A 72089-nucleotide genomic window follows, 5' to 3' on the forward strand; every position below is an offset into this window, starting at 1 on the left:
TCACCTCCCCAGTCAGTCTGTTGTGTGTGTTGGACATCCATATTGGACTGTACAGTCTTACCTGAGGAGTGGGCACCATGAAACGGAGTATCAGCCTACTCAGTGACACCCACAGAACACAACTGTGTAGAGTTTACATAAGAGCTGTGACGCTAATATCTGTGTAAACTCTTTTGAATTGTGTTCTGTGGGTGTCACTGAGTGGGCTGTTACTCCTTTTCATGGTGCCCACTCCTCAGGTAAGGCTGTACAGTCCAATATGGATGTCCAACACACACAATAGAGTATACATGCCTCCAATTCAATTCTGCAGTCTAATACATCCAGTAGGATTTGAACTATTTTTACTGTTTGTCAAATTGATTTATTTTAAAGTTATATAATAACATTCCAAACTTGTTTAGCTGCTTCAGTGTTAGGAGATATTTTTGTCAGATGTTACTATGGTATACTGAAGTATAATTACAAGCATTCCATAAGTGTCAAAGGCTTTTATTGACAATTACATTACATTTATGCAAAGAGTCGATATTTGCAGTGTTGACCCTTCTTTTTCAAGACCTCTGCAATCCGCCCTGGCATGCTGTCAATTAACTTCTGGGCCACATCCTGACTGATGGCAGCCCATTCTTGCATAATCAATGCTTGGAGTTTGTCAGAATTTGTGGGTTTTTGTTTGTCCACCCGCCTCTTGAGGATCGACCACAAGTTCTCAATGGGATTAAGGTCTGGGGAGTTTCCTGGCCATGGACCCAACATTTAGATGTTCTGTTCCCCAAGCCACTTAGTTATCACTTTTGCCTTATGGCAAGGTGCTCCATCATGCTGGAAAAGGCATTGGTCGTCACCAAACTGTTCTTGGATGGTCAGGAGAAGTTGCTCTCGGAGGATGTGTTGGTACCATTCTTTATTCATGGCTGTGTTCTTAGGCAAAATTGTGAGTGAGCCCACTCCCTTGGCTGAGAAGCAACCCCACACATGAATGGTCTCAGGATGCTTTACTGTTGGCATGACACAGGACTGATGGTAGCGCTCACCTTGTCTTCTCCGGACAAGGTGTTTTCCGGATGCCCCAAACAATCGGAAAGGGGATTCATCAGAGAGAATGACTTTACCCCAGTCCTCAGCTGTCCAATCCCTGTACCTTTTGCAGAATATCAGTCTGTCCCTGATGTTTTTCCTGGAGAGAAGTGGCTTCTTTGCTGCCCTTCTTGACACCAAGCCATCCTCCAAAAGTCTTCGCCTCACTGTGCGTGCAGATGCACTCACCTGCCTGCTGCCATTCCTGAGCAAGCTCTGCACTGGTGGTGCCCCGATCCCGCAGCTGAATCAACTTTAGGAGACGGTCCTGGCTCTTGCTGGACTTTCTTGGACTTTCTTGGGCGCCCTGACGCCTTCTTCAAGAGGAACACCTACGTGAGAATGCTATTCATTGACTACAGCTCAGCATTCAACACCATAGTGCCCTCTAAGCTCATCACTAAGCTAAGGATCCTGGGACTAAACACCTCCCTCTGCAACTGGATCCTGGACTTCCTGACGGGCCGCCCCCAGGTGGTAAGGGTAGGTAACAACACATCTGCCACACTGATCCTCAACACGGGGGCCCCTCAGGGGTGCGTGCTCAGTCCCCTCCTGTACTCTCTGTTCACCCATGACTGCATGGCCAGGCACGACTCCAACACCATCATTAAGTTTGCCGACGACACAACAGTGGTAGGCCTGATCACCGACAACGATGAGACAGCCTATAGGGAGGAGGTCAGAGATCTGGCCGTGTGGTGCCAGGACAACAACCTCTCCCTCAACGTGACCAAGACAAAGGAGATGATTGTGGACTACAGGAAAAAAAAGAGGACTGAGCACGCCCCCATTCTCATCGACGGGGCTGTAGTGGAACAGGTTGAGAGCTTCAAGTTCCTTGGTGTCCACATCACCAACGAACTATCATGGTCCAAACACACCAAGACAGTCGTGAAGAGGGCACGACAAAGCCTATTCCCCCTCAGGAGACTAAAAAGATTTGGCATGGGTCCTCAGATCCTCAAAAAATTCTACAGCTGCACCATCGAGAGCATCCTGACTGGTTGCATCACCGCCTGGTATGGCAACTGCTTGGCCTCTGACCGCAAGGCACTACAGAGGGTAGTGCGTACGGCCCAGTACATCACTGGGGCAAAGCTCCCTGCCATCCAGGACCTCTATACCAGGCGGTGTCAGAGGAAGGCCCTCAAAATTGTCAAAGACTCCAGCCACCCTAGTCATAGACTGTTCTCTCTGCTACCGCACGGCAAGCGGTACCGGAGTGCCAAGTCTAGGTCCAAAAGACTTCTCAACAGCTTCTACCCCCAAGCCATAAGACTCCTGAACAGCTAATCATGGCTACCCGGAATATTTGCACTGCCCCCCCACCCCATCCTTTTTACGCTGCTGCTACTCTGTTAAGTATTTATGCATAGTCACTTTAACTCTACCCACATGTACATATTACCTCAACTACCTCAACTAGCCGGTGCCCCCGCACATTGACTATGCAACGGTACCCCCCTGTATATATAGCCTCCCTACTGTCACTTTATTTTACTGTATATATAGCCTCCCTACTGTCACTTTATTTTACTTCTGCTCTTTTTTTTCTCAACACTTTTTTGTTGTTGTTTTATTCTTACTTTTTTTGTTTAAAATAAATGCACTGTTGGTTAAGGGCTGTAAGTAAGCATTTCACTGTAATGTCTGCACCTGTTGTATTCGGCGCATGTGACCAATAAAATTTGATTTGATTTGATTTGATTTGATTCTTCACAACAATTGAACCTCTCTCCTTGAAGTTCTTGATGATCCGATAAATGGTTGATTTAGGTGCAATCTTACTAGCAGCAATATCCTTGCCTGTGAAGCCCTTTTTGTGCAAAGCAATGATGACGGCACGTGTTTCCTTGCAGGTAACCATGGTTAACAGAGGAAGAACAATGATTTCAAGCACCACCCTCCTTTTAAAGCTTCCAGTCTGTTCTTCTAACTCAATCAGCATGACATAGTGATCTCCAGCCTTGTCCTCGTCAACACTCTCACCTGTGTTAACGAAAGAATCACTGACATGATGGCAGCTGGTCCTTTTGTGGCAGGGCTGAAATGCAGTGGAACTGTTTTTTGGGGATTAAGTTCATTTTCATGACAAAGAGGGACTTTGCAATTAATTGCAATTCATCTGATCACTCTTCATGACATTCTGGAGTATATGCAAATTGCCATAATCAAAACTATGGACTTTGTGAAAATTAGTATTTGTGTCATTCTCTAAACTTTTGACCACAACTGTAGTGCAAATATGGCATTATTCCACTATTTGTATTCGGTTGGGTCAGTTTGAATGGGCAACTTTTATTTTGAAGCCACACCACACATTCCGCTATTATGGCTAATCGTTATTGTGGCTAGCTTCACACAAGTCAGCCCAGCTGTGTTTGCAAGCGGCTACATAACCACGTCCGGAGAGTCGTGCATCAACTAATCTACTATCGCAAACGTGTTTAGCTGTAGAATATGTCTACCTCACGGACAGTCATATGTTTGCTGAGAAATGACTTGCGTCTTCACGACAATGAGGTAAGATGATTCTACATTGGATGAGAAATGTGTCTAGTAGTCTTGGAACAAAATTATTCCAAAATGTGTAGCACTGACTTCGCCATGTTCCACGTGATACAATGTTGCACTTTATCTTCACTAATGTAAAGTGTCTTTGGTTTTATCGTGCATTCTCTGATCATTTTATTTATTCTCATCCGACACCAATAAACAAAGAAAAAACGTCAAAAATATTATTGTGTGGCATAATGGCGGTCCGCAAACAAACGTAATGCCGGGCATACACTACACGATTTCGCGGGCGCAGACGAATTGTCATGCTCGGGGTGAAACTTGGGCTAGAAATAGTCGCCTTGCTACCCAAACTGCCTACTCCGGCCCCCAAACTGCCTACTCCGGCCCCCAAACTGCCTACTCCGGCCCCCAAACTGCCTACTCCGACCCCCAAACTGCTTACTCCGGCCCCCAAACTGCTTACTCCGGCCCCCAAACTGCTTACTCCGGCCTAACCAAACATAGCAGGCGTAAAATAAACGCCTGAAACTAGATCCCCTACACACTGGTCTTGGAAGAAGAAAAATGCTTTGCTCTCGGGGAGGTTCTCTTCTGCACTCTTCAACCAATTCAGTAAAGGTGGAGGAGCTCAATTGGTAGAGCACGGCGCTTGTAACGCCAGGGTAGTGGGTTCGATCCCCGGGACCACCCATATGTAAAAATGTATGCACACATGACTGTAAGTCACTTTGGATAAAAGCGTCTGTTAAATGGCATATTATATTATGATGGAGTTTGGCCACAGATTTTCTAAACCCAGAGGCCTAACAACACGAGTCTTCCGAGAACGCTTGCCAAACAAAACAGGCCAGGGTTTGAGAAGTGAAAAATTCTTCCTTACATTTAAGTCATTTAGCAGACGCTCTCATCCAGAGCGACTTACAGGAGCAATTAGGGTTAAGTGCCTTGCTCAAGGGCACATCAGCAGATTTTTCACCTAGTCCGCTTGGGGATTAGAACCAGCGACCTTTCGGTTACTGGCACAACGCTCTTAACCACTAAGCTACCTGCCTCCCGAACCTATTCCTTAGTTGTTGTTAATTTTCTTGAAATCTAAAGGCACAATCTAGATTCAAGCTAAAGTAGTTGAACATGGTATTACTCCAACCTCGTGAAAGTGACAAACTGACACGTTTTCATTTTCCTCAAAACCAACTTTATATCCAAGCGATTGCCTTTGATTTGAGGAGCAGTTCGGCACGAACGGTTAGATCCGATGATGTCGCAATGAGACCGCCTACAAGTGCGATCAGGGATTTCTATTGTTTTAGCCTATGTTCGTAGTATACTGTCTTAGGTGTAAAGTCCAAAAGCGGAAGTCCTGTCACAGGCCGTCTTTCCTTTTCGTCAGTGCTATCTGGGATATATACCCTAAACCCTAACCTTAACCCTTAGCCTAACCCTTACCTAACCTTAACCCTTACGGTAACAATTTAAAATGTAAACTTCAATGGGGGGTAGAGACGTCCGAAGGATCCCGGATAGCACGGACCATTTCCCCTTCAATGGGGGGTAGAGACGTCCCAAGGATCCCGGATAGCACGGACCATTTCCCCTTCAATGGGGGGTAGAGACGTCCCAAGGATCCCGGATAGCACGGACCATTTCCCCTTCAATGGGGGATAGAGACGTCCCAAGGATCCCGGATAGCACGGACCATTTCCCCTTCAATGGGGGGTAGAGACGTCCCAAGGATCCCGGATAGCACGGACCATTTCCCCTTCAATGGGGGGTAGAGACGTCCCAAGGATCCCGGATAGCACGGACCATTTCCCCTTCAATGGGGGATAGAGACGTCCCAAGGATCCCGGATAGCACGGACCATTTCCCCTTCAATGGGGGGTAGAGACGTCCCAAGGATCCCGGATAGCACGGACCATTTCCCCTTCAATGGGGGGTAGAGACGTCCCAAGGATCCCGGATAGCACGGACCATTTCAATTTTCCCTGAAAACTGGAACATCTTGGGAGCAGCAGGAGCAGCGATGACATCATCAGGTCATCCAAAAACAGTGATGACATCATCAGGTCATCCAAAAACAGTGATGATATCATCACGTCATCCAAAAACAGTGATGACATTAAAATGTTCATATCTTCGGCTGTGAGTGATGGGAAAAAAATTGGCCTCAGCGACAATTATTCAAATAATTCAATGGATGTTTTGTGCACAAAAGTGATGACTAAAGTGTCTTATTAGGAATTTTCAAATCTGACTTCTCTGTGGCCGTGTATGGAAATTGTCTTTCTGGGCCGGGTGTCAGTTAAACTACAGTACCAAAGCAAAATTGGTAGAGCATGGCGCTTGTAACGCCAGGGTAGTGGGTTCGATCCCCGGGACCACCCATACGTAAAAATGTATGCACACACTTTGGATAAAAGCGTCTGCTAAATGGCTTATTATTATTACAAAACTTTAGGAGCAGTCGAAACCATGCTTCTAGACCGGAACCCTATAATTATACATTTTCAGTTACAAAAATTCCTATTGTTTATTTTTGATTAAAAGTATTGATGATGGGCTTCATGCGTTGTATGTGTGTGCTGTGACTGTCACCCTGATATTGACTACTAGGTAGCTACTTCCCACGCCGTGGCCGCTGCATGTCAAGCGGGAGTGAAGGGCACTATTCTAGGTAGCTACTTCCCACGCCGTGGCCGCTGCTTGTCAAGCGGGAGTGAAGGGCACTATTCTAGGTAGCTACTTCCCACGCCGTGGCCGCTGCTTGTCAAGCGGGAGTGAAGGGCACTATTCTAGGTAGCTACTTCCCACGCCGTGGCCGCTGCTTGTCAAGCGGGAGTGAAGGGCACTATTCTAGGTAGCTACTTCCCACGCCGTGGCCGCTGCTTGTCAAGCGGGAGTGAAGGGCACTATTCTAGGTAGCTATTTCCCACGCCGTGGCCGCTGCTTGTCAAGCGGGAGTGAAGGGCACTATTCTAGGTAGCTACTTCCCACGCCGTGGCCGCTGCTTGTCAAGCGGGAGTGAAGGGCACTATTCTAGGTAGCTACTTCCCACGCCGTGGCCGCTGCTTGTCAAGCGGGAGTGAAGGGCACTATTCTAGGTAGCTACTTCCCACGCCGTGGCCGCTGCTTGTCAAGCGGGAGTGAAGGGCACTATTCTAGGTAGCTACTTCCCACGCCGTGGCCGCTGCATGTCAAGCGGGAGTGAAGGGCACTATTCTAGGTAGCTACTTCCCACGCCGTGGCCGCTGCTTGTCAAGCGGGAGTGAAGGGCACTATTCTAGGTAGCTACTTCCCACGCCGTGGCCGCTGCTTGTCAAGCGGGAGTGAAGGGCACTTCTAGGTAGCTACTTCCCACGCCGTGGCCGCTGCATGTCAAGCGGGAGTGAAGGGCACTATTCTAGGTAGCTACTTCCCACGCCGTGGCCGCTGCTTGTCAAGCGGGAGTGAAGGGCACTATTCTAGGTAGCTACTTCCCACGCCGTGGCGGCTGCTTGTCAAGCGGGAGTGAAGGGCACTATTCTAGGTAGCTACTTCCCACGCCGTTGCCGCTGCTTGTCAAGCGGGAGTGAAGGGCACTATTCTAGGTAGCTACTTCCCACGCCGTGGCCGCTGCTTGTCAAGCGGGAGTGAAGGGCACTATTCTAGGTAGCTACTTCCCACGCCGTGGCCGCTGCTTGTCAAGCGGGAGTGAAGGGCACTTCTAGGTAGCTACTTCCCACGCCGTGGCCGCTGCATGTCAAGCGGGAGTGAAGGGCACTATTCTAGGTAGCTACTTCCCACGCCGTGGCCGCTGCTTGTCAAGCGGGAGTGAAGGGCACTATTCTAGGTAGCTACTTCCCACGCCGTGGCGGCTGCTTGTCAAGCGGGAGTGAAGGGCACTATTCTAGGTAGCTACTTCCCACGCCGTTGCCGCTGCTTGTCAAGCGGGAGTGAAGGGCACTATTCTAGGTAGCTACTTCCCACGCCGTGGCCGCTGCTTGTCAAGCGGGAGTGAAGGGCACTATTCTAGGTAGCTACTTCCCACGCCGTTGCCGCTGCATGTCAAGCGGGAGTGAAGGGCACTATTCTAGGTAGCTACTTCCCACGCCGTTGCCGCTGCATGTCAAGCGGGAGTGAAGGGCACTATTCTAGGTAGCTACTTCCCACGCCGTTGCCGCTGCATGTCAAGCGGGAGTGAAGGGCACTATTCTAGGTAGCTACTTCCCACGCCGTGGCCGCTGCTTGTCAAGCGGGAGTGAAGGGCACTATTCTAGGTAGCTACTTCCCACGCCGTGGCCGCTGCTTGTCAAGCGGGAGTGAAGGGCACTATTCTAGGTAGCTACTTCCCACGCCGTTGCCGCTGCATGTCAAGCGGGAGTGAAGGGCACTATTCTAGGTAGCTACTTCCCACGCCGTGGCCGCTGCTTGTCAAGCGGGAGTGAAGGGCACTATTCTAGGTAGCTACTTCCCACGCCGTTGCCGCTGCTTGTCAAGCGGGAGTGAAGGGCACTATTCTAGGTAGCTACTTCCCACGCCGTGGCCGCTGCTTGTCAAGTGGGAGTGAAGGGCACTATTCTAGGTAGCTACTTCCCACGCCGTTGCCGCTGCATGTCAAGCGGGAGTGAAGGGCACTATTCTAGGTAGCTACTTCCCACGCCGTTGCCGCTGCATGTCAAGCGGGAGTGAAGGGCACTATTCTAGGTAGCTACTTCCCACGCCGTGGCCGCTGCTTGTCAAGCGGGAGTGAAGGGCACTATTCTAGGTAGCTACTTCCCACGCCGTGGCCGCTGCATGTCAAGCGGGAGTGAAGGGCACTATTCTAGGTAGCTACTTCCCACGCCGTTGCCGCTGCATGTCAAGCGGGAGTGAAGGGCACTATTCTAGGTAGCTACTTCCCACGCCGTTGCCGCTGCATGTCAAGCGGGAGTGAAGGGCACTATTCTAGGTAGCTACTTCCCACGCCGTGGCCGCTGCTTGTCAAGCGGGAGTGAAGGGCACTATTCTAGGTAGCTACTTCCCACGCCGTGGCCGCTGCTTGTCAAGCGGGAGTGAAGGGCACTATTCTAGGTAGCTACTTCCCACGCCGTTGCCGCTGCATGTCAAGCGGGAGTGAAGGGCACTATTCTAGGTAGCTACTTCCCACGCCGTTGCCGCTGCTTGTCAAGCGGGAGTGAAGGGCACTATTCTAGGTAGCTACTTCCCACGCCGTGGCCGCTGCTTGTCAAGCGGGAGTGAAGGGCACTATTCTAGGTAGCTACTTCCCACGCCGTTGCCGCTGCTTGTCAAGCGGGAGTGAAGGGCACTATTCTAGGTAGCTACTTCCCACGCCGTGGCCGCTGCTTGTCAAGCGGGAGTGAAGGGCACTATTCTAGGTAGCTACTTCCCACGCCGTTGCCGCTGCATGTCAAGCGGGAGTGAAGGGCACTATTCTAGGTAGCTACTTCCCACGCCGTTGCCGCTGCATGTCAAGCGGGAGTGAAGGGCACTATTCTAGGTAGCTACTTCCCACGCCGTGGCCGCTGCTTGTCAAGCGGGAGTGAAGGGCACTATTCTAGGTAGCTACTTCCCACGCCGTGGCCGCTGCATGTCAAGCGGGAGTGAAGGGCACTATTCTAGGTAGCTACTTCCCACGCCGTGGCCGCTGCTTGTCAAGCGGGAGTGAAGGGCACTATTCTAGGTAGCTACTTCCCACGCCGTGGCCGCTGCATGTCAAGCGGGAGTGAAGGGCACTATTCTAGGTAGCTACTTCCCACGCCGTGGCCGCTGCTTGTCAAGCGGGAGTGAAGGGCACTATTCTAGGTAGCTACTTCCCACGCCGTGGCCGCTGCATGTCAAGCGGGAGTGAAGGGCACTATTCTAGGTAGCTACTTCCCACGCCGTGGCCGCTGCTTGTCAAGCGGGAGTGAAGGGCACTATTCTAGGTAGCTACTTCCCACGCCGTGGCCGCTGCATGTCAAGCGGGAGTGAAGGGCACTATTCTAGGTAGCTACTTCCCACGCCGTGGCCGCTGCTTGTCAAGCGGGAGTGAAGGGCACTATTCTAGGTAGCTACTTCCCACGCCGTGGCCGCTGCATGTCAATCGGGAGTGAAGGGCACTATTCTAGGTAGCTACTTCCCACGCCGTGACCGCTGCTTGTCAAGCGGGAGTGAAGGGCACTATTCTAGGTAGCTACTTCCCACGCCGTTGCCGCTGCTTGTCAAGCGGGAGTGAAGGGCACTATTCTAGGTAGCTACTTCCCACGCCGTTGCCGCTGCTTGTCAAGCGGGAGTGAAGGGCACTATTCTAGGTAGCTACTTCCCACGCCGTGGCCGCTGCTTGTCAAGCGGGAGTGAAGGGCACTATTCTAGGTAGCTACTTCCCACGCCGTTGCCGCTGCATGTCAAGCGGGAGTGAAGGGCACTATTCTAGGTAGCTACTTCCCACGCCGTTGCCGCTGCATGTCAAGCGGGAGTGAAGGGCACTATTCTAGGTAGCTACTTCCCACGCCGTTGCCGCTGCTTGTCAAGCGGGAGTGAAGGGCACTATTCTAGGTAGCTACTTCCCACGCCGTGGCCGCTGCTTGTCAAGCGGGAGTGAAGGGCACTATTCTAGGTAGCTACTTCCCACGCCGTGGCCGCTGCTTGTCAAGCGGGAGTGAAGGGCACTATTCTAGGTAGCTACTTCCCACGCCGTGGCCGCTGCTTGTCAAGCGGGAGTGAAGGGCACTATTCTAGGTAGCTACTTCCCACGCCGTGGCCGCTGCTTGTCAAGCGGGAGTGAAGGGCACTATTCTAGGTAGCTACTTCCCACGCCGTGGCCGCTGCTTGTCAAGCGGGAGTGAAGGGCACTATTCTAGGTAGCTACTTCCCACGCCGTGGCCGCTGCTTGTCAAGCGGGAGTGAAGGGCACTATTCTAGGTAGCTACTTCCCACGCCGTGGCCGCTGCTTGTCAAGCGGGAGTGAAGGGCACTATTCTAGGTAGCTACTTCCCACGCCGTGGCCGCTGCATGTCAAGCGGGAGTGAAGGGCACTATTCTAGGTAGCTACTTCCCACGCCGTGGCCGCTGCTTGTCAAGCGGGAGTGAAGGGCACTATTCTAGGTAGCTACTTCCCACGCCGTGGCCGCTGCTTGTCAAGCGGGAGTGAAGGGCACTTCTAGGTAGCTACTTCCCACGCCGTGGCCGCTGCATGTCAAGGGCGAGTGAAGGGCACTATTCTAGGTAGCTACTTCCCACGCCGTGGGCCGCTGCTTGTCAAGCGGGAGTGAAGGGCACTATTCTAGGTAGCTACTTCCCACGCCGTGGCGGCTGCTTGTCAAGCGGGAGTGAAGGGCACTATTCTAGGTAGCTACTTCCCACGCCGTTGCCGCTGCTTGTCAAGCGGGAGTGAAGGGCACTATTCTAGGTAGCTACTTCCCACGCCGTGGCCGCTGCTTGTCAAGCGGGAGTGAAGGGCACTATTCTAGGTAGCTACTTCCCACGCCGTGGCCGCTGCTTGTCAAGCGGGAGTGAAGGGCACTTCTAGGTAGCTACTTCCCACGCCGTGGCCGCTGCATGTCAAGCGGGAGTGAAGGGCACTATTCTAGGTAGCTACTTCCCACGCCGTGGCCGCTGCTTGTCAAGCGGGAGTGAAGGGCACTATTCTAGGTAGCTACTTCCCACGCCGTGGCGGCTGCTTGTCAAGCGGGAGTGAAGGGCACTATTCTAGGTAGCTACTTCCCACGCCGTTGCCGCTGCTTGTCAAGCGGGAGTGAAGGGCACTATTCTAGGTAGCTACTTCCCACGCCGTGGCCGCTGCTTGTCAAGCGGGAGTGAAGGGCACTATTCTAGGTAGCTACTTCCCACGCCGTTGCCGCTGCATGTCAAGCGGGAGTGAAGGGCACTATTCTAGGTAGCTACTTCCCACGCCGTTGCCGCTGCATGTCAAGCGGGAGTGAAGGGCACTATTCTAGGTAGCTACTTCCCACGCCGTGGCCGCTGCTTGTCAAGCGGGAGTGAAGGGCACTATTCTAGGTAGCTACTTCCCACGCCGTGGCCGCTGCTTGTCAAGCGGGAGTGAAGGGCACTATTCTAGATAGCTACTTCCCACCCCGTTGCCGCTGCATGTCAAGCGGGAGTGAAGGGCAATATTCTAGGTAGCTACTTCCCACGCCGTGGCCGCTGCTTGTCAAGCGGGAGTGAAGGGCACTATTCTAGGTAGCTACTTCCCACGCCGTTGCCGCTGCTTGTCAAGCGGGAGTGAAGGGCACTATTCTAGGTAGATACTTCCCACGCCGTGGCCGCTGCTTGTCAAGTGGGAGTGAAGGGCACTATTCTAGGTAGCTACTTCCCACGCCGTTGCCGCTGCATGTCAAGCGGGAGTGAAGGGCACTATTCTAGGTAGCTACTTCCCACGCCGTTGCCGCTGCATGTCAAGCGGGAGTGAAGGGCACTATTCTAGGTAGCTACTTCCCACGCCGTGGCCGCTGCTTGTCAAGCGGGAGTGAAGGGCACTATTCTAGGTAGCTACTTCCCACGCCGTGGCCGCTGCATGTCAAGCGGGAGTGAAGGGCACTATTCTAGGTAGCTACTTCCCACGCCGTGGCCGCTGCTTGTCAAGCGGGAGTGAAGGGCACTATTCTAGGTAGCTACTTCCCACGCCGTGGCCGCTGCATGTCAAGCGGGAGTGAAGGGCACTATTCTAGGTAGCTACTTCCCACGCCGTGGCCGCTGCTTGTCAAGCGGGAGTGAAGGGCACTATTCTAGGTAGCTACTTCCCACGCCGTGGCCGCTGCATGTCAAGCGGGAGTGAAGGGCACTATTCTAGGTAGCTACTTCCCACGCCGTGGCCGCTGCTTGTCAAGCGGGAGTGAAGGGCACTATTCTAGGTAGCTACTTCCCACGCCGTGGCCGCTGCATGTCAATCGGGAGTGAAGGGCACTATTCTAGGTAGCTACTTCCCACGCCGTGACCGCTGCTTGTCAAGCGGGAGTGAAGGGCACTATTCTAGGTAGCTACTTCCCACGCCGTTGCCGCTGCTTGTCAAGCGGGAGTGAAGGGCACTATTCTAGGTAGCTACTTCCCACGCCGTTGCCGCTGCTTGTCAAGCGGGAGTGAAGGGCACTATTCTAGGTAGCTACTTCCCACGCCGTGGCCGCTGCTTGTCAAGCGGGAGTGAAGGGCACTATTCTAGGTAGCTACTTCCCACGCCGTTGCCGCTGCATGTCAAGCGGGAGTGAAGGGCACTATTCTAGGTAGCTACTTCCCACGCCGTTGCCGCTGCATGTCAAGCGGGAGTGAAGGGCACTATTCTAGGTAGCTACTTCCCACGCCGTTGCCGCTGCTTGTCAAGCGGGAGTGAAGGGCACTATTCTAGGTAGCTACTTCCCACGCCATGGCCGCTGCTTGTCAAGCGGGAGTGAAGGGCACTATTCTAGGTAGCTACTTCCCACGCCGTGGCCGCTGCTTGTCAAGCGGGAGTGAAGGGCACTATTCTAGGTAGCTACTTCCCACGCCGTGGCCGCTGCTTGTCAAGCGGGAGTGAAGGGCACTATTCTAGGTAGCTACTTCCCACGCCGTGGCCGCTGCTTGTCAAGCGGGAGTGAAGGGCACTATTCTAGGTAGCTACTTCCCACGCCGTGGCCGCTGCTTGTCAAGCGGGAGTGAAGGGCACTATTCTAGGTAGCTACTTCCCACGCCGTGGCCGCTGCTTGTCAAGCGGGAGTGAAGGGCACTATTCTAGGTAGCTACTTCCCACGCCGTGGCCGCTGCTTGTCAAGCGGGAGTGAAGGGCACTATTCTAGGTAGCTACTTCCCACGCCGTGGCCGCTGCATGTCAAGCGGGAGTGAAGGGCACTATTCTAGGTAGCTACTTCCCACGCCGTGGCCGCTGCTTGTCAAGCGGGAGTGAAGGGCACTATTCTAGGTAGCTACTTCCCACGCCGTGGCCGCTGCTTGTCAAGCGGGAGTGAAGGGCACTTCTAGGTAGCTACTTCCCACGCCGTGGCCGCTGCATGTCAAGCGGGAGTGAAGGGCACTATTCTAGGTAGCTACTTCCCACGCCGTGGCCGCTGCTTGTCAAGCGGGAGTGAAGGGCACTATTCTAGGTAGCTACTTCCCACGCCGTGGCGGCTGCTTGTCAAGCGGGAGTGAAGGGCACTATTCTAGGTAGCTACTTCCCACGCCGTTGCCGCTGCTTGTCAAGCGGGAGTGAAGGGCACTATTCTAGGTAGCTACTTCCCACGCCGTGGCCGCTGCTTGTCAAGCGGGAGTGAAGGGCACTATTCTAGGTAGCTACTTCCCACGCCGTGGCCGCTGCTTGTCAAGCGGGAGTGAAGGGCACTTCTAGGTAGCTACTTCCCACGCCGTGGCCGCTGCATGTCAAGCGGGAGTGAAGGGCACTATTCTAGGTAGCTACTTCCCACGCCGTGGCCGCTGCTTGTCAAGCGGGAGTGAAGGGCACTATTCTAGGTAGCTACTTCCCACGCCGTGGCGGCTGCTTGTCAAGCGGGAGTGAAGGGCACTATTCTAGGTAGCTACTTCCCACGCCGTTGCCGCTGCTTGTCAAGCGGGAGTGAAGGGCACTATTCTAGGTAGCTACTTCCCACGCCGTGGCCGCTGCTTGTCAAGCGGGAGTGAAGGGCACTATTCTAGGTAGCTACTTCCCACGCCGTTGCCGCTGCATGTCAAGCGGGAGTGAAGGGCACTATTCTAGGTAGCTACTTCCCACGCCGTTGCCGCTGCATGTCAAGCGGGAGTGAAGGGCACTATTCTAGGTAGCTACTTCCCACGCCGTGGCCGCTGCTTGTCAAGCGGGAGTGAAGGGCACTATTCTAGGTAGCTACTTCCCACGCCGTGGCCGCTGCTTGTCAAGCGGGAGTGAAGGGCACTATTCTAGATAGCTACTTCCCACCCCGTTGCCGCTGCATGTCAAGCGGGAGTGAAGGGCAATATTCTAGGTAGCTACTTCCCACGCCGTGGCCGCTGCTTGTCAAGCGGGAGTGAAGGGCACTATTCTAGGTAGCTACTTCCCACGCCGTTGCCGCTGCTTGTCAAGCGGGAGTGAAGGGCACTATTCTAGGTAGCTACTTCCCACGCCGTGGCCGCTGCTTGTCAAGTGGGAGTGAAGGGCACTATTCTAGGTAGCTACTTCCCACGCCGTTGCCGCTGCATGTCAAGCGGGAGTGAAGGGCACTATTCTAGGTAGCTACTTCCCACGCCGTTGCCGCTGCATGTCAAGCGGGAGTGAAGGGCACTATTCTAGGTAGCTACTTCCCACGCCGTGGCCGCTGCTTGTCAAGCGGGAGTGAAGGGCACTATTCTAGGTAGCTACTTCCCACGCCGTGGCCGCTGCATGTCAAGCGGGAGTGAAGGGCACTATTCTAGGTAGCTACTTCCCACGCCGTGGCCGCTGCTTGTCAAGCGGGAGTGAAGGGCACTATTCTAGGTAGCTACTTCCCACGCCGTGGCCGCTGCTTGTCAAGCGGGAGTGAAGGGCACTATTCTAGGTAGCTACTTCCCACGCCGTGGCCGCTGCATGTCAAGCGGGAGTGAAGGGCACTATTCTAGGTAGCTACTTCCCACGCCGTGGCCGCTGCTTGTCAAGCGGGAGTGAAGGGCACTATTCTAGGTAGCTACTTCCCACGCCGTGGCCGCTGCATGTCAAGCGGGAGTGAAGGGCACTATTCTAGGTAGCTACTTCCCACGCCGTGGCCGCTGCTTGTCAAGCGGGAGTGAAGAGCACTATTCTAGGTAGCTACTTCCCACGCCGTGGCCGCTGCTTGTCAAGCGGGAGTGAAGGGCACTATTCTAGGTAGCTACTTCCCACGCCGTGGCCGCTGCTTGTCAAGCGGGAGTGAAGGGCACTATTCTAGGTAGCTACTTCCCACGCCGTTGCCGCTGCTTGTCAAGCGTGAGTGAAGGGCACTATTCTAGGTAGCTACTTCCCACGCCGTGGCCGCTGCTTGTCAAGCGGGAGTGAAGGGCACTATTCTAGGTAGCTACTTCCCACGCCGTTGCCGCTGCTTGTCAAGCGGGAGTGAAGGGCACTATTCTAGGTAGCTACTTCCCACGCCGTGGCCGCTGCATGTCATGCGGGAGTGAAGGGCACTATTCTAGGTAGCTACTTCCCACGCCGTGGCCGCTGCTTGTCAAGCGGGAGTGAAGGGCACTATTCTAGGTAGCTACTTCCCACGCCGTGGCCGCTGCTTGTCAAGCGGGAGTGAAGGGCACTATTCCTCAGTGTTGTTGCCGTTCATGTCCTCCTCATTGAGTAGTATGTAGGTTACAGTGCCTTCAGAAAATATTCACACCCCTTGAATCTTTCCACATTTTGTTGTTACAAAGTGGGATTAAAATGGATTTAATTGTAATTTTTTTGTAAACGATCTACACAAAATACTCTAATGTGAAAGCGGAAGAAAAATTAGAATATTTGTAAAACATTCATGAAAAATAAAACACAAATATATCTTGATTAGATAAGTATTGGTTGTTGATCATTGCTAGACAGACATTTTCAGGTCTTGCCATATATTCTCAAGCAGATTTAAGTCAAAACTAACTTGGCCACTCAACATTCACTGTCTTCTTGGTAAGCAACTCCAGTGTAGATTTGGTCTTGTGTTTTAAGTTATTGTCCTGCTGAAAGGTATTTGTATTTATTATGGCTACTCTTCCTGGGGTTTATTATGGATCCCCATTAGTTCCTGCCAAGGCAGCAGCTACTCTTCCTGGGGTTTATTATGGATCCCCATTAGTTCCTGCCAAGACAGCAGCTACTCTTCCTGGGGTTTATTATGGATCCCCATTAGTTCCTGCCAAGGCAGCAGCTACTCTTCCTGGGGTTTATTATGGATCCCCATTAGTTCCTGCCAAGGCAGCAGCTACTCTTCCTGGGGTTTATTATGGATCCCCATTAGTTCCTGCCCAGGCAGTAGCTACTCTTCCTGGGGTTTATTATGGATCCCCATTAGTTCCTGCCCAGGCAGCAGCTACTCTTCCTGGGGTTTATTATGGATCCCCATTAGTTCCTGCCAAGGCAGCAGCTACTCTTCCTGGGGTTTATTATGGATCCCCATTAGTTCCTGCCAAGGCAGCAGCTACTCTTCCTGGGGTTTATTATGGATCCCCATTAGTTCCTGCCAAGGCAGCAGCTACTCTTCCTGGGGTTTATTATGGATCCCCATTAGTTCCTGCCAAGGCAGCAGCTACTCTTCCTGGGGTTTATTATGGATCCCCATTAGTTCCTGCCAAGGTAGCAGCTACTCTTCCTGGGGTCTAGCAAAATTAAGGCAGTTATACATTTTAAAAACATTATAATACATTCATAACAGATTTCACAACATATTAAGTGTGTGACCTCAGGCCCTTACTCCAATACCACATACAGTGGGGAGAACAAGTATTTGATACACTGCCGATTTTGCAGGTTTTCCTACTTACAAAGCATGTAGAGGTCTGTAATTTTTATCATAGGTACACTTCAACTGTGAGAGACGGAATCTAAAAAAAATCCAGAAAATCACATTGAATGATTTTTAAGTAATTCATTTGCATTTTATTGCATGACATAAGTATTTAATACATCAGAAAAGCAGAACTTAATATTTGGTACAGAAACCTTTGTTTGCAATTACAGAGATCATACGTTTCCTGTAGGTCTTGACCAGGTTTGCACACACTGCAGCAGGGATTTTGGCCCACTCCTCCATACAGACCTTCTCCAGATCCTTCAGGTTTCGGGGCTGTCGCTGGGCAATACGGACTTTCAGCTCCCTCCAAAGATTTTCTATTGGGTTCAGGTCTGGAGACTGGCTAGGCCACTCCAGGACCTTGAGATGCTTCTTACGGAGCCACTCCTTAGTTGCCCTGGCTGTGTGTTTCGGGTCGTTGTCATGCTGGAAGACCCAGCCACGACCCATCTTCAATGCTCTTACTGAGGGAAGGAGGTTGTTGGCCAAGATCTCGCGATACATGGCCCCATCCATCCTCCCCTCAATACGGTGCAGTCGTCCTGTCCCCTTTGCAGAAAAGCATCCCCAAAGAATGATGTTTCCACCTCCATACTTCGCGGTTGGGATGGTGTTCTTGGGGTTGTACTCATCCTTCTTCTTCCTCCAAATACGGCGAGTGGAGTTTAGACCAAAAAGCTATATTTTTGACTCATCAGACAACATGGCCGCTGCTTGTCAAGCGGGAGTGAAGGGCACTATTCTAGGTAGCTACTTCCCACGCCGTGGCCGCTGCTTGTCAAGCGGGAGTGAAGGGCACTATTCTAGGTAGCTACTTCCCACGCCGTGGCCGCTGCATGTCATGCGGGAGTGAAGGGCACTATTCTAGGTAGCTACTTCCCACGCCGTGGCCGCTGCTTGTCAAGCGGGAGTGAAGGGCACTATTCTAGGTAGCTACTTCCCACGCCGTGGCCGCTGCTTGTCAAGAGGGAGTGAAGGGCACTATTCTAGGTAGCTACTTCCCACGCCGTTGCCGCTGCTTGTCAAGCGGGAGTGAAGGGCACTATTCTAGGTAGCTACTTCCCACGCCGTGGCCGCTGCTTGTCAAGCGGGAGTGAAGGGCACTATTCTAGGTAGCTACTTCCCACGCCGTGGCCGCTGCTTGTCAAGCGGGAGTGAAGGGCACTATTCTAGGTAGCTACTTCCCACGCCGTTGCCGCTGCTTGTCAAGCGGGAGTGAAGGGCACTATTCTAGGTAGCTACTTCCCACGCCGTTGCCGCTGCTTGTCAAGCGGGAGTGAAGGGCACTATTCTAGGTAGCTACTTCCCACGCCGTGGCCGCTGCTTGTCAAGCGGGAGTGAAGGGCACTATTCTAGGTAGCTACTTCCCACGCCGTGGCCGCTGCTTGTCAAGCGGGAGTGAAGGGCACTATTCTAGGTAGCTACTTCCCACGCCGTTGCCGCTGCTTGTCAAGCGGGAGTGAAGGGCACTATTCTAGGTAGCTACTTCCCACGCCGTGGCCGCTGCATGTCAAGCGGGAGTGAAGGGCACTATTCTAGGTAGCTACTTCCCACGCCGTTGCCGCTGCTTGTCAAGCGGGAGTGAAGGGCACTATTCTAGGTAGCTACTTCCCACGCCGTGGCCGCTGCTTGTCAAGCGGGAGTGAAGGGCACTATTCTAGGTAGCTACTTCCCACGCCGTTGCCGCTGCTTGTCAAGCGGGAGTGAAGGGCACTATTCTAGGTAGCTACTTCCCACGCCGTGGCCGCTGCTTGTCAAGCGGGAGTGAAGGGCACTATTCTAGGTAGCTACTTCCCACGCCGTGGCCGCTGCTTGTCAAGCGGGAGTGAAGGGCACTATTCTAGGTAGCTACTTCCCACGCCGTGGCCGCTGCTTGTCAAGCGGGAGTGAAGGGCACTATTCTAGGTAGCTACTTCCCACGCCGTGGCCGCTGCTTGTCAAGCGGGAGTGAAGGGCACTATTCTAGGTAGCTACTTCCCACGCCGTTGCCGCTGCTTGTCAAGCGGGAGTGAAGGGCACTATTCTAGGTAGCTACTTCCCACGCCGTTGCCGCTGCATGTCAAGCGGGAGTGAAGGGCACTATTCTAGGTAGCTACTTCCCACGCCGTGGCCGCTGCTTGTCAAGCGGGAGTGAAGGGCACTATTCCTCAGTGTTGTTGCCGTTCATGTCCTCCTCATTGAGTAGTATGTAGGTTACAGTGCCTTCAGAAAATATTCACACCCCTTGAATCTTTCCACATTTTGTTGTTACAAAGTGGGATTAAAATGGATTTAATTGTAATTTTTTTGTAAACGATCTACACAAAATACTCTAATGTGAAAGCGGAAGAAAAATTAGAATATTTGTAAAACATTCATGAAAAATAAAACACAAATATATCTTGATTAGATAAGTATTGGTTGTTGATCATTGCTAGACAGACATTTTCAGGTCTTGCCATATATTCTCAAGCAGATTTAAGTCAAAACTAACTTGGCCACTCAACATTCACTGTCTTCTTGGTAAGCAACTCCAGTGTAGATTTGGTCTTGTGTTTTAAGTTATTGTCCTGCTGAAAGGTATTTGTATTTATTATGGCTACTCTTCCTGGGGTTTATTATGGATCCCCATTAGTTCCTGCCAAGGCAGCAGCTACTCTTCCTGGGGTTTATTATGGATCCCCATTAGTTCCTGCCCAGGCAGTAGCTACTCTTCCTGGGGTTTATTATGGATCCCCATTAGTTCCTGCCAAGGCAGCAGCTACTCTTCCTGGGCTTTATTATGGAGCCCCATTAGTTCCTGCCAAGGCAGCAGCTACTCTTCCTGGGGTTTATTATGGATCCCCATTAGTTCCTGCCAAGGCAGCAGCTACTCTTCCTGGGGTTTATTATGGATCCCCATTAGTTCCTGCCCAGGCAGCAGCTACTCTTCCTGGGGTTTATTATGGATCCCCATTAGTTCCTGCCCAGGCAGCAGCTACTCTTCCTGGGGTTTATTATGGATCCCCATTAGTTCCTGCCAAGGCAGCAGCTACTCTTCCTGGGGTTTATTATGGATCCCCATTAGTTCCTGCCAAGGCAGCAGCTACTCTTCCTGGGGTTTATTATGGATCCCCATTAGTTCCTGCCAAGGCAGCAGCTACTCTTCCTGGGGTTTATTATGGATCCCCATTAGTTCCTGCCAAGGCAGCAGCTACTCTTCCTGGGGTTTATTAAGGATCCCCATTAGTTCCTGCCAAGGCAGCAGCTACTCTTCCTGGGGTTTATTATGGATCCCCATTAGTTCCTGCCAAGGCAGCAGCTACTCTTCCTGGGGTTTATTATGGATCCCCATTAGTTCCTGCCAAGGCAGCAGCTACTCTTCCTGGGGTTTATTATGGATCCCCATTAGTTCCTGCCAAGGCAGCAGCTACTCTTCCTGGGGTTTATTATGGATCCCCATTAGTTCCTGCCAAGGCAGCAGCTACTCTTCCTGGGGTTTATTATGGATCCCCATTAGTTCCTGCCAAGGCAGCAGCTACTCTTCCTGGGGTTTATTATGGATCCCCATTAGTTCCTGCCCAGGCAGCAGCTACTCTTCCTGGGGTTTATTATGGATCCCCATTAGTTCCTGCCAAGGCAGCAGCTACTCTTCCTGGGGTTTATTATGGATCCCCATTAGTTCCTGCCAAGGTAGCAGCTACTCTTCCTGGGGTCTAGCAAAATTAAGGCAGTTATACATGTTAAAAACATTATAATACATTCATAACAGATTTCACAACATATTAAGTGTGTGCCCTCAGGCCCTTACTCCAATACCACATACAGTGGGGAGAACAAGTATTTGATACACTGCCGATTTTGCAGGTTTTCCTACTTACAAAGCATGTAGAGGTCTGTAATTTTTATCATAGGTACACTTCAACTGTGAGAGACGGAATCTAAAAAAAATCCAGAAAATCACATTGAATGATTTTTAAGTAATTCATTTGCATTTTATTGCATGACATAAGTATTTAATACATCAGAAAAGCAGAACTTAATATTTGGTACAGAAACCTTTGTTTGCAATTACAGAGATCATACGTTTCCTGTAGGTCTTGACCAGGTTTGCACACACTGCAGCAGGGATTTTGGCCCACTCCTCCATACAGACCTTCTCCAGATCCTTCAGGTTTCGGGGCTGTCGCTGGGCAATACGGACTTTCAGCTCCCTCCAAAGATTTTCTATTGGGTTCAGGTCTGGAGACTGGCTAGGCCACTCCAGGACCTTGAGATGCTTCTTACGGAGCCACTCCTTAGTTGCCCTGGCTGTGTGTTTCGGGTCGTTGTCATGCTGGAAGACCCAGCCACGACCCATCTTCAATGCTCTTACTGAGGGAAGGAGGTTGTTGGCCAAGATCTCGCGATACATGGCCCCATCCATCCTCCCCTCAATACGGTGCAGTCGTCCTGTCCCCTTTGCAGAAAAGCATCCCCAAAGAATGATGTTTCCACCTCCATACTTCGCGGTTGGGATGGTGTTCTTGGGGTTGTACTCATCCTTCTTCTTCCTCCAAATACGGCGAGTGGAGTTTAGACCAAAAAGCTATATTTTTGACTCATCAGACAACATGACCTTCTCCCATTCCCCCTCTGGATCATTCAGATGGTCATTGGCAAACTTCAGACGGGCCTGGACATGCGCTGGCTTGAGCAGGGGGACCTTGCGTGCGCTGCAGGATTTTAATCCATGACGGCGTAGTGTGTTACTAATGGTTTTCTTTGAGACTGTGGTCCCAGCTCTCTTCAGGTCATTGACCAGGTCCTGCCGTGTAGTTCTGGGCTGATCCCTCACCTTCCTCATGGTCATTGATGCCCCACGAGATGAGATCTTGCATGGAGCCCCAGACCGAGGGTGATTGACCGTCATCTTGAACTTCTTCCATTTTCTAATAATTGTGCCAACAGTTGTTGCCTTCTCACCAAGCTGCTTGCCTATTGTCCTGTAGCCCATCCCAGCCTTGTGCAGGTCTACAATTTTATCCCTGATGTCCTTACACAGCTCTCTGGTCTTGGCCATTGTGGAGAGGTTGGAGTCTGTTTGATTGAGTGTGTGGACAGGTGTCTTTTATACAGGTAACGAGTTCAAACAGGTGCAGTTAATACAGGTAATGAGTGGAGAACAGGAGGGCTTCTTAAAGAAAAACTAACAGGTCTGTGAGAGCTGGAATTCTTACTCGTTGGTAGGTGATCAAATACTTATGTCATGCGATAAAATGCAAATTAATTACTTAAAAATCATACAATGTGATTTTCTGTATTTTTGTTTTAGATTCCGTCTCTCACAGTTGACGTGTACCTATGATAAAAATTACAGACCTCTACATGCTTTGTAAGTAGGAAAACCTGCAAAATCGGCAGTGTATCAAATACTTGTTCTCCCCACTGTATATACTGAGATCATGTGACAGATCATGTGACACTTAGATTGCACACAGGTGTACTTTATTTAACTAATTATGTGACTTCTGAAGGTAATTGGTTGCACCAGATCTTATTTAGGGGCATCATAGCAAAGGGGGTGAATACATATGCACACACCACTTTGTGATTAATTTCTAGATTTTTTTTTAACAAGTAATTTTTTTCATTTCACTTCACCAATTTGGACTATTTTGTGTCCATTACATGAAATCCAAATAGAAATCCATTTAAATTACAGGTTGTAATGCAACAAAATAGGAAAAACGCCAAGGGGGATGAATACTTTTGCAAGGCACTGTATATGTTCTCTTTCCAGCCCACTCCTCTACATTTCTCCCTCTACTCTATGGTAACCCCTGTGTTATCCAGGTGTTTCACTGGGCCCAGAGGAATGCTGAACACATCGTTCCCCTGTACTGTTTCGACCCTGGTCATTACCTAGGAACAGCGAACTACAACCTGCCCCGTACCGGCCCCTTCCGTCTGCGCTTCCTTCTGGACAGCATCCAGGACCTCAGGACCAGTCTGATACAGAGGGGCAGGTGAGAGGAGCTGCTCTAGCCATACACATGTTGTATACCATATCACACCATAACCACACCATATCACACCATAACCACACTGTACCATAACCACACCATAACCATACCATAACCGTACCATATCACACCATAACCACACCATAACCATACCATAACCACACCATATCACACCATAACCATACTGTACCATAACCACGCCATAACCCCACCATAACCACACCATAACCATACCATAACCACACCATAACCATACCATAACCACACCATAACCGTACCATATCACACCATAACCACACCATAACCACACCATAACCATACCGTAACCATACCATAACCGTACCATATCACACCATAACCACACCATAACCGTACCATACCACACCATAACCATACCATATCACACCATAACCACACCATAACCGTACCATACCACACCATAACCATACCATAACCACACCATAACCATACCATATCACACCATAACCACACCATGACCGTACCATACCACACCATAACCATACCATAACCACACCATAACCATACCATAATGTTCCACACCATAACCATACCATATCACACCATAACTATACCATAATGTTCCACACCATAACCATACCATATCACACCATAACCATACCATATCACACCATAACCACACCATAACCATACCATATCACACCATAACCATACCATAATGTTCCACACCATAACCATACCACACCATAACTGTACCATATCACACCATAACCACACCATAACCGTACCATATCACACCATAACCACACCATAACCATACCATATCACACCATAGCCATACCATAATGTACCTAACCATACCAAAACGTATCTAACCATACCATAATGTACCACACTATAACATACCATAATGTACTACACTATAACCATACCATAATGTACCACACTATAACCATACCATAACGTACCACACTATAACATACCATAACGTACCACACTATAACCATACCATAACGTACCACACTATAACATACCATAACGTACCACACTATAACCATACCATAACGTACCACACTATAACATACCATAACGTACCACACTATAACCATACCATAACGTACCATACCATAACATACCATAACGTACCACACTATAACCATACCATAACGTACCACACTATAACCATACCATAACGTACCACACTATAACCATACCATAACGTACCACACTATAACCATACCATAACGTACCACACTATAACATACCATAACGTACCACACTATAACATACCATAACGTACCACACTATAACATACCATAAAGTACCACACTATAACCATACCACACTATAACCATACCATAACGTACCACACTATAACATACCATAACGTACCACACTATAACCATACCATAACGTACCACACTATAACCATACCATAACGTACCTCACTATAACCATACCATAACGTACCTCACTATAACCATACCATAACGTACCATACCATAACGTACCACACTATAACCATACCATAACGTACCACACTATAACCATACCATAATGTACCACACTATAACCATACCATAACGTACCACACTATAACATACCATAACGTACCTCACTATAACCATACCATAACGTACCACACTATAACATACCATAACGTACCTCACTATAACCATACCATAACGTACCATACCATAACGTACCTCACTATAACCATACCATAACGTACCATACCATAACGTACCACACTATAACCATACCATAACGTACATTACCATAACGTACCACACTATAACCATACCATAACGTACCACACTATAACCATACCATAACGTACCACACTATAACCATACCATAACGTACCTCACTATAACCATACCATAACGTACCACACTATAACATACCATAACGTACCACACTATAACCATACCATAACGTACCTCACTATAACCATACCATAACGTACCATACCATAACGTACCACACTATAACCATACCATAACGTACCACACTATAACCATACCATAACGTACCACACTATAACCATACCATAACGTACCACACTATAACCATACCATAACGTACCACACTATAACATACCATAACGTACCACACTATAACCATACCATAATGTACCACACTATAACCATACCATAACGTACCACACTATAACCATACCATAACGTACCACACTATAACCATAACGTACCACACTATAACATACCATAACGTACCACACTATAAACATACCATAACGTACCACACTATAACCATACCATAACGTACCACACTATAACCATACCATAACGTACCACACTATAACATACCATAACGTACCACACTATAACCATACCATAACGTACCACACTATAACCATACCATAACGTACCACACTATAACCATACCATACCACACTATAACGTACCATAACGTACCACACTATAACCATACCATAACGTACCACACTATAACATACCATAACGTACCACACTATAACCATACCATAACGTACCACACTATAACCATACCATAACGTACCACACTATAACCATACCATAACGTACCACACTATAACCATACCATAACGTACCACACTATAACATACCATAACGTACCGCACTATAACCATACCATAACGTACCACACTATAACCATACCATAACGTACCTCACTATAACCATACCATAACGTACCACACTATAACCATACCATAACGTACCACACTATAACATACCATAACGTACCACACTATAACGTACCACACTATAACCATACCATAACGTACCACACCATAACGTACCACACTATAACCATACCATAACGTACCACACTATAACCATACCATAACGTACCACACTATAACCATACCATAACGTACCACACTATAACCATACCATAACGTACCACACTATAACCATACCATAACGTACCACACTATAACCATACCATAACGTACCACACTATAACATACCATAACGTACCACACTATAACCATACCATAACATACCATAACATACCGTACCATAACGTACCGTACCATAACGTACCATACATAACGTACCATACATAACGTACCACACTATAACATACCATAACGTACCATACCATAACGTACCATACATAACGTACCATACATAACGTACCACACTATAACCATACCATAACGTACCACACTATAACCATACATAACGTACCATACATAACGTACCACACTATAACCATACCATAACGTACCACACTATAACCATACCATAACGTACCACACTATAACCATACCATAACGTACCACACTATAACCATACCATAACGTACCACACTATAACCATACCATAACGTACCATAACTATACTATAACGTACCATTCCATAACCGTACCATACCACACCATAACCATAATGTACCATACACCACCATAATATACCATACAACACCAGACGTACCATAACGTACCACACCATAATGATAACGTACCGCAACATAACCCTACCATACAACACCATAACCATAACGTACCATACAACACCATAACCATAACCATAACCATACCATACCATACAACACCATAACCATACCCTACCATACAACACCATAACCATAACCATACCCTACCATACAACACCATAACCATACCATACCATACAACACCATAACCATAACCATACCCTGCCATACAACACCATAACCATAACCATACCCTACAACACCACAACCATAACCATACCCTACCATACAACATCATAACCATAACCATACCATACCATACAACACCATAACCATAACCATACCCTGCCATACAACACCATAACCGTACCATACCCTGCCATACAACACCATAACCATACCCTACCATACACCATAACCATAACCATACCCTACCATACAACACCACAACCATAACCATACCCTACCATACAACACCATAACCATAACCATACCCTGCCATACAACACCATAACCATAACCTGCCATACAACACCATAACCATAACCATACCCTGCCATACAACACCATAACCATAACCATACCCTGCCATACAACACCATAACCATAACCATACCCTGCCATACAACACCATAACCGTACCATACCCTGCCATACAACACCATAACCGTACCATACCCTACCACACCATTACTTTGAGGTCAGTCAGTTATTATATAGTGTTACATAGAACCAGCCAGTGTTATTATCACTAACAGGGTTTCTTGTAGCGGTCTTCCAGAGATCAGGCTTGCTGATTCAGTGCCTCTTTTGATATCCCTGTTGAAGACACATTTTTATAAAGATTATTTTAATGTATGATTTCAATTAGCTATCTTTTTTTTCATTTCTCCTTCCTCTTGTTTTTGTTTTTTTGAAAAGCGTTATACATTAATGTTTACATTAACGGAGCCGTCATCACATTCTGTTCTGTTTCCACTATTCAGTGAGAGAGGGAAATGATTAATCCACTACCCAGGATGCAGCTTGATGCTCTCAGACAGTGTTAACTGGGGCCACTGTGTTTGTGTGTTTGTGTGTGTGTTCTTCCAGCACCCTGGTGGTGAGACGGGGCAGGCCAGAGGAGGTGGTTAGTGACCTCATTAAGCAGCTAGGTTCTGTTAGCGCTGTGGCCTTCCATGAAGAGGTTAGTAACCTAGTACACTACCTATTAACGCTCTTATTTATCACGCTATAGCAATATAATGGCTATCTATATGTATCTTTCCCACCACTATAGATGCTGTACCTATTAACGCTCTTATTTATCACGCTATAGCAATATAATAGCTATCTATATGTATCTTTCCCACCACTATAGATGCTGTACCTATTAACGCTCTTATGTATCACACTATAGCAATATAATAGCTATCAATATGTATCTTACTCACCACTATAGATACTGTACCTATTAACGCTCTTATTTATCACGCTATAGCAATATAATAGCTATATATATGTATCTTTCCCACCACTATAGATGCTGTACCTATTAACGCTCTTATTTATCACGCTATAGCAATATAATAGCTATCTATATGTATCTTACTCACCACTATAGATACTGTACACTACCGTTGAAAAGTTTGGGGTCACTTAGACATTTCCTTGTTTTCGAAAGAAAATCAAATTTTTGGTCCATTTAAAATAACATCAAATTGATCGGAAATACAGTGTAGACATTGTTAATGTTGTAAATGTCTATTGTAGCTGGAAACAGCTGATTTTTAATGGAATATCTACATAGGCGTACAGAGGCCCATTATCAGCAACCATCAGTCCTGTGTTCCAATGGCACGTTGTGTTTGCTAATCCAAGTGTATCATTTTAAAAGGCTAATTGATCATTAGAAAACCCTTTTGCAATTATGTTAGCACAGCTGAAAACTGTTGTGCTGATTTAAAGAAGCAATAAAACTGGCCTTCTTGAGACTAGTTGAGTATCTGGAGCATCAGCAATTGTGGGTTCGATTACAAGGTCAAAATGGCCAGAAACAAATAACCTTCTTCTGAAACAAGAAACAGTCTATTCTTGTTCTGAGAAATGAAGGCTATTCCATGCGAGAAATTGCCAAGAAACTGAAGATCTCGTACAACCCTGTGTACTACTCCCTTCACAGAACAGCGCAAACTGGCTCTAATTAGAATAGAAAGAGGAGTGGGAGGCCCCGGTGCACAACTGAGCAAGAGGACAAATACATTAGTGTCTAGTTTGAGAAAGACGCCTCACAGGTCCTCAACTGGCAGCTTCATGAAATAGTACCCGCAAAACACCAGTCTCAACGTCAACAGTGAAGAGGCGACTCCGGGATGCTGACCTAGGCAGAGTTGCAAAGGAAAAAGTCCAGTGTCTGTGTTCTTTTGCCCATCTTAATCTTTTATTTTTATTGGCCAGTCTGAGATATGGCTTTTTCTTTGCAATTCTGCCTAGAAGGTCAGTATCCCGGAGTTGCCTCTTCACTGTTGACGTTGAGACTGGTGTTTTGCGGTACTATTTAATGAAGCTGCCAGTTGAGGACCTGTGAGGCGTCTGTTTCTCAAACTAGATACTCGAAGAGTGGTAAAGCGGTCTTTACTGGTTCTAACAGCAGACCTATAAGCTGGAAGATGCTGGAGGAAAAAATGGTGTTTGACCAAATACAATGCTATTTCTCTGTAAACAAATTAACAACATACTTTCAGCATGCTTATAGAGAAGGGCACTCAACATGTATTGCACTGACACAAATGACTAATGATTGGTTAAAATAAATTGATAATAAGAAGATTGTGGGAGCTGTACTGTTAGATTTCAGTGCAGCCTTTGATATTATTGACCATAACCTGTTGTTGAGAAAACGTATGATTTATGGCTTTTCAACCTCAGCTCTGAATCCACAATATGGCAATCTATCTAATAGAACTCAGAGGGTTTTCTTTAGTGGAAGCTACTCTAATGTCAAACATGTAAAGTGTGGTGTACCGCAGGATAGCTCTCTAGGCCCTCCACTCTTTTCTATTTTTACCAATGACCTGCCACTGGCATTGGTAAAAATGCTGATGATTCAACCATACATGCGTCAGCAACCACAGCTAATGAAGTCACTGAAACCCTTAACAAAGAGTTGCAGTCTGTTTTGGAATGGGTGGCCAGTAATAAACTGGTCCTGATCATCTCTAAAACTAAGAGCATTGTATTTGAAACAAATCATTCCCTAAGTTCTAGACCTCAGCTGAATCTGGTAATGAATGGTGTGGCTGTTGAATAAGTTGGGGAGACTAAATTACTTGGTGTTACCTTAGATTGCAAACTTTCATGCATTTGGAAAGTATTCAGACCCCTTGACTTTTTCCACATTTTGTTACGTTACAGCCTTATTCTAAAATTGATTAAATTGTTTTCCCCCCCTTTATCAATCTACACACAATACCCTGTAATGACAAAGCAAAAAACAGGTTTTTAGAAAGTTTTGCAAATTTTATAATAAAACCCCCCCCAGGAAATAGACATTTACATAAGTATTCAGACCCTTTACTCAGTACTTTGTTGAGGCACCTTGTCACGATCGTCTAAAACAGGAGACCAAGGCGCAGCGTTGCGAGTGAACATGATGACTTTAATTCGAAAAGCACGTCAATACAAAACAAACGACGAAAGTGAAGTCCTACAGTGACAAAGACTGAACTTGGAACAAAAACCCACAAACCCCACAGGAAAACATACAGAAATAAATATGGCTCCCAATCAGAGATAACGAGCCGACAGCTGACACTCGTTACCTCCGATTGGGAGTCATTGACCAAACCTAGAAATACAACACTTAGAAACACCCAACCAAACATAACAAAATACACCCTGGCTCAAATACAAAAGTCCCGGAGCCAGAGTGTCACACACCTTTGGCAGCGATTACAGCCTCGCGTATTCTAGGGTATGACGCTACAAGCTTGGCACACCTGTATTTGGGGAGTTTCTCCCATTCTTCTCTGCAGATCCTCTCAAGCTCTGTCAGGTTGGATGGGGAGCATCGCTGCACAGCTATTTTCAGGTCTCTCCAGAGATGTTCGATTGGGTTCAGGCTCTGGCTGGGCCACTCAAGGACATTCAGAGACTTGTCCCGAAGCCACTCCTGCGTTGTCTTGGCTGTGTGCACTTGATGAGGTTTTCATCAAGGATCTCTCTGTACTTTGCTCCATTCATCTTTCCCTCGATACGGACTAGTCTCCCAGTCCCTGCCACTGAAATAAATCCCCACAGCATGATGCTGCCACCACCATGCTTCACCGTAGGGATGGTGCCAGGTTTCCTCCAGACGTGACGCTTGGCATTCAAGCCAAAGAGTTCAATATTGGTTTCATCAGACCAGCGAATCTTGTTTCTCATGGTCTGAGAGTCTTTTAGGTGCCTTTTGGTAAACTTCAAGCGGGCTGTCATGTGCCTTTTACTGAGGAGTGGCTTCCGTCTGGCCACTCTACCATAAAGGCCTGATTGGTGGAGTACTGCAGAGATGGTTTTCCTTCTGGAAGGTTCTCCCATCTTCACAGAGGAACTCTGGAGCTCTGTCTTGGTCACCTCCCTGACCAAGGCCCTTCTCCCCTGATTGCTCAGTTTGGCCAGGCGGCCAGCTCTAGAAAGAGTGTTGGTGGTTTGTGAGAGCAAAAATAACTAGATGATGTTATAATACTGTTATTGCATCAAATGGTTGTTTTCTGTAATAGAACAGGGTTCTTAGAAACTCTCATCTGTCTGTGTTAACACTGGCAGTAGATTAACGATGCCTTTGGTGATAAAACCTAACAGGCCATATTCCATTCATGTGAGGAAGATGGATCCGGTCTGACTGAGCCTGCAGTTTATAGACTGAATTGGTGTTTGTGTAATGTGAGGTACCAGGGAGAGATGGTTCGGGTATGGATAATGATGAGCGGAAGCTTGTCTTAGGGGCCAAACTCTGGTTTCTGTACAATAAGAACAGTGTTCATAGCAAATGCTATCTGGCTGGGGGATACTGCTTTCTCATATATCAAGTCTCACCTTGTGACCCATTCCATACTATTATTTGTCATGTAGACATTTTGCCACAACTTTGGAAGTATGCTTGGGGTCATTATCCATTTGGAAGACCCATTTGCGACCAAGCTTTAACTTCCTGACTGATGTCTTGAGATGTTCTTCAATATATCCACATCATTTTCCTTCCTCATGATGCCATCTATTTTGTGAAGTGCACCAGTCCCTCCTGCAGCAAAGCACCCCCACAGCATGATGCTACCACCCCCGTGCTTCACGGTTGGGATGGTGTTCTTCAGCTTGCAAGCAACCCCATTTTTCCTCCAAACATAACGATGGTCATTATGGCCAAACAGTTCTATTTTTGTTTCATCAGACCAGAGGACATTTCTCCAAAAAGTGCGATCTTTGTCCCCATGTGGTGTACCTAATAAACTGGCCACGGAGTGTATATCTCATCACTCTTTCTCTCCATCACTCTATCATCCTATAGCTATATCTCTCAGCACTCTCATTCTATATCTCTCCATCACGATCATCCAAAGCTATATCTCTCCATTTTAGTAGTCCAGGTCTCTCCTTGAAAAATTGATTTTTATCGCAATGAGACTAACCTGGTTAAATAAAATGAAGTAGTATAGACTTATAGATGGGTTGATTGTTTAGCAACAAATCCGACGTGTGCGTAACTATGGGGCAAAACAGACTGGGTTGGCTTAGATTGTTGAACTAAGTTGAATCTCCAATGTTTATTGAAAACATAAACACATTTACACAATGATCACGTGTCTCTCATGCATCGTTAAGGTTGTTGGTTAGCTAGCTAGCTAATTTGAGCCATATTAGCATAGACATCAGTCAAAACACCTCAAAACAAGATGAAACGAGCTGAAACAAATAACTTATGATTCCCCAGAAGGCAGTTTGGTAGCTATCTGACCACTCAGAATCATAACAACACACACCTTCCGGCCACATCCATGTGCTCGCTTCAATGTATTGTGTTTTGTTATCCATCCTGTAGGTGGTGCCAGAGGACCAGCAGGTGGAGAGAGGAGTGAGGGACATCTGTTCTCAGATGAAGGTTAAAGTTCACACCTGCTGGGGGTCGACACTGTACCACCGAGACGACCTCCCGTTCAACCACCTATCCAGGTGAGAGAAGACCACAGGGGTCAAGATCAAGTTCATTTGATTTTATTCACGTGGCAGAGAAAGTAGTCATCTGCGATTGGGCTGCTCAGCAAAGGCTCTATCTCCTGGATAATCACTACATTATGAAGTCAGGCTCTATCTCCTGGATAATCACTACATTATGAAGTCAGGCTCTATCTCCTGGATAATCACTACAATATGAAGTCAGGCTCTATCTCCTGGATAATCACTACATTATGAAGTCAGGCTCTATCTCCTGGATAATCACTACAATATGAAGTCAGGCTGTCTCCTGGATAATCACTACATTATGAAGTCAGGTTATCCTGGATAATCACTACATTATGAAGTCAGGCTCTCTCCTGAATAATCACTACAATATGAAGTCAGGCTGTCTCCTGGATAATCACTACATTATGAAGTCAGCCTCTGTCCTGGATAATCACTACAATATGAAGTCAGGCTGTCTCCTGGATAATCACTACATTATGAAGTCAGGCTGTCTCCTGGATAATCACTACAATATGAAGTCAGGCTGTCTCCTGGATAATCACTACATTATGAAGTCAGCCTCTGTCCTGGATAATCACTACAATATGAAGTCAGGCTGTCTCCTGGATAATCACTACATTATGAAGTCAGGCTGTCTCCTGGATAATCACTACATTATGAAGTCAGCCTCTGTCCTGGATAATCACTACAATATGAAGTCAGGTTCTCTCCTGGATAATCACTACATTATGAAGTCAGGCTGTCTCCTGGATAATCACTACAATATGAAGTCAGGCTGTCTCCTGGATAATCACTACAATATGAAGTCAGGCTGTCTCCTGGATAATCACTACAATATGAAGTCAGGCTGTCTCCTGGATAATCACTACAATATGAAGTCAGGCTGTCTCCTGGATAATCACTACATTATGAAGTCAGCCTCTGTCCTGGATAATCACTACAATATGAAGTCAGGCTCTCTCCTGGATAATCACTACATTATGAAGTCAGGCTGTCTCCTGGATAATCACTACAATATGAAGTCAGGCTCTCTCCTGGATAATCACTACATTATGAAGTCAGGCTGTCTCCTGGATAATCACTACAATATGAAGTCAGGCTCTCTCCTGGATAATCACTACATTATGAAGTCAGGCTGTCTCCTGGATAATCACTACATTATGAAGTCAGGCTCTCTCCTGGATAATCACTACAATATGAAGTCAGGCTCTCTCCTGGATAATCACTACATTATGAAGTCAGGCTCTCTCCTGGATAATCACTACAATATGAAGTCATGCAGCTTTTCAATTTGCATGTGTACTAAATAGCTGTCTTGCGGTATAACTGTCCACGGCTATATTTTACTGAGACATTTGCTGAGGGAGAGATATGACGTCGTCCTTGCTTAGGCTACCTGACATGTAACCCTGTTCTATTCTCTCCTGTGATAGGCTACCTGAAATGTAACCCTGTTCTATTCTCTCCTGTGATAGGCTACCTGAAATGTAACCCTGTTCTATTCTCTCCTGTGATAGGTTGCCTGACATGTAACCCTGTTCTATTCTCTCCTGTGATAGGTTGCCTGACATGTAACCCTGTTCTATTCTCTCCTGTGATAGGTTGCCTGACGTATATACCCAGTTCAGGAAGGCAGTGGAGACCCAGGGCAGGGTGAGGCCGGTTTTGCCCACCCTAGACCAGCTGAAGCCTCTCCCCCCTGGGTCAGGTCTGGATGAAGGCCCCATCCCCTCCCCAGAAGACCTGGAGCAGACAGATACTGTTAGGGAACCTCGCTCTGCCTTCCCCCACAGCGGGGGAGAGACTCAGGCCCTGGCCAGACTACAGCATTACTTCTGGGACACGGTGAGTACGTTGTATTCATGTAGCAGACGCTCTTATCCAGAACAACTTACAGTTAGTGCATTCATCTTAGATAGCTAGGTGAGACAACCACATCTGTCATAGCAAGTAAAAACATGTCCTCAATAAACCAGCTACATTCTCAGAAAAAAGGGTACAGTTAAGGTCCAGTATTGTTCTGTAATAATGTAGCTTAGGGTCCAGTATTGTTCTTTAATAATGTAGCTTAGGGTCCAGTATTGTTCTGTAATAATGTAGCTTAGGGTCCAGTATTGTTCTGTAATAATGTAGCTTAGGGTCCAGTATTGTTCTGTAATAATGTAGCTTAGGGTCCAGTATTGTTCTGTAATAATGTAGCTTAGGGTCCAGTATTGTTCTGTAGTAATGTAGCTTAGGGTCCAGTATTGTTCTTTAATAATGTAGCTTAGGGTCCAGTATTGTTCTGTAATAATGTAGCTTAGGGTCCAGTATTGTTCTTTAATAATGTAGCTTAGGGTCCAGTATTGTTCTGTAATAATGTAGCTTAGGGTCCAGTATTGTTCTTTAATAATGTAGCTTAGGGTCCAGTATTGTTCTTTAATAATGTAGCTTAGGGTCCAGTATTGTTCTGTAATAATGTAGCTTAGGGTCCAGTAGTGTTCTGTAATAATGTAGCTTAGGGTCCAGTATTGTTCTGTAATAATGTAGCTTAGGGTCCAGTATTGTTCTTTAATAATGTAGCTTAGGGTCCAGTATTGTTCTGTAATAATGTAGCTTAGGGTCCAGTATTGTTCTGTAATAATGTAGCTTAGGGTCCAGTATTGTTCTTTAATAATGTAGCTTAGGGTCCAGTCTTGTTCTTTAATAATGTAGCTTAGGGTCCAGTATTGTTCTGTAATAATGTAGCTTAGGGTCCAGTATTGTTCTGTAGTAATGTAGCTTAGAGTCCAGTATTGTTCTTTAATAATGTAGCTTAGGGTCCAGTATTGTTCTGTAATAATGTAGCTTAGGGTCCAGTATTGTTCTTTAATAATGTAGCTTAGGGTCCAGTATTGTTCTGTAATAATGTAGCTTAGGGTCCAGTATTGTTCTGTAATAATGTAGCTTAGGGTCCAGTATTGTTCTGTAATAATGTAGCTTAGGGTCCAGTATTGTTCTGTAATAATGTAGCTTAGGGTCCAGTATTGTTCTGTAATAATGTAGCTTAGGGTCCAGTATTGTTCTTTAATAATGTAGCTTAGGGTCCAGTATTGTTCTGTAATAATGTAGCTTAGGGTCCAGTATTGTTCTGTAATAATGTAGCTTAGGGTCCAGTATTGTTCTGTAATAATGTAGCTTAGGGTCCAGTATTGTTCTTTAATAATGTAGCGTAGGGTCCAGTATTGTTCTGTAATAATGTAGCTTAGGGTCCAGTATTGTTCTTTAATAATGTAGCTTAGGGTCCAGTATTGTTCTGTAATAATGTAGCTTAGGGTCCAGTATTGTTCTGTAATAATGTAGCTTAGGGTCCAGTATTGTTCTGTAATAATGTAGCTTAGGGTCCAGTATTGTTCTTTAATAATGTAGCTTAGGGTCCAGTATTGTTCTGTAATAATGTAGCTTAGGGTCCAGTATTGTTCTGTAATAATGTAGCTTAGGGTCCAGTATTGTTCTGTAATAATGTAGCTTAGGGTCCAGTATTGTTCTGTAATAATGTAGCTTAGGGTCCAGTATTGTTCTGTAATAATGTAGCTTAGGGTCCAGTATTGTTCTGTAATAATGTAGCTTAGGGTCCAGTATTGTTCTGTAATAATGTAGCTTAGGGTCCAGTATTGTTCTGTAATAATGTAGCTTAGGGTCCAGTATTGTTCTGTAATAATGTAGCTTAGGGTCCAGTATTGTTCTTTAATAATGTAGCTTAGGGTCCAGTATTGCTCTTTAATAATGTAGCTTAGGGTCCAGTATTGTTCTGTAATAATGTAGCTTAGGGTCCAGTATTGTTCTGTAATAATGTAGCTTAGGGTCCAGTATTGTTCTGTAATAATGTCGCTTAGGGTCCAGTATTGTTCTGTGGTAATGTCGCTTAGGGTCCAGTATTGTTCTGTGGTAATGTCGCTTAGGGTCCAGTATTGTTCTGTAATAATGTCGCTTAGGGTCCAGTATTGTTCTGTAATAATGTCGCTTAGGGTCCAGTATTGTTCTGTAATAATGTCGCTTAGGGTCCAGTATTGTTCTGTAATAATGTAGCTTAGGGTCCAGTATTGTTCTGTGGTAATGTAGCTTAGGGTCCAGTATTGTTCTGTAATAATGTAGCTTAGTGTCCATTATTGTTCTGTAATAATGTAGCTTAGGGTCCAGTATTGTTCTGTAATAATGTAGCTTAGGGTCCAGTATTGTTCTGTAATAATGTAGCTTAGGGTCCAGTATTGTTCTGTGGTAATGTAGCTTAGGGTCCAGTATTGTTCTGTAATAATGTAGCTTAGGGTCCAGTATTGTTCTGTAATAATGTAGCTTAGGGTCCAGTATTGTTCTGTAGTAATGTAGCTTAGGGTCCAGTATTGTTCTTTAATAATGTAGCTTAGGGTCCAGTATTGTTCTGTAATAATGTAGCTTAGGGTCCAGTATTGTTCTTTAATAATGTAGCTTAGGGTCCAGTATTGTTCTGTAATAATGTAGCTTAGGGTCCAGTATTGTTCTTTAATAATGTAGCTTAGGGTCCAGTATTGTTCTTTAATAATGTAGCTTATGGTCCAGTATTGTTCTGTAATAATGTAGCTTAGGGTCCAGTAGTGTTCTGTAATAATGTAGCTTAGGGTCCAGTATTGTTCTGTAATAATGTAGCTTAGGGTCCAGTATTGTTCTTTAATAATGTAGCTTAGGGTCCAGTATTGTTCTTTAATAATGTAGCTTAGGGTCCAGTATTGTTCTGTAATAATGTAGCTTAGGGTCCAGTATTGTTCTTTAATAATGTAGCTTAGGGTCCAGTCTTGTTCTTTAATAATGTAGCTTAGGGTCCAGTATTGTTCTGTAATAATGTAGCTTAGGGTCCAGTATTGTTCTGTAGTAATGTAGCTTAGAGTCCAGTATTGTTCTTTAATAATGTAGTTTAGGGTCCAGTATTGTTCTGTAATAATGTAGCTTAGGGTCCAGTATTGTTCTTTAATAATGTAGCTTAGGGTCCAGTATTGTTCTGTAATAATGTAGCTTAGGGTCCAGTATTGTTCTGTAATAATGTAGCTTAGGGTCCAGTATTGTTCTGTAATAATGTAGCTTAGGGTCCAGTATTGTTCTTTAATAATGTAGCTTAGGGTCCAGTATTGTTCTGTAATAATGTAGCTTAGGGTCCAGTATTGTTCTGTAATAATGTAGCTTAGGGTCCAGTATTGTTCTGTAATAATGTAGCTTAGGGTCCAGTATTGTTCTTTAATAATGTAGCGTAGGGTCCAGTATTGTTCTGTAATAATGTAGCTTAGGGTCCAGTATTGTTCTTTAATAATGTAGCTTAGGGTCCAGTATTGTTCTGTAATAATGTAGCTTAGGGTCCAGTATTGTTCTGTAATAATGTAGCTTAGGGTCCAGTATTGTTCTGTAATAATGTAGCTTAGGGTCCAGTATTGTTCTTTAATAATGTAGCTTAGGGTCCAGTATTGTTCTGTAATAATGTAGCTTAGGGTCCAGTATTGTTCTGTAATAATGTAGCTTAGGGTCCAGTATTGTTCTGTAATAATGTAGCTTAGGGTCCAGTATTGTTCTGTAATAATGTAGCTTAGGGTCCAGTATTGTTCTGTAATAATGTAGCTTAGGGTCCAGTATTGTTCTGTAATAATGTAGCTTAGGGTCCAGTATTGTTCTGTAATAATGTAGCTTAGGGTCCAGTATTGTTCTTTAATAATGTAGCTTAGGGTCCAGTATTGCTCTTTAATAATGTAGCTTAGGGTCCAGTATTGTTCTGTAATAATGTAGCTTAGGGTCCAGTATTGTTCTGTAATAATGTAGCTTAGGGTCCAGTATTGTTCTGTAATAATGTCGCTTAGGGTCCAGTATTGTTCTGTGGTAATGTCGCTTAGGGTCCAATATTGTTCTGTAATAATGTCGCTTAGGGTCCAGTATTGTTCTGTAATAATGTCGCTTAGGGTCCAGTATTGTTCTGTAATAATGTCGCTTAGGGTCCAGTATTGTTCTGTAATAATGTCGCTTAGGGTCCAGTATTGTTCTGTAATAATGTAGCTTAGGGTCCAGTATTGTTCTGTGGTAATGTAGCTTAGGGTCCAGTATTGTTCTGTAATAATGTAGCTTAGTGTCCATTATTGTTCTGTAATAATGTAGCTTAGGGTCCAGTATTGTTCTGTAATAATGTAGCTTAGGGTCCAGTATTGTGCTGTAATAATGTAGCTTAGGGTCCAGTATTGTTCTGTGGTAATGTAGCTTAGGGTCCAGTATTGTTCTGTAATAATGTAGCTTAGGGTCCAGTATTGCTCTGTAATAATGTAGCTTAGGGTCCAGTATTGTTCTGTAGTAATGTAGCTTAGGGTCCAGTATTGTTCTGTAATAATGTAGCTTAGGGTCCAGTATTGTTCTGTAATAATGTAGCTTAGGGTCCAGTATTGTTCTGTAATAATGTAGCTTAGGGTCCAGTATTGTTCTGTAATAATGTAGCTTAGGGTCCAGTATTGTTCTGTAAAAATGTAGCTTAGGGTCCAGTATTGTTCTGTAATAATGTAGCTTAGGGTCCAGTATTGTTCTGTAATAATGTAGCTTAGGGTCCAGTATTGTTCTGTAGTAATGTAGCTTAGGGTCCAGTATTGTTCTCTGGTGTACATAAAGTCTAAATACACATCATATACCTTCAGAGGTAGCTGCATATAATAACCTCTAATGGTACTGTTCACTAATATTTTATTTTATGTGCGGATAAACTAGTACAGCGGTACATGTTCGTACCCGATATTTTAAATATAAAGGTAAAAATAGTTGTGCCTTAGTGGGGGGCGTGGCTTTCACTTAGTTATTTTTGGCCACCTGTGAGTGAAAGTGTTTTACCCATCTTTCTCGTGTTAAAGTAGTGGTACATTCATCATGAAAACCTTTAGTTTGGTCCAATGATAATAAATGGGATATGTGTTTGTTGTGATAAAGCTGGTATGTGTCTCATGCAGGATGCTGTGGCTACCTACAAGGAGACTCGTAACGGCCTGATGGGAATGGACTATTCCACTAAGTTTTCCCCTTGGTAAGTACCTGATGGGAATGGACTATTCCACTAAGTTTTCCCCTTGGTAAGTACCTGCATGGCCGGGGGAAGGGGACTGCAGCACCCCCTGAAAAATCAGAATATATATATATATATATATATATATATATATATATATATATATATATTAGTAGCAGTCAAAAGTTTGGGGACACCTACTCATTCAAGGGTTTTTCTTTATTTTTACTATTTTCTACATTGTAGAATAAATAGTGAAGACTTCAAAACTATGAAATAACACATATGGAATCATGTTGTAACCAAAAAAAGTGTTAAACAAATCAAATCAAAATATATTTTAGATTATTCAAAGAAGCCACCCTTTGCCTTGATGACAGCTTTGCACACTCTTGGCATTCTCTCAACCAGCTTCACCTGGAATGCTTTTCCAACAGTCTTGAAGGAGTTCCCACATATGCTGAGCACTTGTTGGCTGCTTTTCCTTCACTGCGGTCCAACTCATCCCAAACCATCTCAATTGGGTTGAGGTCAGGTGATTTGTGGAGGCCATCTGATGCAGCACTCCATCACTTTCCTTCTTGGTCGAATAGCCCTTACACAGCCTGGAGGTGTGTTGGGTCATTGTCCTGTTGAAAAACTAATGATAGTCCCTCTAAGCCCAAACCAGATGGGATGGCGTATCTCTGCAGAATGCTGTGGTAGCCATGCTGGTTAAGTGTGCCTTGAATTCTAAATAAATCACAGACAGTGTCACCAGCAAAGCACCATAACACCTCCTCCTCCATGCTTCACGGTGGGAACCACACATGCGGAGATCATTCGTTCACCTACTCAGCGTCTCAAAAGACATGCGGTTGGAACCAAAAATCTCTAATTTGGACTCATCAGAGTTATGTCATTATGGGGTATTGTGTGTATATTTGCTGAGGATTTGTATTTATTTAATCCATTTTGGAATAAGGCTGTAACGTAACAAAATGTGCGAAAAGTCAAGGGGTCTGAATACTTTCACAAACGTAATGCGCTGGGCCTTTACTAGTATTATTTGAGATTCTTCAAATAGCCACCCTTTGCCTTGATGGCAGTTTTGCACAATCGTGGCATTCTCTCAACCAGCTTCATGAGGTAATCACCTGGAAAGCATTTCAATTAACAGGTGTGCCTTGTTAAAAGGTAATTTGTGGAATCTATTTCCTTCTTAATGCGTTTGAGCCAATCAGTTGTATTGTGACAATGTAGGGGGGGTATACAGAAGATAGCCCTATTTGGTAAAAGACAAAGTCCATATTATGGCAAGAGCAGCTCAAATAAACAAAGAGAAACGACAGTCCATCATTACTTCAAGACATGAAGGTCAGTCAATCCAGAAAATGTCAAGAACTTTGAAAGTATCTTCAAGTGCAGTCGCAAAAACCATCAAGCGCTGTGATGAAACTGGCTCTCATGAGGACCGCCACAGGAAAGGAAGACCCAGAGTTACCTCTGCTGCAGAGGATAAGTTCATTAGAGTTAACTGCACCTCAGATTGTAGCCCAAATAAATGCTTCACAGAGTTCAAGTAACAGACACATCTCAACATCAACTGTTCAGAGGAGACCGCGTGAATCAGGCATTCAAGGTCGAATTGCTGCAAAGAAACCACTACTAAAGGCCACCAATAAGAAGAAGAGACTTGCTTGGGCCAAGAAACACGAGCAATGGACATTAGACCGGTGGAAATCTGTCCTTTGGTCTGATGAGTCCAAATGTAAGATATTTGGTTCCAACCGCCGTGTCATTGTGAGACACAGAGTAGGTGAATGGATGATCTCCGCATGTGTGGTTCCCACCGTGAAGCATGGAGGAGGAGGTGTGACGTTGTGGGGGTGCTTTGCTGGTGACACTGTCAGCGATTTATTTAGAATTCAAGGCACACTTAACCAGCATGGCTACCACAACATTCTGCAGCGATACGCCATCCCATCTGGTTTGGGCTTAGTCCCACTATCATTTGTTTTTCAACAGGACAATGACCCAACACACCTCCAGGCTGTGTAAGGGCTATTTGACCAAGAAGGAGAGTGATGGTGCTGCATCAGATGACCTGGCCTCCACAATCACCCAACCTCAACCCAATTGAGATGGTTTGGGATGAGTTGGACCGCAGAGTGAAGATTAACTGTTTTGCACAGATAATTATCAGACTCAAGTTAGAAATGTTGGTAAACACTCAAATACATGTAGTTTTAACACTATTTTTTCACAAAAGTAGTGCACTGGGCCTTTACTAGTCCTGTATTAGCAGACCAATATAGATGTCTTCAGCGCTGGCAAAAAAAAAAAATCTACATCCCAAAATAATCGCAGCCCCCGCTCCCCCAAACTACTTTCCGCGGCTATGAGTAGCAGTCCGTATAATGGCAGTCCCTAAGCTGTTAGATAGCAGTCCGTATAATGGCAGTCCCTAAGCTGTTAGTTAGCAGTCCGTATAATGGCAGTCCCTAAGCTGTTAGTTAGCAGTCCGTATAATGGCAGTCCCTAAGCTGTTAGATAGCAGTCCGTATAATGGCAGTCCCTAAGCTGTTAGATAGCAGTCCGTATAATGGCAGTCCCTAAGCTGTTAGTTAGCAGTCCGTATAATGGCAGTCCCTAAGCTGTTAGTTAGCAGTCCGTATAATGGCAGTCCCTAAGCTGTTAGTTAGCAGTCCGTATAATGGCAGTCCCTAAGCTGTTAGATAGCAGTCCGTATAATGGCAGTCCCTAAGCTGTTAGTTAGCAGTCCGTATAATGGCAGTCCCTAAGCTGTTAGTTAGCAGTCCGTATAATGGCAGTCCCTAAGCTGTTAGATAGCAGTCCGTATAATGGCAGTCCCTAAGCTGTTAGATAGCAGTCCGTATAATGGCAGTCCCTAAGCTGTTAGTTAGCAGTCCGTATAATGGCAGTCCCTAAGCTGTTAGTTAGCAGTCCGTATAATGGCAGTCCCTAAGCTGTTAGTTAGCAGTCCGTATAATGGCAGTCCCTAAGCTGTTAGTTAGCAGTCCGTATAATGGCAGTCCCTAAGCTGTCTTTAGGAAGGGAACCTTCATGTCCTGCTCTACACTGATAACCTTATTTACCTCCTACAGGTAAAACCCTGGTTGGCTATAGACTGGTTGGCTGTAGACTGGTTGGCTGTAGACTGGTTGGCTGTAGACTGGTTGGCTATAGACTGGTTGGCTGTAGACTGGTTGGCTATAGACTGGTTGGCTATAGACTGGTTGGCTATAGACTGGTTGGCTATAGACTGGTTGGCTGTAGACTGGTTGGCTGTAGACTGGTTGGCTGTAGACTGGTTGGCTATAGACTGGTTGGCTATAGACTGGTTGGCTATAGACTGGTTGGCTGTAGACTGGTTGGCTGTAGACTGGTTGGCTATAGACTGGTTGGCTGTAGACTGGTTGGCTGTCTGACTGGTTGGCTGTAGACTGGTTGGCTGTAGACTGGTTGGCTATAGACTGGTTGGCTGTAGACTGGTTGGCTGTAGACTGGTTGGCTGTAGACTGGTTGGCTGTAGACTGGTTGGCTATAGACTGGTTGGCTGTAGACTGGTTGGCTATAGACTGGTTGGCTATAGACTGGTTGGCTGTAGACTGGTTGGCTATAGACTGGTTGGCTATAGACTGGTTGGCTGTAGACTGGTTGGCTATAGACTGGTTGGCTGTAGACTGGTTGGCTATAGACTGTATCTATAACTGGCTATAGACTGTATCTATAACTGTGTTCTACAGGTTGGCTATAGACTGTATCTATAACTGTGTTCTACAGGTTGGCTATAGACTGTATATATAACTGTGTTCTACAGGTTGGCTATAGACTGTATCTATAACTGTGTTCTACAGGTTGGCTATAGACTGTATCTATAACTGTGTTCTACAGGTTGGCTATAGACTATCTATAACTGTGTTCTACAGGTTGGCTATAGACTGTATCTATAACTGTGTTCTACTGGTTGGCTATAGACTGTATCTATAACTGTGTTCTACAGGTTGGCTATAGACTGTATCTATAACTGTGTTCTACAGGTTGGCTATAGACTGTATCTATAACTGTGTTCTACAGGTTGGCTATAGACTGTATCTATAACTGTGTTCTACAGGTTGGCTATAGACTGTATCTATAACTGGCTATAGACTGTATCTATAACTGTGTTCTACAGGTTGGCTATAGACTGTATCTATAACTGTGTTCTACAGGTTGGCTATAGACTGTATCTATAACTGTGTTCTACAGGTTGGCTATAGACTGTATCTATAACTGGCTATAGACTGTATCTATAACTGTGTTCTACTGGTTGGCTATAGACTGTATCTATAACTGTGTTCTACAGGTTGGCTATAGACTGTATCTATAACTGTGTTCTACAGGTTGGCTATAGACTGTATCTATAACTGGCTATAGACTGTATCTATAACTGTGTTCTACTGGTTGGCTATAGACTGTATCTATAACTGTGTTCTACAGGTTGGCTATAGACTGTATCTATAACTGTGTTCTACAGGTTGGCTATAGACTGTATCTATAACTGTGTTCTACAGGTTGGCTATAGACTGTATCTATAACTGTGTTCTACTGGTTGGCTATAGACTGTATCTATAACTGTGTTCTACAGGTTGGCTATAGACTGTATATATAACTGTGTTCTACAGGTTGGCTATAGACTGTATCTATAACTGTGTTCTACAGGTTGGCTATAGACTGTATCTATAACTGTGTTCTACAGGTTGGCTATAGACTGTATCTATAACTGTGTTCTACAGGTTGGCTATAGACTATCTATAACTGTGTTCTACAGGTTGGCTATAGACTGTATCTATAACTGTGTTCTACTGGTTGGCTATAGACTGTATCTATAACTGTGTTCTACAGGTTGGCTATAGGCTGTATCTCCCCGAGGTATATCTACCAACAGATCAAGAAATATGAGAGTGAACGAACAGCCAATCAGAGCACATACTGGTGAGTTCCTTCCTGCTAATACAGCCAATCAGAGCACATACTGGTGAGTTCCATCCTGCTACCTCATATCCTGTTGTGATCAGGATCATGATGAGATCAGTCACTGAATCCATGTTTATCTCCTGTGATGTAGCTTTGATGAGCCAGGCTAGCAGGGTGGCTGGGTAGGAGATGCACCTTTAATGTACTTAGTTCAGGTAACTGAATAAATGATGAATTGAATGGAAGAAGTGATGTGGTTTTATTAAGCATGGCTGACTGTACATGTCTTCCAACAGGGTGGTGTTTGAGCTGCTCTGGAGAGACTATTTCAAGTTTGTAGGAGCCAAATACGGAGACAGACTGTTTGACATCAAAGGTGAAGTTGGAAAGCCAGTTTCATATGTTATCTTCATATAAAGCTTATTGCACATAATCTCATGGTTGTTAAATGTTCTCACCAGGCCTTCAGGACAAGTCCATCCCTTGGAAGAAGGACATGAATCTGTTCAATGCATGGAAAGGTTAGGGAGAAATCAGTACAAATCTGTAGTCTTTACAATACCACTCTGATCTACGAGGTGACTACACAGAGCTGCATAAGGCACGTATAGAGAACTGAAAGTCTATTGGATGCACGGTGGTAAATATACGATGGAGTGGATACCGTAACAGTATTCTAACTAATATCTCTCATACTACTGGGTTGTTGTAACTCCTCTGTCTCATGTTACTCTAGAGGGTCGTACCGGGGTGCCGTTCGTTGATGCCAACATGCGAGAGCTGGCGCTGACGGGGTTCATGTCTAACAGGGGGCGCCAGAACGTAGCCAGCTTCCTCACCAAGGACCTGGGACTGGACTGGAGGATGGGGGCTGAGTGGTTCCAATACCTGTTGGTGAGGCTCCTGGTTAGGGTTAGGAACTGGGTCAGGGTTAGGACCGGGTCAGGGTTAGGACCTGGGTTAGGGTTAGGGTCAGGGTTAGGACCTAGTCAGGGTTAGGACCTGGGTCAGGGTTAGGACCGGGTCAGGGTTAGGACCTGGGTTAGGGTTAGGGTCAGGGTTAGGACCTAGTCAGGGTTAGGACCTGGGTCAGGGTTAGGACCTGGGTTAGGACCTGGGTCAGGGTTAGGACCTGGGTTAGGACCTGGGTCAGGGTTAGGACCGGGTCAGGGTTAGGACCTGGTCAGGGTTAGGGTCAGGGTTAGGGTCAGGGTTAGGACCTGGGTCAGGGTTAGGACCTGGGTTAGGACCTGGGTCAGGGTTAGGACCTGGGTTAGGGTTAGGTCAGGGTTAGGACCGGGTCAGGGTTAGGACCGGGTCAGGGTTAGGACCTGGGTCAGGGTTAGGACCTGGGTTAGGACCTGGGTCAGGGTTAGGACCTGGGTTAGGGTTAGGACCTGGGTCAGGGTTAGGACCTGGGTTAGGACCTGGGTCAGGGTTAGGACCTGGGTTAGGGTTAGGACCTGGGTCAGGGTTAGGACCTGGGTCAGGGTTAGGACCGGGGTCAGGGTTAGGACCGGGGTCAGGGTTAGGACCTGGGTCAGGGTTAGGGTCAGGGTTAGGACCGGGTCAGGGTTAGGACCTGGGTCAGGGTTAGGGTCAGGGTTAGGACCGGGTCAGGGTTAGGACCGGGGTCAGGGTTAGGACCTGGGTCAGGGTTAGGACCTGGGTCAGTGTTAGGACCTGGGTCAGGGTTAGGGTCAGGGTTAGGACCGGGTCAGGGTTAGGACCGGGTCAGGGTTAGGACCGGGTCAGGGTTAGGACCTGGGTCAGGGTTAGGACCTGGTCAGGGTTAGGACCTGGGTCAGGGTTAGGACCTGGGTCAGGGTTAGGACCGGGGTCAGGGTTAGGTCAGGGTTAGGACCGGGTCAGGGTTAGGACCGGGTCAGGGTTAGGACCTGGGTCAGGGTTAGGACCTGGGTCAGGGTTAGGACCTGGGTCAGGGTTAGGGTCAGGGTTAGGACCGGGGTCAGGGTTAGGACCGGGTTAGGGTTAGGACCGGGTCAGGGTTAGGACCGGGTCAGGGTTAGGACCTGGGTCAGGGTTAGGACCTGGGTCAGGGTTAGGACCTGGGTCAGGGTTAGGACCGGGTCAGGGTTAGGACCTGGGTCAGGGTTAGGACCTGGGTCAGGGTTAGGACCTGGGTCAGTGTTAGGACCTGGGTCAGGGTTAGGACCGGGTCAGGGTTAGGACCGGGTCAGGGTTAGGACCGGGTCAGGGTTAGGTCAGGGTTAGGACCTGGGTCAGGGTTAGGACCGGGTCAGGGTTAGGACCTGGGTCAGGGTTAGGACCGGGTCAGGGTTAGGACCTAGGGCTGGACTGGAGGATGGGGCAGAGTGGTTCCACTATTTACTGGTGAGGCTGGGGCCCAAGCCTAAATCAACCCCTAGCCCCTACCCCTGATCCCTAGCCCCTACCCTTGACCCCTAGCCCCTACCCCTGACCCCTAGCCCCTACCCTTGACCCCTAGTCCCTACCCTTGACCCCTAGCCCCTACCCCTGATCCCTAGCCCCTACCCTTGATCCCTAGCCCCTACCCCTTGACCCCTAGCCACTCTAGGCACAGGATAGGACAGGTGTATCCAAGGTGGTGGGAACTCAACCCAGCCTATGATAGGGAAACGTGGAACTAAAATCATAACGCTTTATTTAGATAAATATATGACTGTGGGCATACCTATTGAATGGTTTCAGTTCTACACCAGGCTGGTTAGGAGCTAGGAGACCAGTAGTGGACAGTTTTATAACCTGAGGTCATTGTTTTCGGTCTGATCAGATCAATCAGTTTCATCTCTCTGCTTCCAGGTGGACCATGACGTGAGCAGTAACTATGGCAACTGGCTGTACAGCGCGGGGATAGGAAATGACCCGAGAGAAAACAGGAAGTTCAACATGATCAAACAAGGACTCGACTACGACAACAACGTATGTTTCAGTCTGACCAATAACACTGTAGAACTACCGCAGCTTTACCTGAAGGTGAAAGGCCTGCAACACTGGCATGTCAGAATAGATCATTTACCTGAAGGTGAAAGGCCTGCAACACTGGCATGTCAGAATAGATCATTTACCTGAAGGTGAAAGGCCTGCAACACTGGCATGTCAGAATAGATCATTTACCTGAAGGTGAAAGGCCTGCAACACTGGCATGTCAGAATAGATCATTTACCTGAAGGTGAAAGGCCTGCAACACTGGCATGTCAGAATAGATCATTTACCTGAAGGTGAAAGGCCTGCAACACTGGCATGTCAGAATAGATCATTTACCTGAAGGTGAAAGGCCTGCAACACTGGCATGTCAGAATAGATCATTTACCTGAAGGTGAAAGGCCTGCAACACTGGCATGTCAGAATAGATCATTTACCTGAAGGTGAAAGGCCTGCAACACTGGCATGTCAGAATAGATCATTTACCTGAAGGTGAAAGGCCTGCAACACTGGCATGTCAGAATAGATCATTTACCTGAAGGTGAAAGGCCTGCAACACTGGCATGTCAGAATAGATCATCCAGTCTCCAAAGCTAGTTGCTTCATAACTAGTTATCTGATGTTATGAGGTCTGCTGCCTTGGGGTTAGGGTTAGTAGGAGGAGGAACACGCTATAGCAAGTAACCATACAATTACCCAGAAAGCTTCTGCTATGACAACTGAGACACTGGGTCTGTAATAGGTGATTGTCTCCTCTTCAGGGGGACTATGTTAGACACTGGGTCTGTAATAGGTGATTGTCTCCTCTTCAGGGGGACTATGTTAGACACTGGGTCTGTAATAGGTGATTGTCTCCTCTTCAGGGGGACTATGTTAGACACTGGGTTTGTAATAGGTGATTGTCTCCTCTTCAGGGGGACTATGTTAGACACTGGGTTTGTAATAGGTGATTGTCTCCTCTTCAGGGGGACTATGTTAGACACTGGGTCTGTAATAGGTGATTGTCTCCTCTTCAGGGGGACTATGTTAGACACTGGGTCTGTAATAGGTGATTGTCTCCTCTTCAGGGGGACTATGTTAGACACTGGGTTTGTAATAGGTGATTGTCTCCTCTTCAGGGGGACTATGTTAGACACTGGGTCTGTAATAGGTGATTGTCTCCTCTTCAGGGGGACTATGTTAGACACTGGGTCTGTAATAGGTGATTGTCTCCTCTTCAGGGGGACTATGTTAGACACTGGGTCTGTAATAGGTGATTGTCTCCTCTTCAGGGGGACTATGTTAGACACTGGGTCTGTAATAGGTGATTGTCTCCTCTTCAGGGGGACTATGTTAGACACTGGGTTTGTAATAGGTGATTGTCTCCTCTTCAGGGGGACTATGTTAGACACTGGGTCTGTAATAGGTGATTGTCTCCTCTTCAGGGGGACTATGTTAGACACTGGGTCTGTAATAGGTGATAGTCTCCTCTTCAGGGGGACTATGTTAGACACTGGGTCTGTAATAGGTGATTGTCTCCTCTTCAGGGGGACTATGTTAGACACTGGGTCTGTAATAGGTGATTGTCTCCTCTTCAGGGGGACTATATTAGACACTGGGTCTGTAATAGGTGATTGTCTCCTCTTCAGGGGGACTATGTTAGACACTGGGTTTGTAATAGGTGATTGTCTCCTCTTCAGGGGGACTATGTTAGACACTGGGTCTGTAATAGGTGATTGTCTCCTCTTCAGGGGGACTATGTTAGACACTGGGTCTGTAATAGGTGATTGTCTCCTCTTCAGGGGGACTATGTTAGACACTGGGTCTGTAATAGGTGATTGTCTCTCCTCTTCAGGGGGACTATGTTAGACACTGGGTTTGTAATAGGTGATTGTCTCCTCTTCAGGGGGACTATATTAGACACTGGGTTTGTAATAGGTGATAGTCTCCTCTTCAGGGGGACTATGTTAGACACTGGGTCTGTAATAGGTGATTGTCTCCTCTTCAGGGGGACTATGTTAGACACTGGGTCTGTAATAGGTGATTGTCTCCTCTTCAGGGGGACTATGTTAGACACTGGGTTTGTAATAGGTGATTGTCTCTCCTCTTCAGGGGGACTATGTTAGACACTGGGTTTGTAATAGGTGATTGTCTCCTCTTCAGGGGGACTATGTTAGACACTGGGTCTGTAATAGGTGATTGTCTCCTCTTCAGGGGGACTATGTTAGACACTGGGTTTGTAATAGGTGATTGTCTCCTCTTCAGGGGGACTATGTTAGACACTGGGTCTGTAATAGGTGATTGTCTCCTCTTCAGGGGGACTATGTTAGACACTGGGTCTGTAATAGGTGATTGTCTCCTCTTCAGGGGGACTATGTTAGACACTGGGTCTGTAATAGGTGATTGTCTCCTCTTCAGGGGGACTATGTTAGACACTGGGTCTGTAACAGGTGATTGTCTCCTCTTCAGGGGGACTATGTTAGACACTGGGTTTGTAATAGGTGATTGTCTCCTCTTCAGGGGGACTATGTTAGACACTGGGTCTGTAATAGGTGATTGTCTCCTCTTCAGGGGGACTATGTTAGACACTGGGTTTGTAATAGGTGATTGTCTCCTCTTCAGGGGGACTATGTTAGACACTGGGTTTGTAATAGGTGATAGTCTCCTCTTCAGGGGGACTATGTTAGACACTGGGTTTGTAATAGGTGATTGTCTCTCCTCTTCAGGGGGACTATGTTAGACACTGGGTCTGTAATAGGTGATTGTCTCCTCTTCAGGGGGACTATGTTAGGCACTGGGTCTGTAATAGGTGATTGTCTCCTCTTCAGGGGGACTATGTTAGGCACTGGGTCTGTAATAGGTGATTGTCTCCTCTTCAGGGGGACTATGTTAGACACTGGGTCTGTAATAGGTGATTGTCTCCTCTTCAGGGGGACTATGTTAGACACTGGGTCTGTAATAGGTGATAGTCTCCTCTTCAGGGGGACTATGTTAGACACTGGGTCTGTAATAGGTGATTGTCTCCTCTTCAGGGGGACTATGTTAGACACTGGGTTTGTAATAGGTGATTGTCTCCTCTTCAGGGGGACTATGTTAGACACTGGGTCTGTAATAGGTGATTGTCTCCTCTTCAGGGGGACTATGTTAGACACTGGGTTTGTAATAGGTGATTGTCTCCTCTTCAGGGGGACTATGTTAGACACTGGGTCTGTAATAGGTGATTGTCTCCTCTTCAGGGGGACTATGTTAGACACTGGGTCTGTAATAGGTGATTGTCTCCTCTTCAGGGGGACTATGTTAGACACTGGGTTTGTAATAGGTGATTGTCTCCTCTTCAGGGGGACTATGTTAGACACTGGGTTTGTAATAGGTGATTGTCTCCTCTTCAGGGGGACTATGTTAGACACTGGGTTTGTAATAGGTGATTGTCTCTCCTCTTCAGGGGGACTATGTTAGACACTGGGTTTGTAATAGGTGATAGTCTCCTCTTCAGGGGGACTATGTTAGACACTGGGTCTGTAATAGGTGATTGTCTCCTCTTCAGGGGGACTATGTTAGACACTGGGTTTGTAATAGGTGATTGTCTCCTCTTCAGGGGGACTATGTTAGACACTGGGTCTGTAATAGGTGATTGTCTCTCCTCTTCAGGGGGACTATGTTAGACACTGGGTTTGTAATAGGTGATTGTCTCCTCTTCAGGGGGACTATATTAGACACTGGGTTTGTAATAGGAGATTGTCTCCTCTTCAGGGGGACTATGTTAGACACTGGGTCTGTAATAGGTGATAGTCTCCTCTTCAGGGGGACTATGTTAGACACTGGGTTTGTAATAGGTGATTGTCTCCTCTTCAGGGGGACTATGTTAGACACTGGGTCTGTAATAGGTGATTGTCTCCTCTTCAGGGGGACTATGTTAGACACTGGGTCTGTAATAGGTGATTGTCTCCTCTTCAGGGGGACTATGTTAGACACTGGGTCTGTAATAGGTGATTGTCTCCTCTTCAGGGGGACTATGTTAGACACTGGGTCTGTAATAGGTGATTGTCTCCTCTTCAGGGGGACTATGTTAGACACTGGGTTTGTAATAGGTGATTGTCTCCTCTTCAGGGGGACTATGTTAGACACTGGGTCTGTAATAGGTGATAGTCTCCTCTTCAGGGGGACTATGTTAGACACTGGGTTTGTAATAGGTGATAGTCTCCTCTTCAGGGGGACTATGTTAGGCACTGGGTCTGTAATAGGTGATTGTCTCCTCTTCAGGGGGACTATGTTAGATACTGGGTCTGTAATAGGTGATTGTCTCCTCTTCAGGGGGACTATGTTAGACACTGGGTTTGTAATAGGTGATTGTCTCCTCTTCAGGGGGACTATGTTAGACACTGGGTCTGTAATAGGTGATTGTCTCCTCTTCAGGGGGACTATGTTAGACACTGGGTCTGTAATAGGTGATTGTCTCCTCTTCAGGGGGACTATGTTAGACACTGGGTCTGTAATAGGTGATTGTCTCCTCTTCAGGGGGACTATGTTAGACACTGGGTCTGTAATAGGTGATTGTCTCCTCTTCAGGGGGACTATGTTAGACACTGGGTTTGTAATAGGTGATTGTCTCCTCTTCAGGGGGACTATGTTAGACACTGGGTCTGTAATAGGTGATTGTCTCCTCTTCAGGGGGACTATGTTAGACACTGGGTCTGTAATAGGTGATTGTCTCCTCTTCAGGGGGACTATGTTAGACACTGGGTTTGTAATAGGTGATTGTCTCCTCTTCAGGGGGACTATGTTAGACACTGGGTCTGTAATAGGTGATTGTCTCCTCTTCAGGGGGACTATGTTAGACACTGGGTCTGTAATAGGTGATTGTCTCCTCTTCAGGGGGACTATGTTAGACACTGGGTCTGTAATAGGTGATTGTCTCCTCTTCAGGGGGACTATGTTAGACACTGGGTCTGTAATAGGTGATTGTCTCCTCTTCAGGGGGACTATGTTAGACACTGGGTCTGTAATAGGTGATTGTCTCCTCTTCAGGGGGATTATGTTAGACACTGGGTCTGTAATAGGTGATTGTCTCCTCTTCAGGGGGACTATGTTAGACACTGGGTTTTGTCTCCTCTTCAGGGGGACTATGTTAGACACTGGGTCTGTAATAGGTGATTGTCTCCTCTTCAGGGGGACTATGTTAGACACTGGGTTTTGTCTCCTCTTCAGGGGGACTATGTTAGACACTGGGTCTGTAATAGGTGATTGTCTCCTCTTCAGGGGGACTATGTTAGACACTGGGTCTGTAATAGGTGATTGTCTCCTCTTCAGGGGGACTATGTTAGACACTGGGTTTGTAATAGGTGATTGTTTCCTCTTCAGGGGGACTATGTTAGACACTGGGTTTGTAATAGGTGATTGTCTCCTCTTCAGGGGGACTATGTTAGACACTGTGTCTGTAATAGGTGATTGTCTCCTCTTCAGGGGGACTATGTTAGACACTGGGTCTGTAATAGGTGATTGTCTCCTCTTCAGGGGGACTATGTTAGACACTGGGTTTGTAATAGGTGATTGTCTCCTCTTCAGGGGGACTATGTTAGACACTGGGTTTGTAATAGGTGATTGTCTCCTCTTCAGGGGGACTATGTTAGACACTGGGTTTGTAATAGGTGATTGTCTCCTCTTCAGGGGGACTATGTTAGACACTGGGTTTGTAATAGGTTATTGTCTCCTCTTCAGGGGGACTATGTTAGATACTGGGTCTGTAATAGGTGATTGTCTCCTCTTCAGGGGGACTATGTTAGACACTGGGTCTGTAATAGGTGATAGTCTCCTCTTCAGGGGGACTATGTTAGACACTGGGTTTTGTCTCCTCTTCAGGGGGACTATGTTAGACACTGGGTCTGTAATAGGTGATTGTCTCCTCTTCAGGGGGACTATGTTAGACACTGGGTCTGTAATAGGTGATTGTCTCCTCTTCAGGGGGACTATGTTAGATTCTGGGTCCAAGAGCTCCAGGGGATCAGAGGGGGGGACGTCCACACCCCCTGGACCCTTAGCTCCGCCTCCCTGTCTCACGCACTGGTGACCCTCGACGAGACATACCCTTCCCCCATCGTCATGGTGCCAGAATGGAGTCGCCATGCCAACAAGAAGCCGGTGGGTGTAATTAAAGATGTGAACTTCACAGAAAGAGGAATTGGTGTAGTAAACAACATATCACTGTTTTGTGGTGTACAGTGCATTCAGAAATTATTCAGACCCCTTCCCTTTTTCCACATTTGGTACGTTACAGCCTTATTCTAAAATTGATTAAATTAATTTGTTTCCTCAGCAATCTACACACACAATACCCCATAATGACAAAGTGAAAACAGGTTTTTAGACATTTCAGCAAATGTAATAAAAAAATACCTTATTTACATAAGTATTCAGACCCTTTGCTATGAGACTCGAAGTTGATCTCAGGTGCATCCTGTTTCCATTGATCATCCTTGAGATGTTTCTACAACTTGATTGGAGTCCACATGTGGTAAATTCAATTGATTGGACATGATTTGGAAAGGCACACACCTGTCTATATAAGGTCCCACAGTTGACAGTGCATGTCAGAGCAAAAACCAAGCCATGAGATCAAAGGAATTGTCTGTAGAGCTCCGAGACAGGATTGAAGGTCCCCAAGAACACAGTGGCCTCTGTAGCTCAATTGGTAGAGCATGGCGCTTGCAACGCCAGGGTAGTGGGTTCGATCCCCGGGACCACCTATACGTAAAAATGTATGCACACATGACTGTTAGTCGCTTTGGATAAAAGCGTCTGCTAAATGGCATATTATTATTTATTATTATCATTCTTAAATGGAAGAAGTTTGGAACCACCAAGACTCTTCCTAGAGCAGGCCGCCTGGCCAAACTGAACAATCGGGGGAGAAGGGCCGTGGTCAGGGAGGGGACCAAGAACCAGATGGTCACTCTGACAGAGCTCCAGAGTTCCTCTGTGGAGATTGGAGAACCTTCCAGAAGGACAACCATCTCTGCAGCACTCCACCAATCAGGCCTTTATGGTAGAGTGGCCAGATGGAAGCCACTCCTCAGTAAAAGGCACATGACAGCCCACTTGGAGTTTGCCAAAAGGCACCTAAAGACTATCAGACCATGAGAAGCAAGATCCTCTGGTCTGATGAAACCAAGATTGAACTATTTGGCCTGAATGCCAAGCGTCACGTCTGGAGGAAACCTGGCACCATCCCTACGGTGAAGCATGGTGGTGGCAGCATCATGCTGTGGGGATGTTTTTCAGCGGCAGGGACTGGGAGAACAGTCAGGATCAAGGGAAAGATGAACGTGCAGAGTACAGAGAGATCCTTGATGAACACAGCCAAGACAACGCAGGAGTGGCTTCGGGACAAGTCTCTGAATGTCCTTGAGTGGCCCAGCCAGAGCCCGGACTTGAACCTGAGCGAACATCTCTGGAGAGACCTGAAAATAGCTGTGCAGCGACGCTCTCCATATGATCAGATGTTTAGTGGTGTATGTAGAGCATCTCTAGAATGGCTCTACCAGTTATGATCAATGTATATAGCGAAGGAAAGCAAAGGAACCAAGTGGTCATAAGAATAATGTAAGAATTGAATTGATTCATTCCATGTGTTTGTGCTAACTTAACCTGTCTCAGAAATACATCACTTCACGGTCATTGTCTCTTGAGACATTTTAGTTGTTATGTGAACCTGTCTTACTTCAAGGCCGTTCTATTGACAGGTTTCAGTTCTAAATGTAAAGTGATCTCTCCTGCAGACTGGTGCTGGCCCCTCGGCCAGAGGAAAGAAGGGGCCGTCCCACACCCCTAAACAACACAAGGACAGAGGAATAGACTTCTACTTCTCCAAGAGCAAGAACTTCTGATGGAGCTGAACTGACTGAACTGTTGGGCTTCCACAAGGCAATGGTTTGAGCCATCCCTGCTTTGGATGGATGGATGGATGGATGAATGGATGAATGGATGGATGGATGGATGGATGGATGGATGGATGGATGGATGGATGGATGGATGGATGGATGGATAGTGATGTGTGTGTGTGTGTGGAGGTGTTTGTCTGATGAAGATTTTGTGGAACTTCATGTGCCTGTATGACCTAACCCTGACCCCTGACCCTAACCCCTGACCCTAACCCTAACCCTTTCTATGAAATAGACCTAAAATACATCTGTGAAATTCAACTAAGAGTTGAGTTGACACTAGAAGGGGAAGGTGTAACTGGAAACACAAAGGCCTTTAATAGGAGGGTCAACTTCCCCATTGGCCTCGTCTTTATTAGATAACTGGTTATTTTATATGAGCAGCAATTTACTGACCGGGTTCTTGTTTCTACACCTTCATTTTGGTTTTGAGAAGCTACTGCTGAATGGTGATACAAAGTTGTTGTTTTACAATAATGGGCAATATTAGTCAATTCTGTTTTATATTGCCAATGTTTCATATAATGTTTTAAATATATATATATTTAAATAATTTCTATTTACATGTTACATCACAGAACCAATTGAGGTAGTACCTGTATTGGGTGTTTTTTACTCTCTAAAGCAGCCATATCATTATCATGGTTCATAATAAACATGTTCTGAGGTCATGATGTTTCCTATTTGTATTTATTATGGATCCCCATTAGTTCCTGCCAAGGCAGCAGCTACTCTTCCTGGGGTTTATTATGGATCCCCATTAGTTCCTGCCAAGGCAGCAGCTACTCTTCCTGGGGTTTATTATGGATCCCCATTAGTTCCTGCCAAGGCAGCAGCTACTCTTCCTGGGGTTTATTATGGATCCCCATTAGTTCCTGCCAAGGCAGCAGCTACTCTTCCTGGGGTTTATTATGGATCCCCATTAGTTCCTGCCAAGGCAGCAGCTACTCTTCCTGGGGTTTATATGGATCCCCATTAGTTCCTGCCAAGGCAGCAGCTACTCTTCCTGGGGTTTGTTATGGATCCCCATTAGTTCCTGCCAAGGCAGCAGCTGCTCTTCCTGGGGTCCAGCAAAATTAAGGCAGTTGTACAATTTTTAAAACATTACAATACAGTCGTGGTCAAAAGTTTTGAGAACTACACAAATATTGGTCTTCACAAAGTTTGCTGCTTCAGTGTTATGAGATATTTTTGTCAGATGTTACTATGGTATACTGAAGTATAATTACAAGCATTCCATAAGTGTCAAAGGCTTTTATTGACAATTACATTTAGTTTATGCAAAGAGTCAATATTTGTAGTGTTGACGCTTCTTTTTCAAGACCTCTGCAATCCGCCCTGGCATGCTGTCAATTAACTTCTGGGCCACATCCTGACTGATGGCAGCCCATTCTTGCATAATCAATGCTTGGCGTTTGTCAGAATTTGTGAGTTTTTGTTTGTCCACCCGCCTCTTGAGGATCGACCACAAGTTCTCAATGGGATTAAGGTCTGGGGAGTTTCCTGACCCAAAATGTCGATGTTTTGTTCCCCGAGCCACTTAGTTATCACCTTTGCCTTATGGCAAGGTGCTCCATCATGCTGGAAAAGGCATTGGTCGTCACCAAACTGTTCTTGGATGGTTGGGAGAAGTTGCTCTCGGAGGATGTGTTGGTACCATTCTTTATTCATGGCTGTGTTCTTAGGCAAAATTGTGAGTGAGCCCACTCCCTTGGCTGAGAAGCAACCCCACACATGAATGGTCTCAGGATGCTTTACTGTTGGCATGACACAGGACTGATGGTAGCGCTCACCTTGTCTTCTCCGGACAAGGTGTTTTCCGGATGCCCCAAACAATCGGAAAGGGGATTCATCAGAGAGAATGACTTTACCCCAGTCCTCAGCAGTCCAATCCCTGTACCTTTTGCAGAATATCAGTCTGTCCCTGATGTTTTTCCTGGAGAGAAGTGGCTTCTTTGCTGCCCTTCTTGACACCAAGCCATCCTCCAAAAGTCTTTGCCTCACTGTGCATGCAGATGCACTCACACCTGCCTGCTGCCATTCCTGAGCAATCTCTGCACTAACGTTGCCCCGATCCCGCAGCTGAATCAACTTTAGGAGACGGTCCTGGCGCTTGCTGGACTTTCTTGGGCGCCCTGACGCCTTCTTCACAACAATTGAACCTCTCTCCTTGAAGTTCTTGATGATCCGATAAATGGTTGATTTAGGTGCAATCTTACTAGCAGCAATATCCTTGCCTGTGAAGCCCTTTTTGTGCAAAGCAATGATGACGGCACGTGTTTCCTTGCAGGTAACCATGGTTAACAGAGGAAGAACAATGATTTCAAGCACCACCCTCCTTTTAAAGCTTCCAGTCTGTTATTCTAACTCAATCAGCATGACAGAGTGATCTCCAGCCTTGTCCTCGTCAACACTCTCACCTGTGTTAACGAGAGATCACTGACATAATGTCAGCTGATCCTTTCGTGGCAGGGCTGAAATGCAGTGGAAATGTTTTTTTTGGGATTAAGTTCATTTTCATGGCAAAGAGGGACTTTGCAATTCATTGCAATTCATCTGATCACTCTTCATGACATTCTGGAGTATATACATTTTAAAAACATTACAATACATTCGGAACAGATTTCACAACACATTAAGTGTGTGCCCTCAGGCCTCTACTTTACTATCACATATCTACAACACAAAATCCATGTGTACGTGTGTGTATAGTGCGTATGTTATCGTGTGTCTGTGTCTATGTTTGTGTCTCTTCACAGTCCCCGCTGTTCCATAAGGTGTATTTCTATCTGTTTTTTAAATCTGATTCTACTGCTTGCATCAGTTACTTGATGTGGAATAGAGTTCCATGTAGTCATGGCTCTCTGTAGTACTGTGCGCCTCCCATAGTCTGTTCTGGACTTGGGGACTGTGAAGAGACCTCTGGTGGCATGTCTTGTGGGGTATGCATGGTTGTCCGAGCTGTGTGCCAGTAGTTCAAACAGACAGCTCAGTACATTCAACATGTCAATATCTCTCACAAATACAAGTAGTGATGAAGTCAATCTCTCCTCCCCTTTGAGCCAGGAGAGATTGACATGCATATTATTAATGTGTCCATTCAAGGGCCAGCCGTGCTGCCCTGTTCTGAGCCAATTGCAATTTTCCTAAATCCCTCTTTGTGGCACCTGACCACACGACTGAACAGTAGTCCATGTGCGACAAAACTAGGGCCTGTAGGACCTACCTTGTTGATAGTGTTGTTAAGACTGCCAAGCTGCGCTTTATTATGGACAGACTTCTCCCCATCTTAGCTACTGTTGTATCAATATGTTTGACCTTGACAATTTACAATCCAGGGTTACTCCAAGCAGTTTAGTCACCTCAATTTCCACATTCCACAAAAAAAAAAATACAACAGAAATACATATATATACAGTGTGTGCAAATTTAGCAAGTTATGGAGGTAAGGCAATAAATAGGCCATAGTGCAAAGTAATTACAATTAGTATTAACACTGGAATGATAGATGTGCAAGAGATGATGTGCAAATAGAGATACTGGGGAACAAATGAGCAAAATAAATAACAGTATGGGGATGAGGTAGTTGGGTGGGCTAATTTCAGATGGGCTGTGTACAGGTGCAGTGATCGGTAAACTGCTCTGACAACCGATGCTTAAAGTTAGTGAGGGAGATAAGAGTCTCCAGCTTCAGAGATTTTTGCAGTTCGTTCCAGTCATTGGCAGCAGAGAACTGGAAGGAATAGCGGCCAAGGGAGGTGTTGGCTTTGGGGATGACCAGTGAGATATACCTACTGGAGTGCATACTACGGGTGGGTGTTGCTATGGTGACTAATGAGCTAAGATAAGGCGGGGATTTGCCTAGCAGTGATTTTATAGATGACCTGGAGCCAGTGGGTTTGGCGACGAATATGTAGTGAGGGCCAGCCAACGAGAGCATACAGGTCACAGTGGTGGGTAGTGTATGGGGCTTTGGAGACAAAACGGATGGCACTGTGATAGACTACATCCAATCTGCTGAGTAGAGTGTTGGAGGCTATTTTGTAAATGACATCGCCGAAGTCAATGATCGGTAGGATAGTCAGTTTTACGAGGGCATGTTTGGCAGCATGAGTGAAGGAGGCTTTGTTGCGAAATAGGAAGCCGATTCGAGATTTAAGTTTGGATTTGAGATGCTTAATGTGAGTCTGGAAGGAGAGTTTACGGTCTAACCAGACACCTAGGAATTTGTAGTTGTCCACATATTCTAAGTCAGACCCACCGAGAGTAGTGATTCTAGTCGGGCGGGCGGGTGCAAGCAGCGTTCGGTTGAAGAGCATGCATTTAGTTTTACTAGTGTTTAAGAGCAGTTGGAGGCTACGGAAGGAGTGTTGTATGGCATTGAAGCTCGTTTGGAGGTTTGTTAACGCAGTGTCCAATGAAGGGCCAGATGTATTTAAAATGGTGTCGTCTGCGTAGAGGTGGATCTGAGAGTCACCAGCAGCAAGAGCGACATCATTGATATACACAGACAATAGAGTCGGCCCGAGAATTGAACCCTGTGGCACCCCCATAGAGACTGCCAGAGGTCCAGACAACAGGCCCTCCAATTTGACACATTGAACTCTGAGAAGAAGTTGGTGAACCAGGCGAGGCAGTCATTTGAGAAACCAAGGCTATTTAGTCTGCCAATAAGAATGCGGTGATTGACAGAGTCGAAAGCCTTGGCCAGGTTGATGAAGACGGCTGCACAGTACTGTCTTTTATCGATCACGGTTATAATATCGTTTAGGACCTTGAGCGTAGCTGAGGTGCACCCATGACCAGCTCGGAAACCAGATTGCATAGCGGAGAAGGTATGGTGGGATTCGAAATGGTCGGTGATCTGTTTGTTAACTTGGCTTTCAAATACTTTCAAAAGGCAGGGCAGGATGGATATAGGTCTGTAACAGTTTGGATCTAGAGTGCCACCCACTTTGAAGAGGGGGATGACCGCGGCAGCTTTCCAATCTCTGGGGATGTCAGATGATACGAAAGAGAGATAGAACAGGCTAGTAATAGGGGTTGCGACAATTTCGGCGGCTAATTTTAGAAAGAAAGGGTCCAGATTGTCTAGCCCAGCTGATTTGTAGGGGTCCAGATTTTGCAGCTCTTTCAGATCATCAGCTGTCTGAATTTGGGTGAAGGAGAAGCGGGGGGCGGGGCGGGGGGGCATGGGCAAGTTGCAGCGGAGGGTGCAGAGCTGGTGGCCGAGGTGGGGGTAGCCAGGTGGAAAGCATGGCCAGCCGTAGCAAAATGCTTGTTGAAATTCTCGATTATCGTAGATTTATCGGTGGTGACAGTGTTTCCTAGCCTCAGTGCAGTGGGTAGCTGGGAGGAGGTGCTCTTATTCTCCATGGACTTTACAGTGTCCCAAAACTTTTTGGAGTTAGTGCTACAGGATGCAAATTTCTGTTTGAAAAAGCTACCCTTTGCTTTCCTAACTTGTGTATATTGGTTCCTGACTTCCCTGAAAAGTTGCATATCGCGGGGGCTGTTTGATGCTAATGCAGTACGCCACAGGATGTTTTTGTGCTGGTTAAGGGCAGTCAAGTCTGAGGTGAACCAGGGGCTATATCTGTTCTTAGTTCTGCATTTTTTGAATGGGGCATGCTTATTTAAGATTGAGAGGAAAGCACTTTTAAAGAACAACCAGGCATCCTCTACTGACGGAATGAGGTCAATATCCATCCAGGATACCCGGGCCAGGTCAATTAGGAAGGCCTCCTCGCTAAAGTGTTTTAGGGAGCATTTGACAGTGATGAGGCGTGGTCGTTTGACCGCGGACCCATTACGGAGGCAGGCAATGAGGCAGTGATCGCTGAGATCCTGGTTGAAGACAGTGGAGGTGTATTTAGAGGGTTAATTAGTCAGGATGATATATATGAGGGTACCCATGTTTACGGATTTAGGGTTGTACCTGGTAGGTTCCTTGATAATTTGTGTGAGATTGAGGGCATCTAGTTTAGATTGTAGGATGGCCGGGGTGTTAAGCATATCCCAGTTTAGGTCACCAAGTAGTACGAACTCTGAGGATAGATGGGGGGCAATCAATTCGCATATGGTGTCCAGGGCACAACTGGGGGCTGAGGGGGGTCTGTAGCAAGTGGCAACAGTGAGAGACTTATTTCTGGAAAGGTGGATTTTTAGAAGTAGAAGCTCAAACTGTTTGGGCACAGACCTGGATAGTACGATAGAGCTCTGCAGGCTATCTCTATAGTAGATTGCAACTCCACCCCCTTTGGCAGTTCTATCTAGACAGAAAATGTTGTAGTTGGGGATGGAAATTTCAGAATCTTTGGTGGCCTTCCTAAGCCAGGATTCAGACACTGCTAGAACATCAGGGTTGGCGGAGTGTGCTAACGCAGTGAATAACTCAAACTTGGGGAGGAGGCTTCTGATGTTAACATGCAAGAAACCAAGGCTTTTACGGTTATAGAAGTCAACAAATGATAAAGCCTGGGGAGTAGGAGTGATTGTTATGATGAGTTTCTGGTATTGAGAAGTTCAAGATGCAAGAATTTACTTAGACATTCTGTGGAGATTTTATACCAAGTATTTATTGGATCACGAGCTCGTGGGTTCATCTAACAAACAGACATGGCTTTGCCCTTCGTCAGTTGAACTAACTTGAACAAAGGAAACACTCTACCTTCTATTACCCTCTTCCTGGCATACATCTGGTAAGTCTCCATGGGCACTCCCTGTCTTTGATGTTCATCACTCTTTACCCCAAGTCACTATCCTGCCCATCACTCATGCTATCCTAAACATCACTAATCTACCTTGACACAAGGAATGTAGACTTCATAGCTCCAAACCACTTATCTATGACATGACATCATTACAATCTTTTTTTTTTTTTTTTGTGGTAAGTGACGACTTAACCCCAACAATTCACATATAACTTTATATAAAATACAATATTCTCCAATCAGTAGTACATATATATCTGACTAGATCCTAAACTATGCTAGATAACTGAGAATTGTTCCCTTCAACCTTTCATACCTGAATCCAACCTGATTCTCCATATATTTAATCAACAACAAAGTATAAATTCTCAGTCATCTATCTTATGTGATATCAAACCTCTCAAACCTCTAAACTCTGTCTGAGTAAAAGATAAACATATACAGTGAGGGAAAAAAGTATTTGATCCCCTGCTGATTTTGTACGTTTGCCCACTGACAAAGAAATGATCAGTCTATAATTTTAATGGTAGGTTTATTTGAAAAGTGAGAGACAGAATAACAACAACAAAAATCCAGAAAAACGCATGTCAAAAATGTTATAAATTGATTTGCATTTTAATGAGGGAAATAAGTATTTGACCCCTCTGCAAAACATGACTTAGTACTTGGTGGCAAAACCCTTGTTGGCAATCACAGAGGTCAGACGTTTCTTGTAGTTGGCCACCAGGTTTGCACACATCTCAGGAGGGATTTTGTCAAACTCCTCTTTGCAGTTCTTCTCCAAGTCATTAAGGTTTCGAGGCTGACGTTTGGCAACTCAAACCCAACTCCCTCCACAGATTTTCTATGGGATTAAGGTCTGGAGACTGGCTAGGCCACTCCAGGACCTTAATGTGCTTCTTCTTGAGCCACTCCTTTGTTGCCTTGGCCGTGTGTTTTGGGTCATTGTCATTCTGGAATACCCATCCACGACCCATTTTCAATGCCCTGGCTGAGGGAAGGAGGTTCTCACCCAAGATTTGACGGTACATGGCCCCGTCCATCGTCCCTTTGATGCGGTGAAGCTGTCCTGTCCCCTTAGCAGAGAAACACCCCCAAAGCATAATGTTTCTCCCTCCATGTTTGATGGTGGGGGTGGTGTTCTTGGGGTCATAGGCAGCATTCCTCCTCCTCCAAACACGGCGAGTTGAGTTGATGCCAAAGAGCTCCATTTTGGTCTCATCTGACCACAACACTTTCACCCAGTTATCCTCTGAATCATTCAGATGTTTATTGGCACACTTCAGACGGGCATGTATATGTGCTTTCTTGAGCAGGGGGACCTTGCGGGCGCTGCAGGATTTCAGTCCTTCACGGCGTAGTGTGTTACCAATTATTTTCTTGGTGACTATGGTCCCAGCTGTCTTGAGATCATTGACAAGATCCTCCCGTGTAGTTCTGGGCTGATCCCTCACCGTTCTCATGATCATTGCAACTCCACGAGGTGAGAACTTGCATGGAGCCCCAGGCCGAGGGAGATTGACAGTTCTTTTGTGTTTCTTCCATTTGCGAATAATTGCACCAACTGTTGTCACCTTCTCACCAAGCTGCTTGGCGATGGTCTTGTAGCCCATTCCAGCCTTGTGTAGGTCTACAATCTTGTCCCCGACATCCTTGGAGAGCTCTTTGGTCTTGGCCATGGTGGAGAGTTTGGAATCTGATTGATTGATTGCTTCTGTGGACAGGTGTCTTTTATACAGGTAACAAGCTGAGATTAGGAGCATTCCCTTTAAGAGTGTGCCCCTAATCTCAGCTCAGTACCTGTATAAAAGACACCTGGGAGCCAGAAATCTTTCTGATTGAGAGGGGGTTAAATACTTATTTCCCTAATTAAAATGCAAATCAATTTATAACATTTTTTACATGTGTTTTTCTTGATTTTTTTGTTGTTATTCTGTCTCTCATTGTTCAAATAAACCTACCATTAAAATTATAGACTGATCATTTCTTTGTCAGTGGGCAAACGTACAAAATCAGCAGGGGATCAAATCTTTTTTTCCCTCACTGTAATTAACTACTATATATTCATGATAATAATCTATGTAGTCAAAATCTTATTTTTTATATATAAAGAAAAATCCCACACAGACATCCCCCCCCTTTTAAAATGACCCCTTTTTCTGAGCCATGCAACCAAGAAAACATACACAGAAATACATTAACATAATGACATCAACAATACACAATCATTATATATAACCATTACTAAGTCACATGAATATTATAATCTATTCACATGAATATAAAAATAACAAAAACGTCCATCTTCATCATCCATGCGCTGTCAGAGGAACCCCAAGTTTTTCCCTGGTCACAAGGGGCTCTATCTGATCCACTGAGATCGCCATCTACTATCCTGTTCCACCTCTACTATCCTGTTCCACCTCTACGATCCTGTTCCACATCTACGATCCTGTTCCACCTCTACGATCCTGTTCCACATCTACGATCCTGTTCCACCTCTACGATCCTGTAAACCTTCAATTACAGTTCCACCTAAACATTCCTTGTCCTCAATCAACATTATCCATGGACTCTAAACTGGAATAACACAACATTAAATAATAATTATTCCTCTCCCTCCTTGTATTAACATTAACTGATACATCTCTAACTGTAAGCACATGCATGTTAGTAATCGTTTGTACAGATCTTAAAATCCATCCCCGAAAAATGTGAAAACACCCCATAACTATGGCTGTAATAATGACTATGGCCACCAGAGGTCCTAGAATGCTGCCATCCATGTTCCTATGGAATTACCACTAAAAAAAACTTTGAAAAGACTTCAACAGCATTCAAATGACCATATCCTCCGAATCTTACTATAATAGCATCCAATGCTATGTGATTATCAATTACACATTCTAATGATTAACATCTCAGACCCAATTCTTAAAAACCCATGATTGTTAAAATATACAATTTTCAACTCTGACTTTGTTCTCCTAATATACCTAATATGACATACACATTATAACACTATTATCACTCCCTGTTAAATCATCACATCCCTAGACTATTCCTGCTTTAATAATTCAACCATAATCAGATCATATGAAAATATCATAACCCCATGATAATAACCAATTAAGTACTTTCCTATCAACATAGATATTTACCACTCTAAACATCCATATCAATATCACCCAATACTTCAAATCTATATAATTACTAATATGTTAATACTTTAACCCAATTAATCAACATATTCATGATTTCATTCACAATCCTCACCTTAACTTCCATTACAACTTTCAGAATGTATACTTATATTATCATACATTATAAACATTCCTAATTCAATTATGACTTTCCTCATGCTGATAATAAATACAGATCATTATCTCAATGCATTCTCTTAATACTATTAATTTAGCAGTGTATATACCTACTACCCAAATTATCAAATTTAGATCAATCCAATTTTATTATCAACAAGCAACCCCTTTATTCCTCCCGGCACTTAAATCTTCTGGCGTCTCTTCATTATGTTCTTCAGACAGCTTCATAGTTCAAAATGACTTGCCCATGACAATGTCACAACTACAATGTTTCATTTGATTCACCACCAACTCCACAACCTCAATGTCATTTCCATTTGCCAACCATTATACCAACAACATGGTAAATGTTGCATTTGAACAGATCTTTCTCCATTCTCACTCAATGGTGAACTCCTTTCCCACTCCTTCGATATAAAAACATGAGAAAATCCTTTGATATCTTCGATTGGTTGTTGTAGACCAGTTGCATGTAGAAATGGTATTTTACTAAAACATCTTCAGCGCCTCTGATATTCATCTTCAGCCGGTTCATAGTTTGTTACTTTTACTTATTTAGGTTCACACCATGCTAGGCAAAATTATCCCTACTATGCATTAAGATACCATCTGTATTTACCTCACTAGAAGACAAAAATACAACAGTTTAATTGATTTCATTTCTAAACCAATAACTCCATATAAACATTCACCGTATGACAAATTATTATGCTTTAACAATTATTCCTAATACCAATTCCTAATATACTTCCCAATTTCTATTAGATAAACCTTTTAAATACATATAACCGAATGGAATGACAGCCAGTTGATTCCTGAAAAATCTGGAAAATATTGGAGGTCTATAGCTCTGTTCCTCCACTGAGGTAATCAGCCATAACCCACATCTCATCAGTATCATTCCTCAAACATCGTCCTCCATCACCTGATAATTATCATCAACAGTATCGTCATCTCTAATCGCCAGTTTCCTCGTAGCCATCTGTTGGTTGACCTGATACCTGTTCAATCTCCCCTCTATCCATACCTCCGTTGGTGTAGACGGTGTGATGACGCATGAACCTTCTTCCTTCACTAGTTCTCTGATCATGCAGAGTCCTTCTCCAGTTATCACCGTCTCTCTGTTGTTGTGTTCTTCTATCAGCGTACCAATATTCCCTGCTTCCAAAAACACACAGACAAAACAAAGCAATGCTCTGCCGAAGCGGTGCCATCTTCCTCCTCTGCGTTAGAAAAGTCCTACAATGGTACATACAGATCTAGGAATCTCTCTCTCTTACTTGCCTCTGCATCAAGGTAGCCATCAACACCTATTCCTAACCTTCCCACTTGGGTGTTGTCCATCAATTACTTCCTTAATCCTTTACCACCACATAGTCTCCAAGTTGCAAAAAATGTCCAGATTCTCCTGGTAGGTCTGGCAGAGAAGCCTTCACCTTTTCGAAAGAAAGTCTGCATAACATTGTTAGTTGAGACACAGCATGCTACTTCATCCTGTCTTCTTACCAGTCCTGATAAACCTTCTAGATTAGACATTCTTGCAGCTTGTTATGGTCACTAATGTCATAGAAAGGCCTCCTCTAAATTCTGCCTTATACCACCAATACATTTTCCCCTAAAACATTTAACCCATAACACATTACTTACTCCTGCTCATATTCTTAATATAATATTCAAATGTACCAATAAATCCTCTTACCATCATTACTACCCCCTTTTTTTAACACGAGTCACAACGTGATCCATGCTTTCAAAAACAAAACACCAACATTGTTTATTAAACATTGTTTAATTAAAATGACAACATTAGATAATACCTCAACTTACTTCTATCCCGTAAAGTAATCCAAGATTAGCCAACAGGTATCCCTCATTCAGGATAGCTCCCTCTCTCTTTAGTTATTTTTGAGATAAGGAAATCCCCTTGCTCCTGGAATAGACATTATACATGTTGTTAACATTCAATTACAATCAATAATCCCAAAAATAGTAAGTACACACAAAGCATTGATGTTTTAAAAATATAAACCTATTGTTTCATGATCCAAAACCCACATAAAGATGTCTACTTAATCCAGACATTGCCAATTCAAGAAGGCTCAAGGTCATTGGCCACAGATAAAATAACGTCAAATCACGTTATATCTACCGTAGCTTTGATTGGACTGATCATGTCAACATCATACTTTCACAATTTTAGCTAGCAAGCTAGACAAGCAGTCATCATCATGCATCAAGTTGGCAATCTACTGGCAAATCCTTTTCAATCTTTGTCATATGAAGAGAAATCATAGATAAAACGTATCGGTGCTCATCGGCCATAAACATTACACAACAAGTTGGAAATCGCAAATTCAACAATAAGTCCTAAGGCGTCACTGCAGCCCCGGCGTTCAATCCCATCAACGGCCGTGACCATAAATAATCTAGTCTACATGTATCACTAGTACATGTATCACTCTAGTAACATGTATCACTAGTACATGTATCACTCTAGTAACATGTATCACTGCGCTGTTGAAAATGATTTCACATGATATGCCTGCTCATAAATAATCACATACAGGGAGGGGAAAAAGGATTTGATCCCCTGCTGATTAAAGGATTTGATCCCCTGCTGATTTTGTACGTTTGCCCACTGACAAAGACATGATCAGTCTATCATTTTAATGGTAGGTTTATTTGAACCGTGAGAGACAGAATAACAACAAAAAAATCCAGAAAAACGCATGTCAAAATGTTATAAATTGATTTACATTTTAATGAGGGAAATACTGTATTGTTCTTTCGATTATTGAATTAACCTATTTCAAGTTATCCCTTTGGAGTGCAACATCACGTTATAAAAAAATATGCCTAAATTGGGCATGCCTTTAAGTTGGGGAATTAAAGGTATCTAGGGTTTATGTTAACTTTGATTGTGTTCGGGCCTCCCGAGTGGCCCGAACACAATCAAGATATGGAAAATAATTTTGTAGTCTATAGCCTGTTTTAGAGAAACATCATCAAATATTGTAAGAGCTTTCATTGTCTGCTTATATGCCCCCTTTATTTATCCTATGGTTCTGACTTGGTGTACAGGGAGAACACTGTAAGAACGGCCCATGTTCTGAATTGTCTCTGTACATTTCAAAAGTGCTGAACTAATAGTTATATTGACTACGTCCGTCTCAGCTCGCTCATTAATGTCTTAATCGAAATTACGGATTGCCTCCGCTCGTCGTCCCCTTATGCCATAGTTTGTACATCTCAATTGTCAGTAGAAACCACATTTGTTTAAGCAAGTCAGCCATATCAGCTTCTTTTTTTTTTTTATCAGTAAATGAGGCTGAATGAACTGTTCCGCTGCCAGGTGTAGCAGTGGTAAGGTGTTGGGACAGCTTTATGTAGGCACTAACAGTTTGTGGTCACCGTTATAGTGCAATTAATGTATTGTTTAGTGTTGTGTAGTGGCTTTGCCGGCATGCATCAAACAATTGGGGGAGTTTGCCCCACTAAGATTGACATGCTGAAATCACCACTGGTTCATCAGAAACAAAGGAAGTGAAACCTTTCCTCTCTATAATGTATCTCTAGCACCGTATTGTAAACTGGTAAGAAGTGATCAAACTAAATGCAAATAGGGGAACACTTCCAGCAAAGGCCCTACTGCTGCCACCAGTGTAGCGGAGCGGAGGGCCTGAACCAAACTACCCTAACAACTACTACTACTAACAACTATATACAGTTGAAGTCGGAAGTTTACATACACCTTAGCCAAATACATTTAAACTCAGTTTTTCACAATTCCTGACATTTAATCCTAGTAAAAATTCCCTGTCTTAGGTCAGTTAGGATCACCACTTTATTTTAAGAATGTGAAATGTCAGAATAATAGTAGAGAGAATTATTTCTTTCAGCTTTTATTTCTTTCATCACATTCCCAGTGGGTCAGAAGTTTACATACACTCAATTAGTATTTGGTAGCATTGCCATTACATTGTTTAACTTGGGTCAAACGTTTCGGGTAGCCTTCCACAAGCTTCCCACAATAAGTTGGGTGAATTTTGGCCCATTCCTCCTGACAGAGCTGGTGTAACTGAGTCAGGTTTTTTTTACCCATACGGTCAAAAGAAAATAGACTCAAGACAGCCTACCCTTATTGAAAGGCAACGCCCTCTCCTTCTCCCGTGGACCGAATCACAAACAGGGCTATGAACTATAAACTTGTTCATAATGATCAGTATTACAATGACCTTTAAATCATTACATTTACATTTTAGTCATTTAGCAGACGCTCAGATCCAGAGTCACTACAGTAGTGAGTCATTTAGCAGACACTCTGATCCAGAGTCACTACAGTAGTGAGTCATTTAGCAGACGCTCTTATCCAGAGAATCTACAGTAGTGAGTCATTTAGCAGACACTCTTATCCAGAGCCACTGCAGTAGTGAGTCATTTAGCAGACACTCTTATCCAGAGTCACTACAGTAGTGAGTCATTTAGCAGACGCTCTTATCCAGAGAATCTACAGTAGTGAGTCATTTAGCAGACGCTCTTATCCAGAGCCACTGCAGTAGTGAGTCATTTAGCAGACGCTCTTATCCAGAGAGACTACAGTAGTGAGTCATTTAGCAGACGCTCTTATCCAGAGTCACTACAGTAGTGAGTCATTTAGCAGACGCTCCTATCCAGAGCCACTACAGTAGTGAGTCATTTAGCAGACGCTCCTATCCAGAGCCACTACAGTAGTGAGTCATTTAGCAGACGCTCTTATCCAGAGCCACTACAGTAGTGAGTCATTTAGCAGACGCTCTTATCCAGAGCCACTACAGTAGTGAGTCATTTAGCAGACGCTCTTATCCAGAGCCACTACAGTAGTGAGTCATTTAGCAGACGCTCTTATCCAGAGTCACTACAGTAGTGAGTCATTTAGCAGACGCTCCTATCCAGAGCCACTACAGTAGTGAGTCATTTAGCAGACACTCTTATCCAGAGCGACGTACAGTGCATACATTTTTCATACTGTAGAATAAGACCTCACATCAGCTCTATTCATGGCATTTCTATCTGCAACGTTCGACAATGTTTGGAAACTGAACGTGGCCCTTGTATTCTACCCAGCGACAGTGCATGAAGGAAAAAACGTCCCTGATTGGTTGAAAGAAAATAAAGACATTTTACATTATTACAATATCTATATTGCCCTAGTTCTTAAAATATAATAGGTAAAAATAAATAAGATTGATGTAGATAGTTACAGTAGATTGTTGGTGGTGATGTCTTTAATAACAATAATGATTTTACCAAATTAATGATCTGACCAACATTGCAAGCAGAACGTTTACCCACCCTATGAACAGAGTAGGGTCGGGTGAAATTGGTATCATTCAGTGCAGTAATATTAAGACCTTGATCCCCAAAACAATTTATCTTAAAGTTGATGCATTGTTTTATCTTTTAATTGCTCTACTGTACTGTCTAAAGCATAGCTTGAATCCAACATACATATGTTCTAAACATTTCAGATGGTCTACATTACAGCTCTGAATCATTATCTTAAAGCCTTGTCATAAAACAAGTCATTTAATATTGGCCTGAAAGACATTGACGACAATTCCAACACATTGAAACTCCTGCCCCGTTAGCAAAAAAAAAAAAAGTTTTCCAACCCAAAATGTTTATTCTCTAATATTACAGCTCTTTTAAAAACAAGCGTATTTCTTTCCATGTAATATATTGTATATCAAGCATTCAATATCTTTATCTAACAGCAAATAAGACTTCCTCTGGTCAATGGATCATAATGTAATTAAAACCAACACTCCTTGGTCTCACAATATGATCAATTTTCTTTATAAACTGTAAAGCCAAAAACCTTGAGCTATGTGCTCTTTAAAAAAACATACTGCCGCCCATGCACCATGAATGCACCCAGCACTGCATGGGGGTGCATTGAATGTACAGTACTCCTGAATCCCAGTCTTCAGAGATGACCCAATGGTGAGTCAGATGTATGAAATGCGCCACCTAGTGGAGAGGAGAGCGCACTGGAAGCCGATTATGAGCTAGATACTAAAAGGTGAGAAGGAACCCAGCACAGGAAATGACCATTAATGCTGACTGGCAAGTTGTTACACATCACCTTTAAATATAAAAGGGAAAAAAGAAGAGAAAAACAGGAAACAGCAAAGTGGGGTGAGAACTGAGGACTACTACTCAGTACCCAGAGAGAAACTACTGAGCAAAATGGGAGACAGAATATGGAAGATTGTTGGGGAATGAGAACCAGAGAGGTGAACATTGACAGTGTTTAAAGGACAGGGGCAAGGAGAACAGAAAGGACAGGGGCAAGGAGAACAGACAGGACAGGGGCAAGGAGAACGGAGAACAGACAGGACAGGGGCAAGGAGAACAGACAGGACAGGGGCAAGGAGAACGGAGAACAGACAGGACAGGGGCAAGGAGAACAGACAGGACAGGGGCAAGGAGAACGGAGAACAGACAGGACAGGGGCAAGGAGAACAGACAGGACAGGGGCAAGGAGAACAGACAGGACAGGGGCAAGGAGAACGGAGAACAGAAAGGACAGGGGCAAGGAGAACAGAAAGGACAGGGGAAAGGAGAACAGACAGGACAGGGGAAAGGAGAACAGAAAGGACAGGG

At 45.4% G+C, this 72089-nt stretch overlaps 1 protein-coding gene across 1 annotated transcript; it reads left to right on the plus strand.

Annotated features, from left to right (window-relative positions):
* The first annotated feature begins 3468 nt into the window (after window positions 1–3468).
* cry-dash (cryptochrome DASH) lies at window positions 3469–56079 on the plus strand. Its single transcript, XM_084198763.1, has 13 exons — window positions 3469–3606; window positions 22809–22981; window positions 27494–27587; window positions 32457–32587; window positions 34201–34444; window positions 39556–39629; window positions 44496–44585; window positions 44864–44943; window positions 45029–45088; window positions 45304–45461; window positions 47373–47492; window positions 53433–53609; window positions 55247–56079. The coding sequence occupies exons 1-13, from the start codon at window positions 3544–3546 to the stop codon at window positions 55352–55354; spliced, it is 1572 nt and encodes a 523-aa protein (XP_084054889.1). The 5' UTR covers window positions 3469–3543; the 3' UTR covers window positions 55355–56079.
* The last annotated feature ends 16010 nt before the right edge of the window (window positions 56080–72089 follow it).

The sequence above is a fragment of the Coregonus lavaretus genome (assembly GCF_964263955.1).
Source record: "Coregonus lavaretus genome assembly, contig: HAP1_SCAFFOLD_577, whole genome shotgun sequence".
Taxonomy (NCBI): Eukaryota; Metazoa; Chordata; class Actinopteri; order Salmoniformes; family Salmonidae; genus Coregonus; species Coregonus lavaretus.

Coding starts and splice junctions, on each gene's coding strand:
- cry-dash (XM_084198763.1), top strand. CDS start 3,544: ATGTCTACCTCACGGACAGTCATATGTTTGCTGAGAAATGACTTGCGT. Junction 27,588..32,456: donor CTGTGGCCTTCCATGAAGAG/GTTAGTAACCTA, acceptor TCCATCCTGTAG/GTGGTGCCAGAGGACCAGCA. Junction 44,944..45,028: donor CAGACTGTTTGACATCAAAG/GTGAAGTTGGAA, acceptor TGTTCTCACCAG/GCCTTCAGGACAAGTCCATC.